The 72,089-nt window shown below is 35.5% G+C and overlaps 1 long non-coding RNA gene across 1 annotated transcript; it reads right to left on the reverse strand.

The window, feature by feature from the left end:
* Window positions 1–8,162: 8,162 nt before the first annotated feature.
* LOC147655399 (uncharacterized) lies at window positions 8,163–44,741 on the reverse strand. Its single transcript, XR_015285168.1, has 5 exons — window positions 42,401–44,741; window positions 41,676–41,808; window positions 13,215–13,305; window positions 12,703–12,844; window positions 8,163–9,010 (listed from the first exon to the last, which is right to left on the reverse strand). It is a non-coding gene; the product is annotated as an uncharacterized LOC147655399 (long non-coding RNA).
* Window positions 44,742–72,089: the final 27,348 nt, after the last annotated feature.

The following is a 72,089-nucleotide window of genomic DNA, read 5'->3' on the forward strand; positions in this document are numbered from 1 at the left end:
TACTTTAAGTCTTCCTATAAAGCCCAAATGCACTTTGGCATGCAATACAGTGCAAGTCTGTGTTTTACAGAAGCATGCCATCATTCAAGGTAAAGGAATTTGTATATTTATAGTAGAAAATATGTTAAGAAGTATTTCCCTTGTGCTAATTTTTCATGTAGAAAGCCTTTTCATTCTTAACAAAGACAATGGAATTTACTTATGATAAGCTGTTAACTAAAACAAATAAATTTAAATTTTCAATGGCTTCTTTCATTGTGTCTTAATAATTTGTTTTTAATTATATGTATCCATTTAAAAATTACCTTGCTCAGCTATGTTTTTTTTTAAAGGATAACTTTCATGTTCAGATATCCCTATTTAGACATTATTTATCTAGCTCCAAATTTATTTTATTTTTTTCAAGAATGCTCAGCCCAATTTCCTGCCTAGGATGGCCTAAAGATTGAATTTGAATCTGCTCAATATTTTCTAGCATATTTTATGGAACTAGAAAATTCAGATGGCCTTAAAGTTGTGTTATTCCTGAATTATATGCCTGGTTTCTTTGCAATGTAATAGTTGTTCCTAATGTACTTGGTTTTCCCCAGTGGTATTTCATGTATAGCAGCATCCCCTCGGATGGTCTCTTATTCTGATCATCTGCAGTGCCTAAGGAAAGAAAAGAGCAAAGAAAATATTTGCTGGATCACCAGGAACATTTGGCTGCACTTTTCAATTTGCTGTCACAAGCACTCTCAGCTGCATCCTGCCAAAGACTATCAGCCAAGGAACATAACATCATTTTGGAATATGATGTGCATGCTTGCAAAGGAAGGAGTTTATGCCTTGGAAGAGTATGTCTTGTTATGTTAGTTGGTGTAGTGGGTCACTGCAGAAGGTATTGAAAGAGGATGGTGTCATTGAGCAGAATTTTCAGAGTATAACCAAAGACACTGATTGTCAAGACGTGTGTTAGCATGAAGAACCACATATACCCTGTCTCAAACTTGTTCCTATATCAATGTATGGTGACATGCTCAAAGCAACACTCAGTGACTGCTGGATGAATTTGGTTGATTATCTGTAATGGCAAAGCCCATCCATGTGCATGACACCACCTACAAATCTTATCTAATGCTGAGATTAAGCAACATGTTTAGCAGTCCTTTACCTGACAGTGGAAATGATTCATAGATTTGTTAATGTGTAAGAAAACCCTGCTAAACTGTAAAGACTACAAGGACAATGCACCTCACTCTGGATGAGATCTGTGTAGTGTGCAAAGCTCAGCCAGAGACTGGAAAATATCTTTAAGATCACTGAGTCCAACAATAAACCTAACATGCAAGGACTTGTCTGATGCTGCAGCAACCAGTTTTCCCAGCATCACCAGGAATGTCAGATTACTAATCCTTCTTATATTGTTTCTGTCAACATCAGAAAGGTTATAAGATTATTATTACCTTCTCTACCATTTTATTTCTATCATATTTTCTACTATTTCCATGTTTTTCTCAACAAACTCTTTGATTAGCCCTGGGTGTCCATGTCTTTTGGTGATCCAAAAAGAACCAGTATATTCTCAGTGCAAAGGAAGGTGTGTATAATCAAATTATATAAGCAAACTCCTATATCTCTATGTCAGAAAAATCAGTATTAAATCACAATTTTTCCTTTGTGAAACTAATATTTTCTTCCCTTTAGATTTGAAGCTAATTATTCTTTTCTGTATAGACAAACTGTCCTATATTAATTGTATGAGTTTTCTATACAGCACAAATGAGCGTTAACAAGTAATGATGAAAGAAAAAACAGTAAAGGAAAACTGTATTTTCAAGCAGCACTAATAAGACTTTTTAACTATATTCTCTGTGATGTCTACAAAATAGATCAGATTGATTATGAGTCAATTGCTAAGAGAGCCTCAGGCAAAAACTGTATCAAAAAGACACTTTGCCATGAAAAGCTTCTACATATAAATTTAAGGGGAAATAGGAATACATGTGAACAAGATGTAGATTAACATTGGATTTTTTTAACTTTTTTTTCCCCAACAGCTGTAAACACATCTATAGAACAGTTTCTGGATTTTACTCATGATGGTTATTTTGTAGTATGGTTTTTATTACCTAGGAACTGACTACAGTGCTAGCATAAAGAGAAAGTTTAACAAACAATTGCACCACAACAGAGGTTTTGGCACCAGTTTGCTTAATCTAAAATTATCACTTCTGCTCAAACTGCAATATTTCTTTATTTGGAAATATCAGGTAGCTAAAAATGTAGGTTTGCTTCATAAATGACTTGGCCCATTTCAAGAATTAGTACAAATTTTCTGAAGTAACCTGGAGAGAGAAAGTTGAGATTTGGATCACTGGTTTAGAAAACCTTTTAGCTGAACATGAGGTTTTGTTTATTTTTAATTAATATCAAATATAAACATTTACAGTTTAATTCTACTTTGGAAGCCTAGATATGTAAGTTTATATATAAAAGTTATATATATATATACACACTTTTATATATATATATATGTAATATATATATAAAAGTTATATATATATACACTTTTATATATATATATGTAATATATAAGTAGATTATGAAGTACCATCAGTGCATTTACTGGACATGAGTCTAAAAATATCAGACATGTGCTACCTTAAGTTATAAAGTCAGTTATCACCAGGAGAAATCTCAGTTTCTGTTGCTTTCCTTATTTCCCTGACCAGCAGATGAACAAATACAGTTACTATAGAGCAGAAGATATGAAGTCACTGTGGAGAAACAACTTCATGAACTGGAGCCCTGAGAAGTGCTTACAAAAAAAAGCAGATCTGCAAATAGCTGTTAAAATTGGGGGTTTTTATCTAACTAGATCTATGAAGCCCTGTATCTTGAAAGAAATAAGTTTGGTTTCATTGTTTAATAAATTTGAATCCATTACCCCCAACTCAATCTTATTACCTTCCAGTGTGTTAAGGTTTCTCTATGTGGGAGGTTACTCTGATACAGATGTTTTTCATCTGATTTTCCCACTCATTGTGTGAAACCTCCAGTTTTTGGAATAAGAGATAACTGGAATAAGACATTTTCCTTAATTAGAGAAATTGCAGATAAATCTAATCAAGATGAGTTTGGTCAGTTTAAATTGACATCTTACCTTACTCTACGTTTTCATGCATAGGAATTATGAACTTCAAGTAGCAATTTGAAAACAATACACTGAACTTAGGTGAAGAATTTCCTCCCTCATAAGAATGTTCAGGAATGTTTGATTCTTTTTGTTAATATTTTTCTCCACTTTAATTATTCAGTCTTCCCCCAAAGGAAAAAGAAAACCCAAAATCTTCAACTAGAAAATATAACAATAAAACAGTGGCAGTGAAAACTTGTGCTAAAGGGTGATGACCTATAAAACAGAGTAATTTCCAATTAATTGTTTCCACTAAAAATTCCCATCTGTGTCAAAGGTTAATTATACTACAGCAGAAGTTCATTATCTGAGAAGAAACCTGTTACTATGCTTACCTCCAACATTTAGTATTCAAGCTACTACCAGAGAATATTAGGAGTTTTTATATGTATAACCAAATTACAGATGTGAAAAAAGTTACAAAACCTTTATTCCAAAACAGAGCACTCATTTCAGCTTCCTCTGTGATATCTAAAGTTTTGACATTGGAATGGGCTGCCCAGGAAGGTGGTGGGGTCACCATGCCTGGAAGAGATGGTGAGTCAACTGGATGTGTCACTGAGTGCTCTGTTCTAATTGACATGGTGGAGTTTGGTCAACAGTTGGGCCCAATGGTCTTGGAGGTCTTTTTCAAACTTAATGAGTATGATTCTATGCTCTATAGAATATTTTATACTATATTCACAGAATGACAAAAGGGGTTAGGTTGGCAGGGACCTCCATGTGTCATCTGATCCAACCTCCCTGCAGTCTTCTAGAGCACATCACTCAGGACTGTATCCAAACTACTTCTGAATATTTCTGGTGACTACACAGCTTCTCTGGGCAATCTGTTCCAGTGCTCTGCCACCTGCACAGTCATGTTCATATTCAGGTGGAACTTCCTGAGCATCAGTTTCTGCCCACTTCCTTTTGTCTTTTCTCTCTGTACCACTGAGAAGAGCCACTCTCTTGACACTCCCTTCAGATCCTTATAGACTTTGACTCAGCCGTCCCTTCTCCAGGTTAAAGAGGCCCAGATACCTCAGCCTTTCCTCCTGAGGTGCTCCAGTTCCTTAATCATCTTCATAGCCCTCTCCTGGGCTCTTTCTGGTACTTTCAGGTATCTCTTGTGCTGAAGAAGCCAGAACTGGACACAGCATTCCTGGTGAGGCATCATCAGGACTGAACAGAGGACCAGGATCGTCTCCCTTGCCTGTTGACCATGCTTTTCCTAATGCAGTCCAGGATTAGAGGCTTTATTCCAGTTTAACCTACCTTCATGATATTTTTACAGGTATTCAACTTTCTAAATATTCAACATGGTCTACAAGAACTAGAACTTGCCTTTTCATTACATTGGCTACATTTTCCATCATTAGTTAATTCATAACCTTGTACAATCTCCTCAATTAAACCTGTGTTTACCTCTTGGTATTGCTGACAAAAAGAGACTGTTTAGATTATTACTTTCCTGTGAAAAGTTTATTTTATGAAAATGCACTGTTTGTGTTTACAGAAAGCTGAATTAATAATTTCAACTTTCTGTAATCCTCTTTAATAAAGAGGTTTAAAAATAAACTAAAAATGTTAAAAATTTACTTTGAAAATCATGTGTAAAATGCTGACTGGGAGAAATGAAACTATGATGAACTGGATGGATTGTGAAATGAGGACCCAAGCTAGTTCCCAGAATGTTTTTATTAATGTCCATGGCTTTTGAATCAAACCTCTTTTTCAAATAGCTTTGTACATGAGGTAGAATTCTAGTGGATCCACCTCTTCAGATTTGCAAAGACACAGTTCCCTGCATTCCTTCCCCAATTTTTCTTGAAAAAGATGCAAACTGATACTCAGGATGCTTCTCCTTTGTTATACATGTGAAAGCAGTTGTCAAAATGTGGATCTCTGCTACTCCCTATCATATTTATTTAAGGGAAAGAAGAGAGAGAAGAGGAAGGGAAAGGGAGAAGAGACAAGAAGTCAATGAGTGTTGAGTCTTAAATGAAGCAAAACCACAGTAGTTTTGAAAAATTATGAAAAAGCTGTTAGGATGAGAAAAGGAAAGAGCATAATGTCCATCCTGTTATCTGTCTTTGATCTATTTTTACAGACAATTTAGCTGAGCTAGTGCTGAACACAATATAACTGTAAAAACCAGTAATAATAACCCATGGTCAGCAGGCATTCAATTGTCTGAGGTTAATTCCAGACCAGCTCACATAAACTGATTTCTGAAGTCTGTTTGCTGAAGTAGTGAATTTCAAGTGTGCATATAAACCTTGTCTGGTATTTAACAGTAGATTTTCAGAGGAGCTCAGCTATCATATAGGATCCTCAAAGGAATTTTTGAGAAATGCTGAGTGTTATGAAGGATTGAAATTTACATAGTAAGCACCAAAGCAGAAGACTTCTTTAAAAGAAAGGTATCTTTACATTAAAGAAAAAAAAAAAAAAGGAATTGTAAACTTAACATTAATTCTTTACTCTTACTTGACTCAGTCTTTGAAATGGAAAGCTAAAAAGATGCAATAAAAATAATTTCTTTTCTGTCTGATAATTTATATAGTCATTTATTTTGCTCAAAGTGTAACAAAACACTCTGTCTCAGAGTATTAGCATTCTTAAAGGCTTTAATGAGTAAGAAATGTATATGCTAGCTACAAATCACTAGAGGGTTAGAACTCAAACTTCTGATATTGATAAAACAGGAGAATTACAGACATTCTAAAAGAGTCTAAAATGTCTAAAAGACATTGAATAACTCTAGGGAGGAGCTTGGAAAATAAAGTGTAACAAGTGTGCCGAAACCAGAAATTTCTAGGACTTATATAATAAATGTAACAATGTCCTGAAATAATCAATGAAATTTCTAGAAACATGAAAATGTTTAGAAGCTTAAATCTAACTTAAAATAGCACAACACTGATTCCTATTTTCCTATTCAAAATAAATGCCATTTGTACAATTGTCAGTTCTATAGTGAATAAAATTTTAGAACATTTAGAACATGAATAAAATTTTGAGGCATTTTTTGCATGCTTCATTCCATGTACAATTTTAGGGGAAATTGAGACTTTTTTCTGCACAAAGTTAAGAAAAAACTACTAAAGGATATTTTGAAATAACCTTTCTTCATAAACACATTTTCTCCTGGCTGTCTGCTCCTTGAAACTTTGAGGGACCTGAGAGATTTGCTGTGGCAAAAGGTTATCCAGGAACCTTAGGAAAGATGTAAACATTTTTTCATTTTTCAGGCACTACATACAGTCACATAATTCTCTATCACAACAAGTAAATCTCCTTTATTTGTCACTGGACAAGACAGCTATATTTAATCAGAATCTGTTTTCACAAAGACCTCCTGGGATCCTGGGAAAGGAAAGATTTTCCTTATGGAAAAGTACACAATAATCTCTTAAATGTCTCTTTTGAAAATGGCCTGAAATTACAAAAGGTATGGGATTTTTTCCACCCATCTTTGTATTCCATATAGTTAGAGTACACCTGCACAGCTAGGGAGCAATAGAACCACATCATGTTACAACAGCTTTATACAGTCAATATAATTATCCAGCTTAATAATGCTGGTAGCTGCAATGACAGTTAAAAAAAACAAAAAACCAACAAAAACTCTGTATCTTTGTGCAACAGAACCATTACAGCACTCATTGATTTCAGTAAATAGCTTTTAGAGACTTACATTTTCAAGGGATATTGTTTTTCTTCTTCCTTTATAAAACATTTCACTTTGATTTCTTAGGCTAAAACTGACATTGGGTTTTAGGTAGATGGCAACATTTTGCACTTATCTCCAAGGTGGGGTTCCAGCTATTGCAGCTTCTCTTTGCAAGTGCAGAAAAATCAGTCTTATATAAAATTGGCCTGTTTCACACTGCCTCCCTTGTGCTGTTTTAAATGCTACAAAAACATATACCAAATGCTATTAACTCTGCAGTACAACCTTTGAAATAAATAAACAAGATTGTAGTGGCATAGGAAAGAAAATCTGAAATTATTCTGCGTGTCTTTTCAAACAATTGAAATGCCATTTTAAAATGCAGAACGCTAATTAAGGGTTTTGTGGAAGTCCAATTTGCTCTTCCAAGGCAATGCAAGGAAACTGTAAAAAGCAATGTTGATCCAAGGCTTTCAATAAAATAATAAAAATAAGGCTAGTTATTAGTAAGTAGTCCAAGGCCATAAGCCATATTTTGGTAATCTGCAAGTGCTCAGGCCCTTTAATATCTGGTAACTAAAGATTATTACTCTGTGATAAATCTGTAAAAACAGGTCTAATTTTGTCCTGTTCATGCAAGCATAATTTTCTGGTTATTTTCCTAAGGAATGACTCTGAAAAGAGATTTTTTTTTTTTTTTTAAATGTTAATAAATGTTGAAAAAGTTTGATTTACTGGATCTTAGAAAAAAAAAGAAACAGATTGTTCATTCAATTTATTGTAAAGGAAATAACAGTTTCATATATGGGTCTCACCACTTTAGATGAAAAGCCAATACAAGAATATAATGAGTCAGTACTCTCTGGGTAAATACAAATTGTTTACGACAAGTTGGTAAGTGTTTTCATTACAGGCAAGATCTAGTTGTTAGTTTCATTTTCCATGATTGCAGAAAGGTAAAGCAACTTTTAAAATAAATTATTGCTATTAAAATACAATGATTTCCTGATATTCTCTTATTACTATCTTAATTTTTAATATTTAATCACTAATTTAACAGTAGTAACTAAATATTGAAATAAACTATACAGTTTTGGGAACATTCTCAGTATATAAATTAGCATGAGTCAAAGATTTTTATAATGAAAAATATTATTGTTAATAAATCAACAAATTTTACTTATATACATGTCTGTTGTATACATATAAGAGCAGACTGTTCCATAGCTATTTTTGGAAGAGTCTCCTTCCTTGTTAATTGAGGAATATAAGGTCATACAGAAAGCTTAGTCCATTAAACTTTATTCAATAATACAACCAGATTTTGTTATTAAAATGTCCTTGCTGGTGATCCTAGACTTTAAAAGATGATGACTAAATTATAACACTTGAAAGTACAAATAGTGTAAGTGAAACATATAAATTCATAGGTGCATAGGGCTCCTGACAGACGTGACTGCATCGCCTGCCCTGAATCTCTCTTTATATATTTTTCTAGATATTTAGCATAAGAAGTATTTAATCCAATTCAATGTATTAGGTATTTCTATGAAAACCACGAAGCTGGACTAAGAAACAGGAATCAGTTGCTTGTAACCACATATAAATAGATTTTTCATTTCAGAGGGCAAACAAGCCAAAACAAAACATCCCCCTTTACTCGCAATTGAGGGAAATAAGCTACTTTTATTTATAAATCTTTTGCCAAAAGAAACAAATCATTTCACTGCTGTTTCCCCCCACAATTAAACAAATATAAGTAAAGTGAAACAGTCAACTCATTCAGATACAAAACACTATGTTTCTTTTCAGGTTTTCTGAGAAATTTAGAAAAAAATATAAGGCCATATTCACAAAGCAGCCAGAAGAGGATGAAAAGAAATTTTACACTCCTTTTTTATCAATAGCTTAGAAGAGTACTCAAACTGAATTTTCATACTCTAGTGTTTGAACTCTAGCTCTCACTTCTCAGGTGGCCCAACAGGTTAAAAACACATTGGGAAACCAAGGGAGAAAGTCTCCTTCATCTCCCATGTCTAATCTCTTCTGTCTTGTATAAATAATTGAATATTCATTATGTTTAGGAACAGAGGCTTCTTCTTTCCAAAAAGCATCAGCCTGGACTGATTCTCACTTCCTCAATCTGTATCCCAGTGACTATTTAGGTATTTTATCTGAAAGACAAAACAGTCAGAAAGAACAAAATAGGAGAGTTATTGGTTACCATAACTTATATAAGAAATTGACAAACAATGGACAGATTTAAGAGTTAATAAAACAAAATTCAAGTCTTTATTATGCCAAAAAAAATTGAAATCTATGTTTCAATTCAATCAAGCCCTATAGAGTTCAGTACTCCACATAAATCTATTCTTTATCTGAAGGTAATGACTGTATAAATTGCAAGTTAAAACTGAGTTATTTTAAAGTAAAGAATGCATTTACTTAGTGAAGTAATACTTTCATACTTAGTATACTTAGTAATTAGTTAGTACTTAGGAGAAATGTGAGGAAATCCAAAGTTATCTAAGAATCCTGGATTCAGAATAGCCTCATATCTCTAGCCCATAACATAAAATAAGAAGAGAAGTAACAATATAATTAATCTATCAGACATATGGCAAAACATCTGATAGATTACCTATGGGAATTTCCAAGTGGGAGAACATAAGAGCAAGAATTGCTCTGTAAATAGTAAACTGACTGAAAAGCAGCTGGCAACTGCCAGATCTGAGAAGGGAATAATCAAGCCAGGATAAACTACTGAAAGAGTTAGTCAAGGATTAGTCATGGTAGAGATCTTGTTTCACATTTACATTACATTTCATGCAGACACTAAAAGTAAATTCTAGCTGATAAAATTTACTAAAACAATATCAAACAGACCACAGTATAGCACAGAAGTGGGTAATATGGGATTGCATAACACTAAAGGTGGAACAAACATTATAGAAGAACAAAAGTAAATTCTGATCTCAACAGCTGGAGGAGACAAAACAATGTGAAGTAGCTGGGTGATTGTTGATAATAATGTGTCACATCCATCAATTAGCAAATGCAATTCTAAGATGTATGTGATGAGAACCACAGAGTATCCAAAGCAATATGAAATAAGACAAAAAGATCTTGTGTTGTTTAATTTAGCAAAATGAACTGAAATGTGATAAGATTATTCTGCATAAATATATAGTGTAGTTAGGCAGAAACATGAAAGAAGAGGAAAAGGTATTTAAAATAAACAAATATGTTGACCTAATAAAAATACTTCTAGATGGGTAATAAATACATTTGGGTTGGAAATTAGAAGTTGAAATCATCAGAGCCACAATACTCTGTAACAACTTTCCAAAAGGAGTAGCAAGGGCAATAAAACAAACTAGTTTTCAGATGAAGCATGTTTCAGAAATAAAAATGTTATATATAAACATCTGTTTCAACTAATGCTTGCCAAAACACAGACAAGTATCCAATAAAACCTTGCCTAGTAATCTTGCCAAATTGCCCAGTATGTTGCAGGAGAAAAGAGATTTTTAGGATCTGTGAATGAGATGACTCCTCTCTGACAGCTGTTTTGTAACTGGGGACTTCAGAAGCTAGAGATGTTTATCTGCTTTTCAAAATTCAAGAGCGTCCTGGTATTTCAGGCAGTTTGATGTTGCAGGAAAAATAAGAAAGGCATTTTCTAATAGTCAGTTGTGAGAATGAAGACCATAATTATTTGTTTTAAGCATCAGAAGCTGAAAGTTACCCTCTTCTACCTTAACAGAAGCTGAGAGTTTCTGTTACGATGTGAGATAAGATTCCTCCCCTTGGCTGCCACTCTAAGTGTGATAGAACAGGCTGCAGCAGTTTAGATTTGGCAACTGAAGGTAATCCCTACACAGAGCAATAGCATTTGGCCAAATTTTCTGTTGACAGAAATGACATCAGTTGATAGGCCTATGACAGTTTGCAGGTAGTAAAAAAATACAAACATTGAGCAGAACTTTAAATGTTTTTCATCAAAGCCCATTGCAGGGCTGATCGTGGTCCCAAGGGACAACAGGAACAAAACACTTATGGAATCAAGTCTGAATATTTTGGCAGTTTAGATCTGCTCTCAAAGAAAAGCAGCAGAATTTTGTTACCTTGAAATTAGGTCTTCACTGACATAAGACACTGATCAGACTTAGTTGTGTTGTTATCTGAGATGACCTGGTTTTCCAGAGAACTGGACGAGGTGGCTTTGCCAATCATAAACATCTCTACCAGCTTAATTCTGCAATGGAGACCATAGCATTCAGGAATGGTCCTAAGATGTGTTCGTGCAGAGTGTTTCAGGAACAGCTTCAAGAGAGACAAAGAATTGCTGAGAAGTCCATCCAGCTTAACAATGTGCATCCAGAGCAACACCTTGTCCACTGCTCAAGTTTTAGATGAACTGGAAAGAACTGGACCACATTTCACATTTCAAGTATGTTTCCCTATGGAACATGTACATCATTGTGAAAAGAGTGCCCAAATTAATCTGTTCTGCTTCAGGCATGAACACAGTTCCCTTTTTTTGAATGCAAGCAGCACTGTCTTGCCTAGATATATCTCCATCCCTGGAAGTGTTTAAGGACACATTGGATGAGGCCCAGAACAACCTTATTGAGTGAAAGCTGTCCCTGCCCATGGCTTGGAACTGGATGATGTTTGAATGTTTATGGTCCCTCTCAACCCTAACCATCCCATGATTCTATGATTTTTTTGGCTTCTCATATCGTTGTTTTAGATGGCAGCTTCCTAACCATTAATTTGGCTTTATTACCATAGGTGCAGCACTGTCTACTCATGACATTAAAGAACATGCCCCAAAGTATGTTGTTTGAAGTTAAAAGCTAATGATATATTCAAACATAATCTCTTGAACCATTGCCTACCATAGTCTTTCTTTTCCTGCCATAGAAAGACATTGTTAAGCTTGTTCATATTGAGGGAGTTTATGACTTTCCAACACCATGTTTTTACTCATTTACATTCATTGGGGTCGCCAAAAATTAGGGCTAATTTTACATGACAAATTCAATGAAGGCAAAGTACTTGTACAATTTATGTGCAAGTCCTCAATATAATACCTCATTAAAGAATTGTTTGCAAATGATGTTTATAATAAGATATATTAAATATGAGACTAACTAAAACAGGTTAGAAGCAATTGGATCATAGTAATCAAAATTTAGTGCTTAAAATTTTGTCCCTTATATCAAAGGTGAACTAAAGGCTCAGTTTGAAGATTTTTTGTGATTAGTGAATTTCAGTGCCTTAAGCAGACTTGTTTGAGCTCTCGTATACAAGTAGGAGTACTCATATGGTCAGCTGCTGTATTTCAGCTGTCTAGTAACTTGAAAAAAAAATAATCATGGACACATTTTTGGTCTCTGCCTAGAGTAAAAACACATTTTCAGAAAAAAATGGAGATGACAAAAAAATGAAGTAATAATCAACAATCTATTGCAAATGTCACATCAGAAACAGACTGCCAGTGTACTTCACTACGAATTCTGTTTTTTTAATTCAAAACAAGGAAAACAGTGATTTAAAAGGTCCAGGTGAAACAATAAGGTTTCTAATAGCAAAACAAGATAACTACACTATATAAAGTCTAGTGCATGGAATCTCTGTTGTCAAAAGCAAGCTTTTATTTCAACTTCCAATTCTAAATAATTATAGAAGATTCAACTAATAAGAGAAAGATTAAACTAATTCTGTAAAGATTCAACTCCAGAGAGCATGTAAAGTATCATAATTTACAAAAAGATGTAGATAGCAAGCAAGAAATAGAATATAAAAATCAAGTAACACCTAATGTAAGATCAGCAGCCATAATATACTAATTACTCACCTATCAAAAACTCAGCACATTTAAGAGGGGAAGAAAAGTGTCTTCATTCAAGAGAGCTTGATCAGCATTTTAGCATTTGGTGGTTTGCCACTGGCCAGCAGCCAGATTCCCACCCAGCAGCTCTTTCACTCCCCCTCCTGAACTGGAAGATGGAAATAAGATGGAAAAGACTGGTCAGAGATGAAGACAGTGGGATCACATACCCATTACCTTTATGGGAAAAACAGTGTTAAATGAATTCCTTCATTCCAAATTCCTCTACCCACTGCCCTTCACCCTGAGTAGCACAAGAGGATGGGGAATGGAGTTTTCAGACAGTCTGTAAAAGTTCCTTCTCTGTCACTCCTTTCTTCTCACACCTTTCCTCTGTGCCAGTGTGGGTAACCTCCAAGGGTTTTATATATGTATTTAAGATGAACCAGCTCTGGTGTGCGTCATCCACAGGCCATCACTTCCTAAGGTAGTATCCACTTGCTCTTGCACAATCTGCTCCATAAACTGCAGGGAATTACCTGTTCCCTGTGGCTGGCTCCAGGGGCTGCAGGGGAACCTGATCCAGCACAGGAGCACCTCATCCTCTTCCTTCTTCTCTGACCCCGATGCCTGCAGGGCACAATTACATTGAAAGAAAGTGTATCTATATATTGCTATGATAAAACACAAAATGAAGTCCAAGAATCATTCCTTTCTCAGGATCTTTTTATTAAGTATGTAATGTGCAACAGTACACTAGAGAAAAGGATGAGCCCAGTAGGACTTGAAATTTGAAATCTGAACAGGTTTAAATTCTGACCAAGCCTATTAGGCTGATGAATCTGCCAGATGGTCTAGAAGATGGTAACGTACACTTAGAAGAACCTTCATGTGTGAAATGTTAATTTTATATAAAACAGCCCAATATGTATTTGTCTTGCTTCAGTTAATCTAATTAGTATGGAGAAAAAAAATTGTATTATAGAAAGCATTATCAGTACAATGGTAAATAAAAGTCAATACTCTAAAAATTGCAGTAATATTCAAGTATTCTTCTCTTTCTGTGAATTAACAAGAAAAAAATTGTTAGATCATTTATCATCTTTTCAGAAGAAACCATCATTTGTGTCTGATGATGAGAACATGAAATTAGGGATATGAAGAATATCATGAATCATAAAATAAATTGAGGTTGTTTTCTACAGTGGAGAGAAACACAGAAAGGCTAATTTTGCATACTTGCTGTAAGTGAAATTAACCATATGTTAAACACTATTTACATTCTTTTAATTCAGATGTAGATGAAAACCTCAGTGGAGTGAGGAACATCAGAGCACAGTTTGCCTTATTCCATGTCACATGAGATGGTGTGTGTGTGATATCAGTCAGTATTAAGACAGAGGAAAGAGAGAGTGTTCCCTCTACTCTTAGTTTTTCTTTCCAGTAAGTCTTCTGAAAATATTCAAAGTAAAGCCACAGTGTCCCACAGATTTTGGGAAAAACTTCAGCAGAGTGACAGGTGAATGTCACGTATCATGGAGAAAGTCCTCACAGAACTATTTGATGAGAAAAGCTTTCAAGGTTTAACCATTAATTATTAGGCCTAACCACCTTTAAGAAAACTGGCCTATTAGTCTTCATCCACTACTGCTTTGAGATCTCTTTCTAGGACTCCAGACAAACCTGAAATTTCCTGCATTGAAAAGAAGACACACTGTGTAATAAAACTCAGAAAAATACAAATCCAGGACAATTTATATTAAAGATAGGAAGAATGTAAAGGAAGACTTGTCTTTTTTTGTCTTTTCCCCTTGTCTTCCATAACCTTGAGAAGAGGAAGGACTAGGTTAAACTGTTTGATTAAAGTCAGCTATGTGAAGTGAGAAAAATTATCTCTTTCAGGCTTCTCCCACCTGTGTGAATGAATGGGCATGTCAAGAATGAAAGCCTCACTGCACACATAGAGTGTCATCAGCATCACTATCCTCATTTTGACAGCTGCTGCAGTGGCAGCTGCAAATGTTTCTGTTCCACAAGAAAATAGGTCATGAATTTCTGGTTTAGTGCCTGAGAATATTCAAATGTTAATTTACTTCCAAATTTTGAGCTATAAGTACGAGAAATCCATTAATCTTATAAATCTTATTCTTTTTCTTGGAAATTTAATTTCATGTGTTCAAAAAAGGGCACCAACGATGCATTAAATCCTGATAGTTTTACTTTTAATTCAGATTTTTATATATTTTCTTATTTGACTTTAAGCATTACTTTTCTTGATGATAAGTCCTATGAATATTATTATAATAGCAGCACAAATGATTTTGAGAAAAGATGTGATTGTGCCTTCTGAATACTGCAGGATATTTCTACACTATTTTATTTTTTTTTTGGAGTGGGACAAATTCACTTCATTTGCACTGTGTAGCAGTATGTGGATCCACCTCTGACGTAATGAAACCAGAGGACAGAAATCAACATTAAAAATCATACCTTCTGTTAAGAAACATACCTTGTCTGACTGTCAGGTCATACAAGTGCAACAAAGTACAATTTTTAGAAATGCTAAATTTTATTAAACAAAGTGTCATATTGCAGTTCTGTATCCCATCTTGATTCATTGAAAAATTCCCCCATGTGCTGATCCACACCTTATATGTGAGAATGGAACCGAAAAGCAAGAGTTTAAAAGAAAAGATTACCTGCATACGAGACAGGGGGGCATGTGGGAAGTGCTCTGAGGCACTACCCCCAAGCAGAGTACTATTCCCACTCTGCAATTAGTGTTATTGAATCTGACCTGACTGCACAGAGCATTATAAAATTTAAATTCCACATCTAAATTACAGAGCAGTAGTGGCCTACAGGCTTAGTTTGAAATTAAATTTACCAACTGTCAACTTTGCTTAGCAAATAGTGCCTCCTAAAAGCTGGCTCTGGTTAATCTATACTGAGCAATCCAGTAAGGAGAAGGAAAAGGGGGATTGTATGGCTTATATTTCAGCATACCCTCTTGTATACATACACATCTAGAATACACAGGAACCCCAGAATTCCATCTGACCATGCTGTCTCATGAGCCTTATACCTTGTACTATTTGTTTGTAACAAGGCTACATGACTCTCAGTAAAGAGCCCTGGAGTGTTTCCTAAAAAGTGAAAGACAATCAGGACATTAAGATAGTTAGGCATTCTTATATTAAGTATTTTAAGTTTTTCAAAATATTTTAAAATGTGTTTTGATTCCTTACAGAAATTTTTCTTTTTCTTTCCCCCTATTATTTTGGTCCAAAACAGAACCACTTATTCACAGAAATGATGAGATTTTGTTAGCTGTTATAATGGCTTCTAAAACATATCACTTTTCAGAAGGAGCCTGTTCCTCCTACCCACCTTTATCATTCATACCTAGATGTTTCCAGATGAGCTTACAGTTTGGAGCAAATCAGCAGTCACAGACTGCCTCTAGCTCAGACAGGCTCTTCAATTACCGTGTGTTTGTGAGGCATTTCTAGGATCCACAAGGAGATCTTATTATCCCAGTGTGAAGTAAACACCATTCAGCTTCTGCACCCAGCTCACCCTCCCCTCCGTGTTTCATCCAGCTACAGAAATGTGCCCCTTTTTTTGGAGATGTCTTTGGTTTGTTTTTGTTGGTTTTGGTTGGGTTTTTATTTTCCTGTTGGTAGGATTCCTTTTGTTGCCGTTTTCACTGCTGTCTTCTCAGGCCTTACTTGTTTTATGAGAGGTGATGTGGATGCCATATGCTATGGCATTCATATGGGCCATGCTTGTCTTGCAAAGAGTAAAATTCTAGCAAATTCCAGACCCAGAATTTCAAATACTGGAAACAGATAAGAGCATATCTTTCATGCAAAAGGATGATGAGCCCTACTATACCAAGTCCTCAGCTTCTGCTCGGTCTGTAGCACATCTTTCATAAAATTATACAGCCCTGATATGAATAGGCCAGCTCTTGTATATTATGCAATTCACTAAGTCTCTGAAAAAATTGCTCCAATTTACTTATCATTGTAACCTGTCTAGTTTTGACCCCATATTTTAGATTTAATTTTCAATATTTGAATCAAGTCTTCCCTGAATTATGTTTTTGTGACCAGTTAAGGTAATATCTTCAGTCACAAATCTGTTTTTTCATGCAAGTACTTAATTGGTCAAGTGGTTTGATATTTGAATAAACTCACTAGTTTAAAATTCCTAACACCTGATGTGAGGCATATAAGGCATACAGGTCAGAATGTAGGAGTGTTTGCACTGGCTGACCATGCAAACAGGTAACACTGGTTGTTGGAATTTTTAGGGGCTTTTTAGGGATGTGGGAGTGGGGGAGACTCCTTATAATCTATTGACAATCTCTTGAAACTCCTGGTTCCCCAAATGCCAAAAAAAACGTGAATCATCAATAATTTTTATAATTGCAAAGTATTTTAGGTATTTCTGTGACTATTCTTTTACTTGTTCAGTCAAGGACTGGTATCCCAGCTGGCATCTGATATGTCTGGGGTTCCCAAATAATTGTAACTATTTCTATTTACCAGAATACACTCTTTCATTTAATGTTCAATGCTCTTTACAACAGACACATTGGCTTCCACTCAGGCCTTGTAAAACATATAAACTCATTGCAATGCAAAATACAGTCTGGTTTTTATTATTGATTTATGTCCTGCATTGTTAATTATTCCTTCAATATATGGTATCTTAAATTTGAAGCAAGAAAATATTTTGTTTTTTTCCTTTTGGTAGACAATAAGTGTCTGGATGAACTCATCTGGAAATTTCTGGTAAAAGGAGTAAAAAAAACCTCTACAAGAAAACTGCTGATTTTCCAAAATTTTATTGAATTTATCCTTTTCCCCAACAGTAGTGCCACAGGTGCTTTGACTTCTCAGTAAATATTATGTAATCCAGAATTAATAAATCCTACAATGTTCTTATTTCACCTAGTTTTACTTACTTTGTAACAAGAAAAGCAAAACACACAAAAGCATATTGTAAGAAGTTTTCTGAAATAAAAGAAATTATAGAAGAAACTTATAATGCATTATGAAAATACATTTCATATTTTACACTTCAGTTAAATCATTAATTTACTGTTAAGCCTTTTTCAGCTGCACTGCCTACTGCCAGGAAGCTACAGTATCTATGGGGATACTAAAATAAAGTTATAACCATAGTAAACAATGATATCAACCAACTACTGTGAAATTATGATGTGGTTAAGTGTAAGCCTATTTTTGAGAAAAGTAAAGGGAGGTTCCTAAAAGAAAAAAAAATACAAGAAAAGTAACATTTTCAACAGTACTGAGAATTTTTCTCTTGGAGGTAGGAACATTTTATGAACAATACACAAATCTTGAATTCTAAAGCTTTCCAAATTCTTTTCCTGCTTCCCACCACAACTCTTAATGTCCACAGTGACAAAGACTGTTAGACCCATTGTAATCCACAAACAAGCCTCTAGCCCGGCATAAGGTTGTTTGACTCATTTCAGGTTAATTTAAACCTGTGACATAAAAAGACCTGCTCCAATACTTTTAATACATTTTAGGTTCCCTTTTTATGGGCATTGTTTATAAGTATTTGCCTATCAATATAATTCTGATTCATTCCATCACATTTTTATGTCATTGGAAAAGTAGTCATTGCATAATTCTGCTGGAAATACTTGCAACTCTCTACTTTTTTACTCATTTTACTGATTAAACAAGGCTATCACTACTTCTACTACTAATTTTTATTAGATCATTACTTATAAAACTCATTGAACAGACATACAAAAAACTGGGAATATATTATATCATTACAGTGTCTCTAATTCAAACTCTAAAGTTGTAAAAATAAATGATGTTCTAATGAACTTATGCTAAGCTACAGTAGCTGTACCCTATATTTCACAATATTTTTTTTTTCCCATTGAAGGAAGAAATAAAACCTGACAAAATTATTTGACACAGATCAAAATGAATTGCTGGTCTAGTTTTGCTGTACAGTGAGGTAAAGCAGCCATCAAACCAGTTTAAACAACCACCTAACCCAGGTTTAATACACCTTCTCTACAGCAAAAACTGTTTTGTCGTTTTGGCTACCACAAAATAACAAAATAAGAAAAAATAATAAACTATTATTTAAGTCCTCAAGTTTCAGAGGATAACAATGTTTTGGGTGACACCTTTTCTAAAATGTTTTGTAAGAATAAAAGAGAAAAAGGACAAAATTGTAATTGCTTTTCACAGAATGAAAGCCTTTAGCTCACCACTATTTTTGTTCTTCTAAAATAAGGGAGAGTTTATCATTGTCTTTAATGGGAGAAGAGATGAGAAAAAGCTTAGCAAGTCTGAAAACTCAACCTATAATCTTGTTTGATGGTCTAAATTACATTCTAACAGATGGTACAGAGAGAAAATATTCAGGCTGAAGTAAATGTGATGATGCCAATAAAGAGGAATAATTTTGAGAATCAATAGAGGAAACCCTCTGAAGGACCAGGGAAACCATCAAGGTTGGGATACAAATGTCTGGGAAAGATATAAAACTTATGAAAAGAAACATTCAAGAATATACAAACTGTCAGAAAAAAAAAACCACAAAAAAACATGTTAAAGAATAAAATAGTACATGTTTGTGAAAATTATATGCAAATTAAAGCAAAAGTTGATAGGATGAAGACCTAAAGAGAGTACTTGAAGCCTTCATTTCATAAATCTTGAGTGAATAAGCTAACAAACACTCTGAAGTAAAGTAGAAAATAACACTGAATGCCACAGTCAGAAGTAATTTTTTTAGAGAAAAACAATTACATTTTGATCTCTTGCTGAGGAGGTGTCTCAAACCAAAACCAGAATTTTCTAAACAAGTACAATTCGTCTCATCTAAAGTAGCAATGTAGCTAGTTTATGCTCATTGTTTCAGCTCTTCTTATAGTCAATATCTAGAAGTGAGCTCTGTGAAGAAGTGATTCATTCATTCATTCATCTCATCCATAACTAAGTAGCTTTTCTTGGACTAAGGATGTTCTTGACTCTGCCCCCCAGTCTGATGCCTCTGAGCAATAAAGATGGTTTTGACAACAACAATTCAAAATATACTTTGATTAAGTGAAGGGTAGGTGAGATGAGCTTAATTCCTTTCCAAATTTTTACTTTCATGAAATTTAGATCAGATCTCCAGATATGACATTTTAGAAATAAAACTAGTAGACAACTAAAAAGAGGGAATAGAAATTCATGGTCAGAGCTAAAATTCAAAACCACATTTTAAATTACTCTGGTTGTGAAGCAGGTACTAGTTCTGTTATTTTTAATCTGTGAAGATATTTTATGTAAGAATTCCCACTTTAACTTTTCTTTTGTTTTGTCCAATTAAAAACGAACCTGAGTTTAATGTCAAATAAAGATTTCAAGAACAAAAAGTAACTAGTTATCCCAGATATAAAGTAAAAAAAAAAAAAAAAAAAGAAAAGAAAAGAAAAGAAAATAGATAGAAAAATAAAGAACATTTTCCTTATTGGCCTACAGAACCTTTTCCAGCATTTCCATGAAAATCTATCTCATCAACAAATGATCATTTCTCTTTATTGTATTTACAAGTGGCTTATCTTCTAGGTGATCAAACACAAAAATAGTATAATTTATATCTCCTTATAGTTAATTTTACATACCTCTATACCTCTATTTTCCTGGATGTTTATGCAGTTATAATAAAAAAGTTTTCACTGACTTTTGAAGAATATCTTGAGACAATAATAGACTACATGTATTTAACACATTATTCACATTAAATATCTGAAATTTATAGCTATCCTCGATTCATTAAAAAATTAGTTAAAGCCATGCAAAATGGTGCAAAATGTCTTCTGCTTGCTTATAGATTTTCCCACACTACAGATTTTTTTTTCATTCAACTTAGTGTGTAACTCTAGAGTTTTGGAAGGAATGAGCAGCATCAAGAACAGTGACCAAGGGATTTGTTATTTTAAATACACTAAAAAATTACTGCAAAGAAGACAATATGGGAAATGAGGTATGTATAAATATTACTATGTATTTCTTACATAATCTGTGTATTTTAACACATTATTTCTGATAAAATACCTCCAAAAATAATTTAATTCAAAATATATAACATCAAAAATGTAAAAGATGGTCATAAGACAAATTACAGAATCACTGAATATACTGGAAGGGACCCATTAGGATCATCCAGCACAACTCGTGGTCCTGCACATGACAGGCCAAGAATCACACAAGGGGTTCCAGAGTGTTGTCCAAATACTTAAAAAATATTTTTACCAGTGTTTCCTAGGACAATTCATATAATTTACCTTCCTTTCTAGTTTACATGGAGAAAAAGCTGTGTAACTCAGCTTTGTGAGTTATATATATGTATTTGTGGACATGCACACATGCCACAAATATTGAAAAATCTTTATTAGTTCCCAAAGCTTTACATAAATGTTCTGCTAATATATAAGCCAGTTTTATTCTGCCCATGTGGCTATGACTAAGCTTGACTCATGACAATGACAAATATTTCCATAAAAACTGACACAGTCTGAAATGGGAAAATGATAAAACGATGAAAAAAGTTTATCCAATCCAGCAACTTGACAAAATAAACAACAACGTGACAGAATGTTCATTTGCTTCAAATAATTCACCAAGTCCTGATTTGGCAGCTGCTGTCAACCTAGCAGAAATGGCACACAAACATTCCCAAGCTTCTTTATCAGTGAGATTTAAGCAGTCAGAGTAGGATTTTTTCACTGTTGTCTGGACATTAGTTGGTGTTTCTCACATCACATTATATTCTGGGGCAAAATAGGCTGGATGTTGAAATTCAAACAATGACGCACACTGACTCGTCCTTTTCAAATATTTTAGACCTACCAGAAGGTTTCTAGAACAAAGCAAAACAAAACCAGTTAACATAACCTGAATTAGTATGTGGTTTGGAGGATGAAATAAAGGTCAGGATAAGACCTAAACACAGAAAGTTTTCTATGCTTACAGCATAGACCTTTCAAGGTCTCAGCCAAAGTCAAAGAGATTTCCCAGAGCCCGGTCTCAATGCCTCACTCCGAGATCCCAGTGCCATGTTCCTCCAGATGAGACTCGAGTCTAGGAGTGCAGTGCAATACCTTCTCATACCATATTGTCTTTGCTTCCTTCACTCTCAAGAAGAGACAAGAGGATGACACACATCCAGAGAAAATCAGGTCCAGTCACGACCACAGATCCATCCTGCACCACTGGTTCAGGTGTAGCCATAAGGACCCTTCTGCTCCCTGTCAGTTTTCCAAGCAGAGCAAGACCTCATTCATTTGGAATGCAGTGACCTCTGAGCAGCTGTGTGCATTGGGAAAGCAAGCAGATGACTGGTGAGCCTCTCAGAACTTTTTATTTGTAGTTATGAGTGTGTTGAGATGCTTCTGAAGAGTCTGTGTTGTCCTTCCATCTGGAGGAATAGGTGGCTGTATTAACAAGTTCTCATTTTGGAAAAGGAGACACCATGGCAATTGAATTTATTTTATACTTAGATATTTTCAGTGAAAATATTTCTCACAAAGTAAAGGCTGCCTGACATTTCCTCCAGTAATCCTTTCTAAGCCTGTCTAAATATCAAGATCTGGTGTCTGTTCAGGGAAAATTTTGTGGACATGAGAAGGGGGAGTCAAAGCATTTCAGACTGAATGAAATTACAATTACTGAACAAAACTCTTCAATATCATGTATTTCAATGGCACTTTTTGCAAACATCTAGCACAGAATTAGCTGCATCTAGGAAGCTGAAATCTGGCAGAGACAAGCTACTTTGTAGGGGTGCTTTTCATCATGCTAGTAAAGAAGGTCTGATTTAGTCATAAAAACTGTCTAAATAGCAACTGGCATATGCAAAATAGATTTAAAACTGGAATTCTTTATAATAGCTTCTCTTGGATATCAAAGTGAAGATTTGTCCCAATAAATGTCAAATACAGCAGGAGCTTATACGTGAGAAGTGTCAGACTGACTGTTGCATGAAACCATGTACAGAAAGTGTCTGCTAAATCTGCCACATTCCATTTAATAATCTGGACTGCAGTCTCGTATATAAATAACAGAAGATAACATTGATTAATATTTTAAGATCTTAAAATATGCTATGGTAAAATAGCATTTCTTTCAAATAATATATCTTTTGACTCATATAGTAATTCTCATCTCTAGAAGCAGAAAAGATTTCCTGAAGTATAACTACTGACTCTGGTGTGGACACTGACAGCAGCTGGTATGTCCCCAGATCCTTTCTTCTCACCATTTATGGATGTGCATTTGTTGCCATTGCCCAGTGAGCAACACATATGTTGCCTGAGAACTTTGAGAGGAAATAGGAAGCTGATTCCAACAACAAAAGTAATTTATCATTTAATCACAGAAAGACTGAGATCGGAAGAGGCCTCTGGAGGTTATCTTGTCCACCCCATCTGCTGAGTCAGGATCATTTAGAGCAGAGTGCCCAGAGCATTGTTTAGACAGTTCTTGAGAATCTCCAAGGATGAAAACTGTACAATATATATCTGTGCTCAATCACCCTCACAGAAAAAAAAAATACATTAAATACATTTAATATACTTTTATTTTGAAAGGGAGGGAAGTTTACTTCTTTATGGTGAAGTGTTTTATCTCTGTGAGGGTTAGAGGATTGGTTGCTTTTGGAAAGAGATCAAGGACAATCTCTAGTTTCAGAGACTGACTCAACAGACAGCACTTTAAAATAGCAGTTTAACAATTGTTTCTGGAATTTCTTGGAAATTTATTTTAGTGATAAAATGTACTCAGTTTTCATACACATATGATGAATATAGGGTTTCAGTTATAGTTTAGGCTAAATTTAATGTATCATTATTTTACCTCCACTGAAAATTATATAATACTAAATTGTATTAACATATACAGCCTGTCATTGGTATTAGATCCCAGGTAAAAAATCTCTGAGGAACCTATAAAGAATTCTGAGTTTCTCACCATGACCTATCTGTATTCTGCTCTTCTGACGGGTGCTCCCAGCTCATGCTTGCCAAAACACAGTTCTTGTGCCATATAATAATACTCAGCCTAAATCTGTACACAAGTGAGATGCTCAACCAGAGACATTAACCATTAAAATACCTACATTAGAATTTCATGGGAATTTCTTTTATCCCCCATGCTTATTGACAAAGAAATGTAAGAATGACATGATCTCCTGCTGAATTTATTATGTCTTGAATAATAATAGCAACACACTTTTTAGGTCTGCATCGTAACAGAATGTCATCTTCATAAAAGGATGACATGATATAAATTTTCTCATGAAATGTATATAACCCAGAAATATTTCATTGTTCACAGCACCACATCAACTGAAATCCTGTCATGAAATTCCCATGTATTTCAATGAACTTATGTCCACACTCTTAGTGAATTGCTACATGATGGACTCTTAAAAGCTTTAGTTGTATCTAACCTACTTAGTAACCTGCCCACATTCTGTGGCACAAAACACATCACAATAATGCCTAGCCAATAAATATTAGGTTAATTTTTACCATTGAAAGGTCTTGAGAATGAAATTTTTTATCTAGTTGGTACTGAAATTACACTTTCAAATATTGGTATCAATTAAGTATAGAGATAGACACAGACAGGTCTTAGAATGGAATAAAAAATTCTTCCTTTGTGCCATGTTTGTAAGACTGTAAATGTTAGTTTTGAGATACGTAATTTCTAATAACTTACTTCACAAATTTCTACTACCTAGGTGACAGTCTTATCTTCAAAGCTAATTTAATACCTATAGATGTATAAGGTAATCATGTGTGAAACACAAACTGGAGTGTATTTTATTCAAGATGTCAACAAGTGTCATTGTGTATAAGAAGCTAATGCTGCTTTTCAGGATTGCAATCAAAGATCAGCATAGCACAGAGCCCAAAAACGTTATGTCTTTTTCTTGGGGAAATACAGGGGATTTCTGTCTAAAAGGGCTCTGAGCTAAAATAATTGAAACACAGGAAGGCAGAAGGAAAAAGCAGACAGAACAAAGTATATGATGACTAGCAACAGTGTTTTAATTCACGATTCTAATAGGGTGAAGGGTACTTAAAGCTAGCTGAAGATAGACTGAAAGAAAAGGAAAAAAGAAAGGATAATTATAACAATGAAAAGGGGCAAAAGGAGAAATGTGGAAAATAAATTCTGAATGGCATTGAATATTAGAACAAACAGCCAAATAAGAGTAAATGACAAGTCTAGTCAGAACTATACAGGGCTTTGACTGAATAAAAGTCCAAGTTTGTTTGAGTCTGCAGATAATACTAATAAAGTTCCTTAGTGATCTTCTCAGCTGCCATCAAGATCAGTGATAATACACTATTTTGGTATATTAAGACCTGGACAATCTTTAAGATTCTTCTTTATTTAGCAGTTTTTCAATTATTAGATGTCTGTGCTTTCATTAATTTAAAGTTGTCATGAATTCAAATATAATAGAGTATTGAAAAATTAAATTAAGATGCCCACAGCTTCATTGTACTACATGGCACATTTTTATTGATAGTAATGGCCTTTCACAGATGAACAATCAGAAATTTAACAGGTAAGCATTACATGAGAGATTGTCTTAATTATCTCTTTTTTTCTCTCCAGAGCACATAACAGAATATATTTGTTCTTTTGTACAACCAAATATGTAATTAAGGTTGAAACAGATTAAGTTATCAGTTGTGAAAAATTTATCACTGCGTTGTCACATGCTTGAATTCTACATGCCATGTGTGGAATAATCCTTTACTTGAATAAGCAGAATGTATTTTTATTTTTATTGTTGTTGTTGTTATTATTGTTATTTTTATTACTATTTTTGTTCTTAAAATACAAGAAAAAAAATATTAACTGAACAAACAGCAATGTTTGAAATGCTACAAGCTGAAACACATGCACATATTTGTCAGAAGGAAAAAATGTGTTACATGGGATACCTATAACTTCTGAGAGCTGCTGAACTGAGGCTGGCAGCTCTTTGTTTTTCCCAGACAGAAGGTTTAGAACAGGATTCAGTTTGCACTTAGACAAACAGCATCCTTTAGATCCCATGGTAGAAGTGAATACTGGACTGCAGAATGCCCTGTACCCAGGTGCTGGTATTTTCAAGGATTACTCTGTATTCATTGCAGCACAAACAGCCCTTCCTCTTAAATGATTCTCTTAGCTGAGAAAGATTAGAAACATGCAACCTCTTCCACAAAATATATCTTGTTGTTTTTGTAGAATAAAAGACTATTTCCTTTAAATTGCCTCACTATTTATTTATATATACACTGCTAGTACTAAAAGTTTATCCCTTTTTTATCAAACCAAATAATTGTTTCAAGCCTCCCCAAGCTCTTTGGATTCAATCACTGGTTTCAAATAGTCTGTAAATATTTTCTTCAGCTTCTTTAAAAAATAATCTTATTCTCTGCCAGAAGTTTTAGAATAGTACTATTAAAGAACATATACAGAGGCAGGAGAGAACAGTTGCTTTCTCATATTGAAATTGGTTCTGAAAGTTTTCAGTCAAAGTATTTATATAAGATGTGTTATGCTGGGAATTTTTTCAAATTCCTGTAAATTGCTATATACCAAGTGCTAAGGAGTTTCCAAAATGCTGCTTCAGCCGCACCTTCTGCGTAGCTGCCAGATAAAAACTCAAGCCTCTGTGGTTCTTTGTTCCCAAAGATGTTGATGAATGAGAGCTTTTCTGCAAGGAGACTGATGGGGTGCTGCTGGGAATACAGGAAAGAGTCTGGGAGGGAAAAATATTACCTGTCTATTATTTCTTTTTATAGGCCATTTAAATAAATTGGAACACTAATAGATGTGTACAATAAACAGCCACCAAAAAGTATGCTGAAGCAAAATATTATTTTTTTAAAATATGATTTTATTCAGCTTCTATTTTCTTAGGAGAGCACTAAAGCCTTGCAGAATAGATTTTATTTTGATTCATGAGAAACTGAATTAAGCAATGGGTCTATTTCATTAAATTGGCCTGGTTTTACTACATTTTTTTATTTTTATATACTGAAAAAGATATTATTAGTTTGATTTCTTAAAAATGTATTCCATCCTTATATGTATCATTTAGTGACTTAGTCAATTTCAGTATGCTATATACAGAATAAGCCTAATCTGTCTAGTGATTTTGAGTTCCTTATTTTCAAATACTCATCAAAAATGTGTACCATTTTCAATGTATTCAACCTTTGTTCTCCCTAGTGTTCCTTTAAGTCTCAACAAATGACTAGAACTATTTTATGTGGCACTAACAAAAAATTACAAGGGATATTAAAATAATATTCAAGTAACAAATATGTAAATATTTTTAAAACTCAATTCAACAACCACAGAGAAGACCCCACTGAAAATTAGGTCTCTTTCCTGAGAAATTTTGAGACTTCAGTAAGGTTTCTTTCTGTTAAAGATCAAAATGAAAAGGAAAAAAGAAACAGGTGAATTAACTGCAAGTATTTCATCTCTCTAGCTGCAAAAATTTCATAATCTTATTTTAAAATTTTATATATAACTAGACAGTACTTAAAAGTTTTATTGTGACTGGGGAGTCTTTTCAATGAAATAAGTCTGAAAAATGTAACCTAGCTGGAACATTTTGAAAGAGGATCTGCTGCTCGCCAAGGCCAAGACCATCAGCAAAGGTGATGGTACCTCTGGGGTAACAGATTTAAGAAAGGGAAGAAGTTGCTGCACTTCAATTTCCATAGCATTGGCAGGTGGAGAAAGGAGTGAGAATACATGACAGCAACAATTTTGCAGACACCAAGATCAGTTAAGGAGGGAGAGAAGGTCCTCCAGGCACTGGAGCTGAGGTTGCCCTGCAGCTCCTGGTGCAGCCCATGGTGAGGCAGCTGTGCCCCTGCAGCACATGGAGGTCCCCACTGGAGGAGAGATCCACCTGCAGCCCTTGGAGAGCCCCACTCCAGAGGGGGTGGATGCTCAAACGAGGCTGTGGCACTGTGGAAAGCCCGTATGGGAGCAGGTTCCTGACAGGAATTGTTTCCCAATGGAAAGAGGAGCCCACACTGGAACAGTTTCACTGGCAGGACTTGTGAGCTCATGGGGGGCTCACACAGGGGCAGCCTGTTCCTGAAGGAGTGCACCTTGTGGAAGGGAACCCCACAATGGAACAGTAGATGAAAAACAGCAGTCTGTGGGAAGGACTCACCTTGGAGAAGTTCATGGATCACTGTCTCCCATGGTGGGGAACCCACAGTGGAGCAGGGGCAAAGTGTGAGGAGCTCTCTTCCAGAAGAGAAAGGAGAAGCAGAGACAACTTTTCATGGATGAACTGACTGCATCTTCCATTCCACACACTCCTGTGCCACTGTCAGGGAGGAGGTAGTGGAACTGAACCCCAGAAGAAGGAAGGTGGAATTGAGAGAGGAAGAATGTACTTTTAGGATTTGGTTTTGTTTTTCATTATCCTTCTCTGATTTAATTGATAATAAATTAAAATAATTTTCCCAAGTAGAGTCTGTTTTGCCCACAATGGCAACTGGTGAGTGAACTCTCCTTGCCATTAACTCAATCCACAAGCCTTTCATTCTATTTACTCTCCCCTGTCCAGCTGAGGAAGGCAGTGATAGTATCTTTAGTGGGGCTTTAGCTCCTGGCTTCCAGCCAGGGTCAACTTCCACCATATGTTATCAAAAACATACAAGAAAACTTATCAAATATTACAATTCTGGTGATAAGAACCAGAATTCCCAATGAAAGATCCAAGACAAATATGCTGAGCTTCACTAAAATCAAAGTCCTTACCTTGCTGTTTAAGGTCAGAAACATGACATCAATGTCTTCCTGAAATAAAAATAAAAGGACAAACCCTACTTTTTACCTAGAACCTTTACTTCTGAGACATTGGCACCAACCCAGTATTCACTGGTCTCATTTTTCTTACTGCAGACCCATTCATTTTGTTCAATGTTCACTTCATCTAATCTGACAATCAAACTTCTCTCCAAGGGACAGAAGAGAATTAACTTTCTAACTCAGTAAGGGCTCACATTCTGAGCTGTAAGAAAAACAATAAGTGCTAGTTAGGGGATGTGTCATAAAAACTTCCCCAAAAGAAATCAGACAGGCAATATTCCCACGGACTGCTATCACAGGGAGACTAAAAGCAGTATTTTGTCAAATAGAGCAGTAAGTGTAATAAAATATCACAGAATCACAGAACAAGCTGAATTGAAATGGACCCATAATGATCACCGAGTCCAGCTCCTGGCCCTGCACAGCACCATTGCCAAGAGTCACACCATGTGCCTGAGAGAATTATCCAAATGTCGCTTTCAGCTCTGTCAGGCTTGGTGCTGTGGTCACTTCCCAGGGACCCTGTTCCAGTGCCCACCCCCTGGGTGAAGAACCTTTTTCTGATATCCAACCTAAACCTCCCCTGACACAGCTTCAGGCTTTATCCTCATGTCCTGTCCCTGGTCACCTAAGATGGATCACTGTGGAACCCCACTGGTGACAGGTCCCCAGTCTGATGTCACCCCATTCCCTGTCAGCCTTTGTGCCTGACCCATGAGCCAGGTGTTCATCCATCACATGATGTGTTTATCCAGCTGTGAGCTGGACAGGAGGGTTCTGTGGCAGATGGCATTGAAAGCTTTACTGAAATCCAAAAGGATCAGTTGGACTCCTTGATCAGCAAGGTGGGTTATCTTGTCATAAAAGGAAAAAAATTTTGACAAGCATCACTTTCTTCCGTGTTTAGATTGATTATATTTATCAAACTGTGCTGGTTGTGGCCAATGATTGCATTCTCTTTCAGGTGTTTTTCAATACCTCCAAGAATAATCTTCTCTATAAATTTACCAGGCACTGAAGGCAGGCTGACAGGCCTGGAGTGTCCAGGGTCCTCTTTGTTGCTGTTCTTGAAAATCAGCCCAATATTTGTCAGGTTCCAATCAGCTGAGACCTTTCTGAATTTCTAAGACCAGTCAAAAATCATCAAGAGAGGTTTTGTGATGATATCAGCCAGCTGTTTGAGGATTCTTGGATTAATCCCATCCGGCCCCATAGATTTGTAACAATTCAGATGGAGCAGCAGATTCTGAACAATTTCAGGGTTGACTGTGAGTTGATCATATGCCACAAGATGTACACAAAAAGATGTAGTCAGTGCTCCTGTCATTCACTATTCAAACACAACTAGAATTTCATCTCTATGTCTGTGATGATAGATTTAATTATTTTCTAGAATAAACATTACATTTTGAAGCCTCTGTCCTGTGCTCATTTTTTTCTTTCAGTATTTTAACACATGTGACACACACCTCTCAATGCTTCAAAGGATATTAGTATCTCCTTTATCACCTTTCCCTCCTCTCCAGATAAAATCAGCTGAATCTAACCATGAGGAGACAGGCAAATGTAAATATAATCTGTGGCCTCTTAAGAAGCTTTTTATTTCTCAGCTGTTAGTAAGTACCTCTTAAGTAGGGGTCCATTGGAAACAGACTGTGTTAGTGGTACTGCTCTGAGCAGCTCCAACATAAACACCACAATCAGAATCTCTGGGAAGACTCTTTGCACCATCTGTCATCAGCTTCAGCCCAAAGAAAACCACCACTTTATTCTGTGACCCCTCTGTGGACATTAATGTGTGTGTCAGCCTTCTCTAACTTCATCCATTCCTGGTTGGTGCCACAAAGGTGAGGAGAGAATGCACAGCACTATCCCGACGCAAACCCTACCAAGAAGCGCTGGACAATTCTAAAAAGCAGCAGCTGCTGGTGCCCACGGAATCACAGTGGGAATGGGTGTCTGATCACAGGGGTACTCCTCCTCTGAAGCAGCTTGAGCTGGAACAAGAAAGGGGTCATTTATGCTGTTATAGAATCAAGGACATGTTCTCACACAATTAGAAACTGTCTCAATTACCCAGTACCAGCCAGCAGCTGAGAAGCAGTAAGATCCCTCTTAGCTCTAAGTGACTGTTTCAAAGCTAAGTAAAGCATGTTGTCTCAAACTACCTACAGTGGTGGTTTGAACTGATGTTTAATTTTGCCATGAAATGGACTGTGAGTGCTCAAAGAGCCAGGAAACAGCTGAGAAGCAGTTCTAAGAACTGCTGAGAAGCTGTTCAGGCCATTCATCCTCTGTGCCTCTGTGCCCTCAGTAGTCAGTTACTGTCTGCTGATTCAGAAGTGGTGTGCGAGTGCTACCCATATAAATGAATTTAATATGGGTAAACATGTCAAGTCTGTGACAAGTTTGGGATTAAGCTAATTATGTAAACACTGAAGATCAAGCCAAATTTTCACTGGAAAAATCCAGTTCACTCAACATTTAATAATCAGTCTGAAATAATTTACATTCAGGAAACTTTCACAAAAAAGCATGTGAATAAGGTCTATAACAGAACACAACCCAGTAAGGCACAGAGTAACTAATATTTCATGAAAGTTTTCAACAGCATAGAAAAAGTCAGCATATCTATCTCCCCAGACTTATTTTTTTATGCAGTTATGTCTGTCACATTCAGCAAAGAGAAATGCCAAAAAGCAAATAAATAAATACATTCCAAAAGAAAAACCAAAATGTATTGACCCTAAAGTTTCTAAAAAGCAAACAGCTTTGTATAAGTGCTCTGTAGAGCTGTATATGAAGCCTTTTGACAAAAATTACTTAATATTCTGTGATGGGTTTACCTGGGCTGGCTGCCAAATGTTCAACTACCTGCTCTTTTTCTCCACCTTTTCAAAAGGAAAGGGGGAAAAACTAAGATGGAAAAGGTTAAGATAAAGAAAAGAAGATAATTTTCTACTGATTACCAACACAAACAAAACAGCATTTCCTTGGGGAAAAATTGATTTATTGCCAATTAAAAATGTATTTCAGTGGTGAGAACCAAACCTTAAAATAACATTCTTTCAATCCCCATCTCCCTCCTTTCCAGGCTCAACTTAATTTCTTCATTTCTGACTCCTTCAACACTACTTGGAGGGAGATAGGAAATGGGATCAGTCCCTAAAAGCTCCCTGTTGCTCCTTCCCCTGCTCTAGAATGGGCTGCAATCCTTTAGGACAAACCAAGACCAGCAAGACATCTGGTCTCACTTGCTCTGTAAAAACAATATTAGGCAGTGAGACAATTTTTTTACTTATATATCATGCATTAAATGTGCTCTCAGTGGACCTATATGTGTTTGGTCCTTGAACTTTCCTCAATCTCAATACATTGACTGCATTAGACCCCCACCACTGACTCTCTCAAGCGCTCACTAAAAAAAAAAAAAAGGCTCAAAAAAACCTCACAAACCTAAACAAACAAAAAACTATCCAACAAACAACAAAAAAAAACTAAAGCAGAGCAAAATAAAACAAAACACACATGCACTCCCACACCAAATACATTTTTAGCTAAAATACTTTAAAAATTGAAAGTTTTAAGGCTGTAATACACCATGTTGGTGTAAGTGGGATATTTGTAGCTCCATTATATATATCATTTGAAGACTGTGATAGCCTGCCAAGCAAATTAATTTGTTTCTAAAAACAGCAGGACAAAGGCTCCTGTATTTCCAGTTCATTTATAGGAGTCTAGCAAGATGATATAACAAGAGAACAACAACAACAAAAGTAATAATAGTGCAAGTGCCAGCTTTTTCACAGGAAAGAAATTATAGTTTTACTTAAAAAATATCTAGTTTTCTATGAATATAATCAATCCAAAAGCAAGAGAGTAGATATTCTGTATATGCAATACGTGTTCTATAAGTAAGAAAAGAAATAATCATTTGTTGGGTATAGCTGTTTTCGTGGGTTTTTTAAACTCATCGTATTACACATATTTAGAAAATGAAACACACTTTTTTACTTGGATCAACACCAAATGTCAATACCAAAATATAAAAAAGAGAAGAATGAGTTTTTAATGTTTGCTTGCTATTTCATGGAAAGGTTGCTAATCAGATTAATAATGTCCTTAACAGAAAGCAGCAATGCACTACATCATTACTGACAGAAGTTTTTTAAATCTTAGAACAGTGAGAATGCAAAATTCTAATATTGGTCGTTTTTCAGTTTTGTGACAACCAGTTGAAATCTATGTTGCCATTTGTTTTATTTCTCTGGCAACCACAATCTGATATATTATTACAACTAAACTCCTACTCTTTATTATTCCCAGTGGCATTACACTAATATTCTCTCTCAAAGTAATGGAAATTCTTTGCATATGGATCTAGCAGACAATGGTTTAGCTGAAAGCAGAGGAATCTGAAATTAAATATGTGAATTTTAAAATTTAATTAAAATAGAGAGACCAATCTGACACTGAAACTAACCTGTTAAAGGGTACAAAAGGTGACTTACTGCTATAGAGGAAGACTGAAATCTCTTTAATAGAAAATATGTTCGGTGCAACCACTTGTTCTTGGCCTCGATACTGAAATAGTAAGAAAAAAATACTGAGAGTGTTTTACATAGGAAGCTAGCCAAACATACTTAGGCTTAAGTAGCTCTCAAACAGAAATTACTCATCGTTGCAGTTTCCATGGGGTTAATATTTGCCCACAAATATTCAATCAGAAAAGTAGATCACCACATTTAACTTAGGATTTTGTCATTATTCACAGAACAAACTACTGTGGGTTTTGCTCCCATAAGTGGACCTTTGTACAAGAGAAATTGTGCTTTATGTTCTCATGGAAACCAGGATACTCCATGTAAATTTACAAGCTACAATTTGCATAATGAATATGCAGGATCAGTTCTTTGATGAGAGGTTTTTTTTGCTCTTTTTCTTTACCATTTAATCATACTGATGTGAACTGAGCAGATGAGATTAATTCTAAGTGAAATCAATGGATTTGTTTGAGGCATAAGATATTGACAAATTCTCTAAGATATCCTCTATGGTCAGTATGTCTATTCTCTTCACAATATTGACTAGAGGAAAAACAGGCTCCCCACACATAAAAATATAAACTTAATCCTGTTACAGGTTGAGGAAGACAAAATTGTCAAACTGTCCAACAAAAAATTGCAACTGCTTTTCACTGATGATCAAATTCAGCAGAATAGTTGTATTTAGGCAGTTGTCTAATGCATCAAAAGTATCCTATTTTTTATATCAAACCTTTTATGTGCCAATGTGTTATACATACTCCTCCTATATAGTAAATTATTAGTCAACTAAACCAACAGAAAAGGAAGTATTATTGTAATGAGAACATTTATATGTTAAAAATGATGCTAGAGGAAATTATTATAGTTTTTTATATACTGGGCTGGCAGAGATTCCATGCCTGTTGTTACATATTTCAGTGGCTCCTTTTCTAAAAAAGGAGAGGACCACTTCCACACTCCTTACTATAACAAGGTGATCTAACACAGTATCAAAGGTAGAAAAGCTATTGAAAGAAATATCTGATCAGAAAAGAATATAAAAGAAAAATGAACACTGGAACTGATAAAATACCCTTTTTTAATTTTTTTCCTCAAATTGAGAGAGTCCCATTAAATTCTAGTTTCCAACCATTATGGAGATGAAACAGGAAAAAAAAACACACAATATTTCAAATCGTTACCCACAGGAAAACTCAAAAAAATTCAAGTGAATTAGAATGGCACTAGTAGTGTCCTGGCCACATCTCCCGTACCAAGAATTTAGGGGTACTAAGTCACATAAATAATGATCTAGACAATAGAAAAGGTAGGGAAAACAATTCCACTCTGCTTTTCCTGTGAATTTATAACCTGAGCAAAAAATAAGACAAATATTTCTGAATATCCAAGACAGATGAAAGCACCTCAGCTCAAAACACAGAGACTCAAAGATTTTCAAATGCTTAATAATTAAGTTACTAACAATCAGATCTTCAGTTCTGTTTATGGACATTAAATTAATTTTCCCAGGCATCTACAGCTGGATTTTTTACCTTTAGCATCACAGTGCAAATAAATGCAAGTTTCAGCTATAAACACCTTCACGATTTGCAAATTACCATTACCTTTCATCTACACTGAGAATCTTAAATACAGAAGATGACCTCAAACCACAGTGACTTGACTCCATTCCACACAAAATACCATTGCAGTTGCTTTCTTCAGCCATTCACCACCATCATTGCCAAGTTGATTGCCTATAAAAAGTGTCCTTTAATTCCATCCAGGTAATCCTGAACCAGATAAAATACATCAATTTACAATATACTTCCAGAATAAAAGTCTCCAGACTTGAATAGAGAAAAGAATAAGTAAGATTTTTCCTTTAATATCGTGTCTTTTCATTTATTCTTTGTGTTTAAAAAGAAAAAGAGAAAGTATTTTATTCATCATTACAATTTGTCTGGCTTCTGCTTCTGGCTCTTTTGCTTTCTACACTTGATTAATACATCTTTTTTGTTCAATTCTTATATGTGGACATGAAGATACAAAAACTCATACGCTTCTGATCCTTTCTAAAATCAAGGATAAAGAAAGTTACAGAAAAACGTATTCTGCCAATAAGCAGGGTGACAATAATTATTTCTTCAATTCCTAGCCCTCAGTTTGAAATGATCAGAAACTCCGTCTTGTTTCATTTCCCAAATGCTGGTACAAAAGCCTGAAAGAAGACACAAAGAACCACATTATTGATGTGGCTCTAAGGATCACCTCCATTTACATGGAGACTGGTAAAATTACCTGAGAGAAAAAGAAGCAAAAAAAGCAACAAAGAATTGAATAGAAAAAAAACAAACCAGAAAAAAGCAGACAAACATGTAGAAATTCATTAATTTTACAAAGAGAATAATTTGAAATACTGACAAGAAGGAAAATCATGTCCTTTACATTGAAAAAAAAATTCTTACTGCTGTCAAAATTACATAATTCATCTCCAGTAACACAGACAAGTGAGGGAAAATAAAGTCTCAATCTGGGTAGAATAGAGATTAAATTCAAATGAAATGTATAAATTTGTCATTGTTCAAGGTCCCACAGAATCCAACTTATTCTGCAATACTTTTAAGAGATTTTAACTAAATATGTTAAAAATCTGCATGCACAGAAACCTAGACTACCTTAAGACCTTGAGAGGCAATAATAATTGGTTAAAAAGAGAAGGTAAGGAGAAGCATCAGATAGATAAGATTCAAATTCAACTGTATTGTATGTGAAAGTGTGGGCTTGTGATTTTTTTGGAATAGAGTAACTTCCTAACCAGGAAATATTTGCTTCCTGATCAAAAAATTAATTAATAACAAGAGTAGTCTATGGCTTTTCTGTGTGCTGAGCTGGTTCGATATGACAGAGAAATATGTATACAATAAAAAATAATGTGGTGGTAAAGCTGCCCCCAGAGTAATGAATACAATTCTATTTTACATTTCTTGTAAGACCATTTTCCTCCATAAATGTATTATTATCAAACCACTCAGTATTTAAATTTCATCTTAGCTGCAGAAGCACTTCACAGTGGAGATAAACCTAAATACTCAATACTTCAAAACTGTTGACTTGAGGATTTTTCTTCGTTATCTTTGTCTGTATTACGAATCCCAATCATCAAAGGAAACCAGAACATGCCTGAAGAAGTACATGTATTTGTAAACAGAATTTGATATGAAAATCTTGTTTATGATGTATAACTTACTGTGTTGATTGTGTCATTATGCATTTTCATCCAAACTAACATAATGGAAAGAGGACCAAATAAATAAAAATGTGAGTGGATCAGATATGGCTTTTCAAAGAGCTCAGTTCTGACAACTGTCATTTAGCTATCAAATATGTGACCATCTTTTTAGATAAACCTGCCTCCAACACTTTTTCTGCCCTTTCCCAGTCAGAAGCTCCCTGGGAGAGCCATTAAGGAGCTGTGATTTTTGAGAAAGACTCCGCTCTCTGTTGCTGACAATATCCACAATGTGCTCATTTTTCCACACAAAGGTGTGGTCCTCGCCCTGAAAAGGTCACATGCCCAGAGCAGATGCATGTCAACAGTAGGCAGAAATTGAGGAAAAGACAAAATGTGGAAGATGTTTACATCACCTGATTGCAATTTGTTTGGACACTGGAACTGACAATCTAGGGTTCAGCTTAGGCTTTGTTCAGACTGGTTTAAAGTCTAAAATTTGACTATTCTAGACTTCTGATTTTCCAGTCATGCAATCATTGAAGGAGGTGTCACACAACACATGGCAGTTAACCCCAAAGGTAATTCTTCCCTCCTACCAGAGAATTTCATGAGCTATGAAAATTTTGTTTTCAGTGGAAAATATATACTGTTTACCCTCTCTTAGATGGGACTGGAGAAGAAAGCTTTAATTAGTCCTGCTCTAAGATCCCACTTCCCAGCTGAATACAGAGCCCAAATTATAACAGTTTTGTTAGTTTTATTTGGCTTTCCTAGAAGGCAGAAACAGTCAATAGTCACCATAGCAGTTCCATGTGTCTCCATTTAATAATTCGTTCTCACCTCATCCATAAACTGATAACTAACATCAAGGAATGCTCAGAAGCAGTTTGCTCTTTAGTCCTTCAGTCTACTGATTTTGAGAACAAAGCCTTCTAAAAGTGCACATGCCTGAACTGGGATTCATCATCAGACTAGCTGTGTCAATACAACATTTATGAGACTCTAGGGATGGTGACTGGATTAATCCTTATTACAAGCTATTCCTTTTGCAGATTTCTTTAAACTTCAATAATTTCAGTAACCTTGCTTACTGAATTGTACGGGATCCATACACAATTATACCAGAGCAACTGAGTGAACAATGAAATGCAGTATGTGGCAAGAGCTTTTTAAATCAGCTTTGTCATCCAGCTAGCACACTGAGAAACTCAGCTGTGACTCATCTTCTTTATGAACAGCATATTAATGCTCAGCAGCTTAGCACTTCTGATTGCAGGTCCCCCCTACAGATCTGAAGTTCTACCTGAAGAGGCATTGTTAAGGATGGAAGTGTTACTACAGTGAGTGAACCTAGGGTGCCTGATGAATTTCAATCAGGAAAAAAACACCTAATGTCTTCATCTTATACCAATGAGTAAATGTGAAATTGCAACTATGTAAATATTTGTGATCTTTAGTTAGACTTTTCCAGAAAACAGCATCCCATATGCCCTATAAATGATCTTCCCATCTTAACTGGATAAAAAGATGCTCAGAAATTATGGTAAAAATATTGGTCATCACAGCATGATTCATCACTTGTTTAAAGGGTACAGTATTCCACCCCATCTCCTGAAAGTTCATTTTTTGTCAAGATACTATTTAATTACATGTGATATGTACATGTAGCTGCTCTGCAGAGTATGTGCCAACATCAACCAATTGAAGTCATTACAGTCTATCACTAGGTTAAATTAGTTACTAGTGAGGAATTCAATAAAAATCTTACTCCAAATAAGTAAAGTATACTGCAATAATATTTTACATTTATACAGCACTTTACATTTGGCGTTTGACCAATTAGTCTGAGCGAGCCATGCTAAATCACAGCAGGCCCCTTGGAAAAAGGGCAGCAGCTAACTGCCAAGTTATTCTGCTTCACAGTGGGGAACTTCTCACAACAACAGTGGGCAAAGTCCTATTCCCACATCATGTAACAGACATTTTTTCAGATTTTGGAGAAAAACAACATGACTCCAGAATTATATTGATATCAATTCTCTTCAACAGCCTCAACATTTTATGTATTGTGGTATTTCTTTTGTCTAAATACAGCCTAGAGTGCCTACAATGGCGCTAAAATATAAACTGTATGGCTCAAATTTGAAGGGACCCTAAATACTGTAAACTTGTTTTTCAAACTAGTTACACATCTCCAATAGAATACAAAGATTTTGTGCCTGGACTCTGTCACAGTTTTGGTTTTTTTTTAATCCCTTTAAAAGACTGTGTCTGCAAAAAGAATATATCCCCTCCCAGTTTTTATTTATTAAATCTTTGATGCTTTTCCAAAGGACTCAGTAAAAAGTAGCAAAGTTTAGCATCTAGTTCTCAAAATAATTAATCCCTCAATCTCAATCTGTAGATATGTGTGCTCACTTTGTCTATTTAACTGAGAAATAATAACAGTCATGATTTTAAGATGTGTCATTGCACAAAATAATGTGTCTTAACCTGTTATGGAATGGTTAAACAGTAAAGGTATTTGAGAAATTGTTTAGTCACCAGGAATATATGGAAGAAAATAAAAGAACCAACTCATTTTATTTTCCTTTTTTCCTTTTATTTCTACATCGCACAAATGCTCAATGAACTCAGCTAAATTGGAAAGGGTTAATTGCTATGGTCAGTAAATTGAAGCCACTGCAGGTGTGAGGTTTAATTGAAAGGCAGATGCACAAAGACAGCAGGTAGAGATGGAAATTAGGTTAGGAAAGGAACAGGACAAGGTGAATGCAAAATTCTGAAACCTAAATAAAACTGTATACATTTAAACAATGTTTTCCTGTGGTCCATTCATTGTACATTATGTCTGGTGGTTTGTATTTGGGAAGAAGGTCATGATTTTGCAGTACCTATTCCCTAATAAGTGCAATTATTCTTCTCCAGATACTCACCATTTTGCAAAAAAATAAAAAATAAAAAATAAAAAAGTTACTTTTTCTTATGAGTATATTCTCATTCAAAGCTGCTGTTCAGCATACATAAGGGGATGTTTGTACTTGCACCCTAGATGAATTAATGATTTTATATGTTAGTAACTAAGCTTCTAGCAGAAATGTGTCCTATTGCTCACATATTGGTAAAATTAATCATCTAAAAGGAAAGGCCAAGTACTTCAATCACAACAACTTCCAAAAGTAATTCTACAGTGTATGTTTCCAGTGTAAAAAAAATTATTATGTTAATAGGAATATCTTCAATCATAACATGATGGGATGCCTGGGGTTAAGACTATTGTTGCAGCACTGCTGAGCCCTAGTGGTGGGACACACTTGTAGTGGGAGCCAAAAGACAGCATTCAGCCAAGGGTTTCACAGAATGTGCTGAGTTGTAAAGGATTCACAAGGATCATTGAATCCAACTCCCTGCCCTGCACAGAAGACCCAAAGAGTCACATCGTTGTGGCTGAGATTATTGTCCAAGCACTCCTTAAACTCAGTTGGGCTTGTGCAGCACCAAAATGTTTGGTTTAGTTCAATGCCCTTTCTGCTTAGCTGGAAAGCTTTAGTGAGTGCTACTGTGGAACACTAAAAGTATGAAAATGAAAAGCAAAAATGTTTCTTTATATATATATACATATATATATATATATATATATATATATATATATATATACAAAGAAGCTATTTTGTCTGCTTGTCTAATTCTTCAAATCATTTTTTCAGCTGATCTTCTATTAAGGGTAGACATCCGTGGCAATCTTTCCCTGCATTTTCAAAGTTGAAAAGGCACAGAGATAAGAAAAATTCCTGAAATGCTGCTCACTGTAGCATGATGTTATGTGTTTGTTTGACCTGGAAAATATTATTAGATTCTGTGATAAAAGTCTTGCACTGCACATGTTAAGGGCTCCAAAACAGCCCTTAACACCAAAGAGCAGGTGGGGAAAACCCCAGTTACCCAGATGGAGAAATAACCCTTTGCCTCAGCTGCTCCCAGGTCTGTCAAAGGAGAGTCACCAGCTCTGTGGGGTGGAGCTCACACCCCCAGTGAGAAGATTTCTATTTTGTGAACGTGTTTGTGTGTCTGAGTACTGCAGTCATGGCTCATAGGGACCATGAGTAAGTGTCTCTCTTTGGTTGCCTGCCAGCAACCAAAGCATGGGGTGACATGCACCCAGACTAGCTAGAGTGGGATAAGCATCATGAAAACCAAGTGTCCAAGTGGCTGTAGGTCTGGGAAGAATACATCTGTGAGTGTCTGTGACTGCTGTGGGATGCGTCACTGAATCGCCTTGCATCGTGCATCATCCTTGGGTAGAGGAACATGATCTTTAAGGAAGCTTGAAAATGCTTTGGGAGCCAGGAGAAAAACAGGGAGTGCTGGAGTAATGTGCTTTTCTCCAGCTACCCTGCAAATTAAAATTTTATTCTCCTTTTTTCACCGTGATTATTAATAATGTATTACTGATTGTAATCAGAAACCGAAATTAATGATTTACCTTCCTGCTAGAGTACCTGATGGATAGGACTAACACAGGAATGCTATTATGAACACTTTTCATTCCTAAAAGTTATGTGCAGCTGAGAACCTGACAAATAACCACAAGCATTCTTTGTAGAGCTTACTTCTCTGTGATATAGAGCATGTGTGTGTGGAAATCCTATAACTGTAACATAAAAAAGATTTCTTTGATCAATGAGGCTGATCATGAATATCTACATCTAACTCAGTTTCACTGACTCATTTGAACAATCGTATGTCCCAAAACTACAGAAGCCTTTGTAAAACATTATATTGAACTCACCCAATAAAGTAATTGTAGAGATCAAATTAGGAGTGGAAAGGATGATGATTTCTAAGAAGGTTATATTGCATATCCTTTATAGAAATTATAAGACATTTATTCAATCACATTTTCTTACCTAATCATTCAGACTCTGAGTGTACACACATATAGGGAATTTGATGACCATGCTGACCAACATTTAAAACTATGCATAGGAGAACAGGCATTCTAATAGCAAATTTATCAAAATCTTCTGAAAAGGTTGCTGCTTTTCCATTTTGGTGCAGATTATAAATATAATTCATTCCAGCACTAGCTAGCTGATTAAAAACTTCTTTCAATTTTCATATGAACTTAATGGATTCCAATCTTACTTAATTACATCTATATTGCACTCTTAAACAGTTAGAAATAATTGACAAATAGTGTAAGAGAACAAACACTTACATGAATCCTTCATTAATTATGTATAACCTATTATTTTACTCTAGATGTTCACAAAACTGACTTTGTTCTGTGAATTTACAGCCTAACCAAAAAATAAAATGAGACTAACTAACCATGGCTTGCAGGAAACTGTCTCCATTGCAAATGAGGTGTGAACTGGAGTATATACAGCTGTGCTTGGCCCTGATATCATGAGCAATTCTGAATTAATTCTTCCTTAGCAACTCCTGAATTCTTAGCAGTTTCCTGAAAAATGTTCAAACAACAACATTAGACAACATAAAAGAAACATATAAAAGACAACGTGTAAAAGAAACAGAAAAGAGTTAGGATACCAAAAAAAACCCCAAAATACATTTTTTAAAACTTCTGTGTGACAAAGGAAGTTTTCATAAGCATTAATTTTATTTAAAAAAGTTTACTAGAGCACAGTTTAATCTACTAAGTGTTAGTAAATACAACCTGAGGAATGCCTATTTGATATTAATTTTCCTAATTGTGATATTCTTTGGGACCATTTTTCTTGGTGAATAAAAGAATATTCTCAAATCCCGTTTGAGCTACAGAAATTAAATACAAAACCCAATTTTTGTCATTTTCAGCACAGAGCTCCTGATCCTTTGAAGTATTAAGGTTTTGTTTAGCAAATCAAATACATCTGACCTATGAAGTTACAAGATGATACTTAAAAGGTAGCAACAAAATGTCTTACTGTGCTCTTTAGATAATGTCTCACCACAGAATAAAAGTGTCTGAATACGGATATCTTTCAAAAAAGACAGTGCAACCTATGATACCCCAGAATCACGTGTTCTATTTCCATCATTCATTACCTTACCTTTTAGCACACAACAGCTTGCCTCACTCAAAAGAGAAAACCTATCCAAAAATATCTGGTAGAAAACACAGGAAGAAAGAAAGAAAAATAAAGTATTAAAAAATATAATGACCATCTCAAAGAAATCTTGGCCCATCATTTCTATCATCAATATAAAATTCATATTCATGTAATTTGGAAATCCAGCAACTGCTGGTTTTAAACTTTCCTTCTTTAGAAATTAATCTATTACCAATTCCAAACTTTTGTTTACAAGAAGTATATGGCTGTTCCAAGTCTACTGACAAAATTTTTAACCTATTCAGTCACTGCTAAGATCTGCACTGGGCACTTTACCAAATAATGACCATCACTGGGAAACTTACAGAGTCTCTTCTAGATTTCTGAGCACTTTTAGAAGATCATAGTCACCCTCTGTACATAGAGACTTACAAAATAATATGGTAAATCCAAGTCCTGGGAAATTTCCTGGTGAAATCTTGACAAGTCAGCCTTCTAGTGGGACTCACTAGAGAAACACCTGCTGATGGAATCTGGTCAGAACAGAGCACCTCACCTGAGTCTCAGCAGCAGCTGCAGCTACAAGGCTTTCAGTAGCTGCATTTCCATGAGCATTTAGGTACACGACTTATGCATGCCACTTAAAGTGGCATAGCCACTTTATCTCAGTCATATCTCTTATGACTAATCAGAAAATGAGAAACTGAAGATGTCTTTCTTTTTCTGAGCATTTTCAAGTATCCTAGTGGAGACATGGAGCCTTGTGGAAAATAACATACTTTTACACACAAACCCAAGATATATAGTGTGTTCTTGAACAGAATTTCCCATGCTAGCAATTGGTATTTTCTGGTTATAGGCCTTATATTTGAACATGGTGAACATTTGGACTGTGCAATAATTCCTCTTATTGCTAAGAGGAATACAATCCTGTTAATAATTTAAAGGGCTACAATGACACATAGATTTTTTTGTGGTTTTAGCGGCTTTTATTTCCCAAAAGGCTTTCATTTGTGAGGATTCTGAAGGGCTTTGAACCTTGATCTGAAAGCCTGGAACTTTTGTTCTGTATTGTGGTATACCAGGTTAAATCCCAAATAAAATGTCACTGTAAACATATTTCAAATTCTTGGACAAATTTTTTCCTGGATGTTTTCCCTCTAGCATCCCATTTCAGAAATTCCTGCTTTCTCCTAGCTCTTCCTGCTTGACAGCAACTTCATGCCATGTACACCTTCTTCTGGCACTGGTGGCAGCACAAATGCTTATGGAACCTTAGGGATACACAGTTAATTAATGGAAGAAAAAAAAATAAAGAGGAAGGAAAAAGAGGAAGGGGGAAAAGGGGAAGAGGTAAACATGAGAGGAAAGAAGGAGAAGGGTCTCTAACCTTGCTGCCAAGGTGCATGGAACTATATTCTAAATCAAAAAGTTCACAAGTTCAAACTTAGCTGGGGAATGAAGAACTAGAAAAACTTTTCAGCCAGCCTTTTTTAGCACTCAATAAAAATTAATTTTTCATGTAATTTGATTAGCCACAGGTAGGCACATTGCTACTAATTTTCAGTTTAGGTTAAAACTCCACAGAGACCTCTGGTTTTCAGTGCCTGAACTGGCATCTGACAATTTGTGAGGTGTCAGGTGAGTACTGATGAGGTTGAGAACTAGGTGTTGTCTTGTTAATGCGCTTGGCAGGGAAGCAGAACAAATTCACAGCAGGAAAAGCCTGCAGTAACTCTTGATTGAGGATACACCTCGGACTGGATGATGTATTTTGGAGGTCTGAATGCAGCAGTTTAAAACTGGATTTGGACTTTTAACATGACGAAGGAAAGTTATGATTGCAATTTCAGATTTAGAACTGGGTTTAAACAGTATACAGTGTAATGTAACTACAAGCTACTTCTTTTACATACTTAAGACAGGTGGCTTAAGTCTGAGACTATAACTTGAAATATAAAAAATTAAAATATAAGCTATGTGACAGATATTTCAACTTACAAAAACTAAAAAACTAAAAAAGAAAAAAAAATACCAAGAGGCTCTAAACTCATAGTATTGTTAGAGTTTAGTATCTTTCACTCTCAGATAATCTTAGAAGAAAATTTAAAGAATTTTCCAGTTCTCTGTAATGCTTGATTACTGGATACTATGCACTTTTGACAGGAGCATTTCCAGAGTTCCAAAAGAGCTTCCTTGTACAAGTCACCAGAAATCAACAAATAAAACTATAAATATACCAAAGGTAAATTTTCTCCTTCCCTATTTAATAAACTAATAGATTTTTTTGTGTGTGTGCCACCACTTGCATGGATTATTTTGTATGCAGCCAAATATTTTAATGCAGTTGTCTGTGCTGAGTTTTGATGTATTTTAATTTTGCAAAACACAGACAAATTGTGCTCTTTGTCAATGACTGATATTTTATGCATTAAACATGCAATCATGTGGCAATTAAGGATGGTGAAATTAGAATAGTATTATAATGAAGTTCACTTTGAAACAGTGTTTGATAAACAACCTCTGTTCAGAATCTCATAGCAAATATTTTTGAATGTCTCTTTTGTTTAAAAGAAATTCATTGCTGGAAGATTGTAGGAAAGTGTTTGTGAAAGACAGACATTATCAAAGACACCGGAGAAGACATGTCCAAGGGTCAGGTATATCACAGAATTTTGTCAGTTTATATAGAATCATAGAATCATTTAAAGGACCCTTAAGATCATCAGGCCCAACCGTCAAACCTAAAACTGTGAAGTCCACTGTTAAATCATGTTCTTAAATCCCACATCTACATAGCATTTGAATACATTTAAGGATCTTGACTATATCATTTATAGTCAGTGGCAATGCTTTAGCATTGTTTTAATGAAAAAATTTATTCTAATATCCGATCTAAATCTGCTCTGGAACAATCTGAGGCTGTTTTCTCTCATCCCTTTATTTGGTACATGGTGGAAGAGATAACCATCATCTCACTCCATTCTCTTGTCAGGTAGATGGTGAGAGTGATAAGGTCCCCCCTGAGCATCTTTTTCTTCAGTCTAAACACCTCCAGCTCTCTGGCTCTTCATAGAACTTGTACTCCAGAACCTTTACCAGCTCCATTGCCCTTCTCGGGACAGTGCTCCAGCACCTCAATGTCCTTCTTGAACTGATGGTCCCAAAACTGAACGCAGGATTCAAGGTGCTGGGTGCAGAGGCATAATCACTGACCTGGTCCTGCTGATCACCATATTTCTAGTCCAGGCCAGCATGTCATTGGCCACCTTGTCCATCTGGGCACATGCTGGCTCATGTCCAGCTGCTGTTGTTGACCAGCCACTCTTCTCCCAGCCTGTAATGTTGCAAGGGATTCTTGTAACCAAAATGCAGAGCTTGGTTCGTAGCCTTGTTGAGTCTCACACAATTGGCCTCAGCCCATCAATCCAGCCTGTCCAGATCCCTCTGCAGAGCCTTTCTACCTTCTAGCTGTTCAACACTCCCTCCCAGCATGGTGTCATATGCAAACTGACTGAGGGTGCACTAGATCATTTGTACAGGTCACAGATTAAGGTGCTAAATATGATTGGCCCCAACAGAGAGCCCTGTGAAGCAACATTCATGAACTGGTTCCAGTTGGATGTAACTCCATTCACCACCAATATCTGGGCCTGGATCTTCAATCAGATTTTTTATCCAGGGAACATTACAGCTGTTCAAGCCATGAGCAGCTTATTTCTCCAGAGGATACTGTGGGAAATGTTAAAGGCTTTACTAATGTCCAAGTAGACAACATAGACAGCCTTTCCTTCATTCACTGGCTGGGTCACTTTACCATGAAAAAGGATCAGGTTAGTCAAGCAGGACCTGCCTTTCTTAAACCCATGTTGACTGGATTTGATCCTCTGGTTTTCCTGCACATTCCCATGATGGCACTCAAGATGATCTGCTCCATGACCTTCCATGGCACTGAGGTCAGGCTAACAGGCCCATAGTTCCTTGGATCCTCCTCTGATCCTTCTTGTAGATGGGTGTCACTTTTGCTAATTTCCAGGCAGCTGGGACCTCCACAGGACTATTGATAAATGATTGAAAGTGGCTTTGTATGCACTATCATTTGAATTTATCTGCAATGAACTAATATAAGGAAGGTGATAACTACCACTTAGCAGTCTTACAAAACCTAAAGGGGGCTCACATGATAGCTTCTATTCAAGGAATTTGAGAGAGTTTTGAAAACCTACTCTAGGGAAAGATGTCCCTGCTCATGCCAGGGTGGATGGAAGTAGATGAGCTTTAAGGTCTCTTCCAACCCAAGCTATTTTATGATTCTATGATTCTACAATTCTATGGTTCTATGATTCTGTGATTCTATGATTCTGTGATTCCATGATTCCATGATTCTATGATTTTGTGATTCTGTGATTTCTTTTTAATAAAAATAAGTACACACTAAGAATCAGACAGCAAATGTTCAAAAAAAGTATAGCAAAGTATTCTAACTTCTATTGAATTTTTCTGATTCTTCCTTGAAGCAGGAAGATTCTGTCTCCTCTACAGATTTCATGCATGTGGGGGAACATGCTGTTGAAGTTATTGTCCTGGAGATATTCCCCATATGCCACAATAGAGTTTGCAGAGTAGAGTAGTCTTGAAGCAGTTTCACTCTTTTAGATGAAGTTAAGCTGCTAATGGTCACCTGCTCATCAGACCTAACACAACTAGTCCACAGTGCCCTAAAATCCTCATAGTGTAGGTGCTGAGTTTTCAGTTCATTCACTGCACTGATTGGGTTGCATTATGTGCTCTTACATAGCTGGCCAAAATAAGATAAAGTAAATTGTGCCTGGAAATTTCTGAGAGGCAAATGTACTGATTAACTTCACTCCAGAAATGTTATCCAATTCTATAGCTATCAAAACTTTTTAGAAAACTCAGCACTGGCAAGGATAGGAATTTCCATTTATCTTTGTTAGACTTGTCAGATTCTTCTGATGCCAAGATTCTCCAATACATAATCCTTTTAAGCTTAATCTTTACAAGCAGCTGTAACATTGAAGCATAACATAGACAACTTCTCTTAAAATCTTTGTTCAATTGTTTCTAACAGCATTCTTTGTAGTGTCAACTCAGTGAGACAGCACCTCATCATATATTCATGATTCCAGAAATCAGAAATGTCAGTGCTGTCAGTGTTCTTACACTGCTGTGATGTAAGAGGAATAAGCTGGTTGTGAGTTACTGATCTCATTATTCCCTTATTCCATTTGCTCTATTATCAACAATAAGGTTCAATTAACAAATAATGTTCAATTAACAAATTATTTCAGCAATCAGTATTCAGTGTGTTCTCTGAAACTGAAGATTCTGTTCCCAGTGCTGCTTTCACAAGAACCTGACACTATTGCATCGTCCTCTAAATATTAAGATATTTAAATCTATTGAGAATGAGGAGTATTAAAAACCAGAACTGAATTAATAACATTTTTTTTCTAATTTCTGCTTTCTTTCCTTTATATTTTAAAATGCAGATAAAATTCAAAACAACAAAAAAAAACACCACAAACTACTCTCCAAATCTTTATTTGAAACACTTTTCTTCTTAAACTGTCAATTTTCTTTGTATTTCCCAATTTATTTTATAATTTCATTTTAAAATAAAAAAAATATCGATAATTTTTAAAATAGTTTTGAAATAAGTTTCATATAATGGATGAAATTAATCCTAATTATAAATTATGTTTTAAACATCTTTATAGTCAGCTAACTATTTTTTCCTCAGAAATTCAAAATACATACTTTAAAAATATAATTTTTTTAGAAAAAGATATTTTACTTGTTTCTTCTATAGTAAAAGACTTACCATAGAAAAATAACTTAATAATATGCAGAAGTCACTTCCTTATGCTATGAATTAAGTACTAAATATCAACATTATTAATTTAAAGTTATGTAAACAAGGTAGCTAGTTTTGTTTTGCTTCCTATTTCACATCTGTTGACCCAATAACAATGCAGCAAAATATGAAGGAAGCAATTCCAAACTCATCTATTTTGATATTTGTCTAAGATAGGTAAATTTCAGATATGACAGGACACTGCTCACAAATTTAGCAGGAGACCACAGTTCACAAACTGTTCTTCAGATGTCCAGTATAAAAGCAATAAAGCCTCAAATGCTTCTCCAATTAATGCCAATAGGAGATCTCCACACTATGAATCAGACTGAGCATGCATGGGAAATTATTTGACCACAAAACCTGCAGTCAGAAATGCAATTGAGCGTGTGTCAACTACATGTGAGAGTCAGAGGAAAATTAAATTTGAATTATAGATTTGGTCTAAGAATTTCTTAGCAAGCTAATGGTTTATGTTTACTGGTTTGGAGAAACAAAACTAAAATCATTATCTAAAAAATGTGTCTTCTCATCTCTTTGTCTCTCTGTCTCATTATGACCAAAGTCTCTTTTCGTCACAAAAAAAACCCCCAAAAATCAAAAACAAACCTTTGGTACTTTCTTCAATTATTTCTGACTATAAGTGAATCAGGATAAAAAAAATTGTATTAATATATTAATATATATATATATATATATATATATTTAATAACATGATCAGTTCAGCATAACTTTTGTGTGGAATGCTGAGCATCAAATATTTACTGTAAATAACACACAATAAAGCCAAAATCAAAAACACTTTAAAAAATGTTAATGAAAAATCACTCTAAAGAAAAACATTTTCTCCCTGCTCACACTGCTAGGACCATTATTACTGCTTACAATTACTTCACCACATTCTCTGATTTATTCTCAGGAAGGAATGTAGCTGGAAATAGGCTGTGTGAATTTTTTGTTCTGTGGGAATGTGCACTAGTTTCTGCGACAAGCCAGGGAAGACTTTATGCCATACAATTATGCCACTTGCAGTGCCATCAACTCAGGCACGTGCAGCAAGTCTGTCACTGCCCTGAAGCACCAGTCCTACTGTGTCTTTGCAGATGAATTGTAAAAAATCTGGCCAAGCTGGTCAAAAATGTTACAGTAGATACCATATCCTTACAGAAAAAGATATAATTTTCATCTGAAGTTAAACTTAGCTGTTTTCTTTATAGATCTTTATATTCTGCTTCAGAACTTTGGCCCAATACTCAGAAAATATAATTTACTGTGCAGAGATTTATATTTGGGATTTTGCTAATGGGAATTTATGTAAAAAGTTTTTTCATCTCCCAGTAAAGGTGTTTTGTTATTCAGTTTTTGCTTGGTTATTTTTCTGCATATTGACCCTTAATTTAGTCTTATTTTTTTTTTCACTTTGGAGTTTTCAATGATTCAAAAGCCTTTTTTAATATCAAAATCCCCTAAGGAGCCCTTCTCCAACACAAGAGGTTATGCTGTCTCCAAAATGTCTTAAAAACTACCTACTATTCTCTGAAACAAAAACATAATCATGTATATATTTATATGTCTCTTTCAGGACAGAGAATTAAATCTTGTGATTTCAATGAGAATCAATTGAGCAAGCTTGAGTCCATTTCCCTGCACTTCATGTCATCCCTGTCACTTTTATTGTTTTCACGTTGTTTCAGAATTTTCTATTTTCTTTTTGCATCACATTTCTTCAGTATATTCTCCTGTCTCATTGTTTACCATTTTTTCCCCTGATTTTGGGATTTCCAGGGGAATAATTTGCACAAGTTTCTGTGCTTTTCACTGCACCTCCTTTCATCTCATCACATTTGGCAGTAGTCAGTCCTTTTGCAATTTGCAAATTTTATGGTTTATTCCATTGCATTTCATTTGATCATGTATCCTTGCCAGAGTGTTTGTCCCACTTTCTTCTCTGATTTAAAAATTTCATTCCTTTTCCTGAAAGGGAATATGAATATAAATGTATAAGCACATATCTATATATATATACACCTATATATATGAAATTAGAAGAGAAAGCTGTGATAAACTAATATTTTAGTGGCAAAATTTATTTAGAAAGTAAATGTGAAACAAAGTGCAAAAGCATTTGTTTTGTGAACTTGGACATAGGACAACTGTACTGGGGCACAGGATACCCACATTTGGTCAAAGCTGAATCTTTCACATTCCAGATGCTGCATTCTTTCTTAGAGTTAAGTATTATCCATCCGTGTAAGCAGAAAAATTAAATATGCATCTTAAAATGTCCAATATCCCAGTGTCTGCTGCCTTCAGTTTGACTGCAAAAAATCTTGACCTCAACCTCTGTTTCAAGGTATTTTAAAGAAGGGTTGAAACCATTCCCCCAACATCTCAGATGTGCCAAATGATGATAATGACTGAACTACAAGCAGCAAATAAGTGAGCATACTTCCCTGTCTCAACTACCTGCTGTGCTAAAGGAATTTGAATGTGCCCTGTGTGATTGGCTCATGGCTCCAGACTGGAAACAATGAAATTCCAAGATTCTTTGTTTTTCACAGAATTATCCTTCTCAAGTCCTCCCATTCCTGACACCAGTGGCTTGTGATAAACTCAACCAAAACATCTGCTTTCCAGACCTGAACCTTGTTTCAGAAATGAGTTCTTTTGGTTGATCTGACCCTTTCTGAGGTGCCATATCACCACAGACCTTGTTCTTCAAGACCTGGGGTAGAGTTCTGAAGGGTAAGGTGGGCTATAGGATGTTTCCAGCCACTGATGGTCAGGTCCACTGTGATACACGATTCTTGCCTTGATGAGCTTGCAGCAATGTGACATACTGATGTCCAACAGCCACTATCCTCTATAACATTTAGACTTTCATTATCTGGCTTACTTATCTTGGCACGTTTTGCATTCATGTGTAATTCCTGCAATGCTTTCAACAGCCAGGTTCACTCTCAGCCATAGCCCCATTGCATTTCTCTGTAGGGCCCACTGAACTATGTATAGCTCATCCTTATATTTCCAGTCTTGGTTTCCCTGAGACATTTTCATTCTTTTTCTCAGTCATATGATTCCTTATTCTTCAAGCAGTGCTGTTAATTTCCTCAAGGCCGTTGGAGGAACTAGACAATATTCAGTATAATTAAAGAATTAGATACCATAAGAATATATGGCAAGAAAATGCCAGTTTAATTTACCTTGCTCCTTCAGATCAGATATAAATTGTTTGTATACTATAACATCTTTTAAAATATTCTGCTATCACTGAATTTACTAAAACTGAAATGGAATTCTTTCACTATCAAACACGTGTTCTGTACCTGAAGAATGTAACAGGTGAAAATAGAAACATGGTTCCCATGCATAGAAGTTGACTTGCCATTTGTGTTAATGCCTTAGTCAACTGCTATTCAAGAGAAATGTTTCTTAGTTTTTCTGATCACAGACATAGGAAGATTGAAGAAATAATGCAAAGAAGCACGATTAAAATATGCCGGCAATTATGAAAAAGTCTGCTCTACATATTTTTTGCCGCATGGGTCAGTAAGCTCAAGATAACTCCCCTGTAGCCTTATAAAACACCAAAAGCAAACCCCCAGGGATAAGATTAATAACCCAGACCTTGCAAACTTACTTCAGTTTGTAAGATTTTGCCTCCAAGGTTATCCTATGCCAATAATGTTTTTTCTTGCTGCTAGTACTTTACCTAAAGAAATGAGAGCTATGGCACTCACAGAAATATAACTTGCAATACCATCCTGCCACTAGAGCATACATCTGAACCCACTGCCAAGAGGAAATATAGAAGGCATATACTCATGAGTATTTCACAACAAACCCCTTGTACCCTGACACACATTTAATTTTTTTCTTCATCTAATAGTCTGAGAGTATAAATTAAATAATGAACAAGTTTTTATCTTACAACTATGGAAGTTAGTACTGTCCAAAGCCACAAAGCACAAAGTACTGCTCATGAATTGCAGCTGGCAAACATAACTATACCAAAGGCAAAATAAATTACTGTTTTGGGAAGGACCACACATCTCATGCAGCAACATATTAAGGCTGCTAAGTACATCATTGCAATCATAATTTGACTTCATCAGGGATTTAAGAGTTTTGATAGAAATAGTCAAGGCTAGATAGCTCTCATAGGCTTCAGGAAGAATGCTATTTAAGCAGAGTTTTTCATAATTAATTAAATAATTAACTTGCCTCCTTATCCTCAAGAATTTCTCACTAAATGGGACTGCTATAGATGCAACATTCCTTGAATGGCAGAACCATCCTACTTACTTACTGCCTTACTACTTGAAAGTCTAAACCACGGGGAGCAAGTACATATTATTCCATGACAGCACCACCTTACTAAGAAGGAGCAATTATGAGAATGAAAGAGTTATCAAGTACATTTATTTATTATTTAAGAAAATATCATTAAACAATGATTTAATAAAACTTCTCAAATAGATCAATCAGACATCTGGTGTAAGGTAATTTGATTCAGAATTCTCAAATTATTTTTTGCCTGTCTTCACTGACAAGTGCTGCAGTAAAACTCTCCAAGTCACAGAGGCAAAGGCAGAGATGGGAAATTGAAGACCCGCCGACCACAGGAGAAAATCTGGTTCACAAACATCTAAGGAACCTGAAATTGCAGAAGACTGTGCATGAGACTCAATAAAATGCATCTGCAAGTCCCGAGGGAACTGGCAAAAGAAGTGCCTAAGCCATTATGCATCATATTTGAAAACTCATGGCAGTCTAGTGAAATTCCTTCTGACAGGAAAAGGGGAAATATAACACTCTGCATGGGAACTGCAGACCTGTCAGTCTCACTTCTGGGCCTGTTGAGAGCATCGAGAGCATTCTCCTGCAAACTGTTAAGACACATGGAAAATAAGGAGGAGACTGATAACAGCCACCTGCTTTCATTAAGGGTAAATGGTACCTGAAAAAGTGGATTCCTCCTACAAGGAGGTTACAGCATTGGTCTATGAAGAAAGAGCAACCAACATCTTTCCAAAGATGGACAAGGTATTTGACACTGCTCCACATAACATCCTTGCTCTAAACTGGAGAGAGACATAGATTTGATGACAGACCACCCAGTGGATAAGGAAGAGGCTGGATGGCCACACTCAAAGGGTTGCAGTCAACAGCCTGATATCCAAATAGAAATCAGTGACAAGTGGCATTCCTCAGGGCTTGGTACTGGGACTGACACTCGTTAACATCTTTGTCAGCAACTTGGAAGTGGGATTGAGCTCACCCTCAGAAATCTGCTGACAGCACCAAGCTGTGTGGTGTGTTCAATGTGCCAGAGGCAAGAGAAGTCATCCACAAGGACCTTAACAGCCTTGAAATGTGGGACTCTGCAACCCTCAACAGGGCAAAGTACAAGGTGCTGCACCTGGGCCAGGGCAATTTAAAGTACAAATGCAAGATGTATGAAGAAGGAATTGAGAGCAGTCCTGATAAAATGGATTGGGGGTATAGAAACTCATCATGACCTGTCCAGGTGCTCTCACAGCCAAATGTATCCTGGGCTGCATCAAAAGAAACCTGACCAGCAAGTTGAGGGAGGTGATTCTTACTCTCTGCCCAGATCTCGTGTGACTCCAACTAGGGTTCCCCATGGATTTCTTGTAGTGAGTCCAGAGAACAGTCACAGATGATCAGAGGGCTGGAGCCCTATGAGAAAAGGCGAAGCAAATTGTGATTGTTCAGCCTGGAGAAGGGAAGGCTCTAGGAGACCTTCCAGCTGTCTTCCAGTACCTAAAAGGAGCCTACAGGAAAGATGAAGAGGGACTTTTTACAAGGACAGGTAGTGATAGGACAATGGGTTATGGCTTTAGTCTCAAAGAGGGTAGGTTTAGTTTAGATATTAGGATGAAATTCTTACTGTGAGGCCCTGGAACAGGTTGCCCAGAGAAGTGATGGGTTCCCATGACCCTGGAAGTGCTCAAGACCAGGCTGCAAGGGACTCTGAGCAACCTCCTCTAATGAAAAGTGTCCCTACCCTAGTCAGGCAGACTGGAGCTGTATGTTATTTTAAGTCCCTTTCAACCCAAATATGAGTCTATGATTTAAGAGAATATGTTGGAAGAAAATGAAATGCACATTATGAATCACTGAAAACATAATAAAAATTGTTGATATTTCTCTTTAGCAAACACCAGCTTCTTTTTTAAATCTTATGTAGTTTTATTATCTGTAGACAAGAAAATAAGTGAATTATACACAATTTTTTTTCTTTTTGCATTGTAAAATATCACAAAACATATGGTGAAACAGAAGAAACAAGAGAAATTCCCACAATGAAAATAATCCCTTAGGAATAGAAGACCCTTTTTTAATAGGATAAGATATAAACAAGGCATTTGAAAAAATCTTCAGATTGAAATTACTTTAGTGATCACAGGTTTTGGTTCCTGCATTGGCTTTTCACTGACGTGGTAGTAACAAAATGGAGTTGATGAACGAGGTACAAAAGAAATTCTTCCTTTATTGTTTCAGTAGAGAACATCAGTAAACAGGTTTAATACATGCTAATTAAATTTAACATTTTCATGTTTTAACACTGGGACTGGTAAGTAGATTCAATACACAGTAATGCTTTCAGCATCCCTTAAAAAATATATGTGAGCAGTTCCATGCTTATGTTTACTCTCTAATGGAGGAAAATTGCAAGGACTTTCAGAATATTTGGCAACACACACTCACACTTTATAGGCTATAGAGGAGTTCTAAACCAAATGGGTCCAGATGGCTATTCTGTTTCCTCCACCCTCTGGGAATATAGAAACTGGACATGGTAAATATGCCTGGAAGAGTCACCCTCACAGACTGCTGTGCGACTATTACCAGGCTGAATGAAACAGTCATTCTTGTGTAGCTACCTTTCCCTTGTGAATGGAGAGTAAGAAAGTATATGTATATAATTATCTATCTAGATCTCAGACATTTATTTCTTAAATTATTAATTTCTGCTTAACATGTTATGATTCAACTTCTGTTGTGGGGAAAAAACAATTCTACAGGCTTGGGGAAGAGTGTCTGGAAAGCTGCTTGGCAGAACATGACTTGGAAGTGCTGGTTGACAGCAGATGAACGTGAGCCAGTGTGTGCCCAGGTGGCCAAGAAGGCCAGTGGCATCCTGGCCTGTGACAGCAGTAGTGTGGCCAGCAGGACCAGGGCAGTGATTGTCCCCACTTACTTGGCACTGGTGAGGACTCAGTCAAATCCTCTGCTGAGTTTTGGACCTTTCTCAACAAGACAGACATTGAAGGGCTGGAGCATGATCAGAGAAGGGCAGTGGAACTGGTAAATTCTCTGGAGAAAAGTTCTTATGAGGAGAATTGAATGAGCAGCAGTTGTCTGAAGGTTGTTACAACTTTCTAATCCTCTACCATTCAGGTCATTCAGGTTAGGATTCAGATGGCCCCTCTTTATACACATTCATGTAAACTAAAAGAAAATCTATCTTTAGAAGCCTGAAATATAGCAGGAGAAATAAAAATTGTTCTTGCTGAAGAACAGATTATCACTTTCCTATCTTTTGACAGCTTTAAAAGGTAGAGGAAAATAAAACTGCAAAAACTCCTTCTCAATAGTTTAAAAAATATACCTTATTTTCAAATTTCTAAGTGTGTATTTTCATTTTTAAGTGTGATTTACATAGCTTCAGAATACAATGACAAAGGTAAACTTGGGATTATCAGAGTTCACCCAATGACAGAACCACTTATATGTAATGCTTTAAGATTTTCTCTCCTAAATCTAATGAATTTATTGTTTAGTTTTATTGTTGAATTTCCAGTGTCTAGTGGACTTAGAGTACTTCACAAAAATTTTTCTGCTCTTTTCTTCCTAATATTTACCTATAGGACACACATTTAGGCACCAGGTAGCAGGTGAGCTTGTACCACCATATAATTAATGTGCATAATAAATCAAAGAATGCAACCAGAGGAAAAGTGCAGTTCTTAATAATGTAATAATGGTTTTATATCCTATCTCCTTCAACACAGAGAACTAAAATTGACTGTGTATAATGTTGCCTTAATTTCTATATAAAAACCCTACTCACTTAAACACACATACCCTCCAAGTCACCTAGAAGGGAATGTACCCCCTTTTTCAAACCTGAAGTACATTGGACTTTATGGAGAGGAATTATTAGAGTCCTAGGTAATGGAATTCAGCTACCTCCTCTAAGCTATTGGTGTAGAGCTAATTTTATTTCTCCACAGAGACTTTCTTTCCTGAAGGCTAGAGCAGATGTCAAATCCAACTTCCTGGCTCTCTGAGTCCTCTGGACTCTGCGGCTCCCCTTGCCCAGACCCAGCACATCAGAGAAAGTCCGCGGTGCCATGCCTGCGTACCGTGTAGCACGAGGCAAGTGAACAGCTAAGGTTTTGATGTTAGACGTCTCTGAACCCTTGGGGCTAGAATACATTTCTCCCTCTTATGTGGGAATAGTTTTCCAACCGGTCAGCAGGTGCATAAATTTTTATTATGGCGTTCAGCCCACAGCCATAATACAGACACAGCTTCGATTTACTGTTTATCTTGGCTGATGCATTAAAATTATATCCTTAATCACCCTTCATGCACTTCAGTTTCATTCAAGTAGATAAGCTTATAATATGGCAGTGAAATTACAAATTTATCCACAATGTATGCGAGTGTTGCCAGTGCTGAGTGTGCAGACATCAGATAGAAGAAATTCATGGTTGGATTTCTCAATAATTTTGCTTGAAGCATGCAACCTGCTCAAATTGAAGAGCTCCAAAGAGAAACAAAGTTTATTAAATACACATACTGTTGTGTTGAATCATTGCTTAAATTTAGGAAACAGAATAAGCCAAGTGTCTATCTGCACTTCATATTATAAGAAATGGAAAACTAAAATATTAGCACTTAAATAGCTTGAACTTCATCCATGTGATTTCATAAATATGAAATTTATTTCATTGCATATCCTGGTTTTAAAATGCTCACAGCTGGAAATAGCGTCTATAACATCCATTTCCAGCCAGAAAAATCCAATTAGTTGTATGTGGTTAAATCTTTTAAACCCAAAATATGATGGAAAGTCCCTAAAAGAGTGAATATTTAAGAATTGGACTTAATAATCTTTTGGATCCCTTCCAACTCAAAATATCCTGTGATTCTATGAATGATTTTTCCTGATTGTTAGATGTGTGATGCACATGAGCACTAGGAGATTTATATTAATTTTATACTCCCCATATAAATTATTTCCCAATATTTGCATATAAATTTAAATAATCCTTAGAATAATCAATATTTCTGCTGCATGAGATTTTCTGTAGATTCAAAAATAAAATTTGTATCCCCTGTTCTTTTTGTCATTCCCCTATGTAGAAGATCTTTTGTCTAATCACTGTGCTTGTTTGGAATGTGTTCCTAAAAATAGAAGCAAATTAAATGATTTTTCTTCACGGCTCATCAGCTTTTATCTAATCAGAGTGCCTTTGATATTGATTTCCATTTTAGTTCATCTATTTATATTTAATTTGCCTTTTTTTCTTTTTCCTTGTTTTTTTCTTGTCCACATGCTTTCTATTACCAGCGACGATTTTATTTAAACAGAAATTGTCCTTTTCCTTCTCATGGCTCTTCTTGATAGATGAGCCAAACATACCATAGAAGAAAGGGCCATACATTACAGAAATACATCCCCCACTGAGTTCCTGAACACAACTGGAATTAAGGCATCTAGGAATTGATCAGATCAATACCTAGACCTACAAAAAGTAACAATGATAGATTTATGAATCCTCACAATTTTTAATTTCTTAAAACAAGCTATAACACAGAGCTCCCTTTTTTCTGCAGGATGTGGAGAGTGGGAAGGAGAGAAGTTTAATTCAAAGATTGTCTTAACAGCACAGAGAACACAGAAAATGGCAAGGAAAAGAAATTGCTTCTGTGTCAATGTATTTCTGTAGAATATTGTCCTTTAAAGATTTGTAAGAATTTTTTCTACAAGCATCCATTATTAGAAGGTCATAACAAGAATAAAAGAATTTTCTTGAGGACAAAACACAATAGACTAGATACTACCAAACTTAGGACTGCATCAGGGGAGCAATTTCTGATGAGAACATGGAAATATGAATGCCATTAGAGTATAACTGCATGGCACAATTGTATTACCCAGTAATTCCAGTTGAAGCAATCTGAAGGGGAAGGACAGGATTCTGAAGAGACTGCTCTAAAGAGAATGCTAGAAAAAAGTTAATTGTTTAATGTAGTTTAAGGAGAAAAATGCTGACAGGGATATTTTTGCTGTTTATAAAGTCCTTGGGGTACAACAAAAGAAAACCAAGCAATATCATAGTGTGGTGAGTTGACCTTGTCTGGCCTCCAGGTATCCATCAAGCCTCCCCTTTCTCAACAGGACAGAAAGAATCATTAGGAAAATCTTGTAGGTCAAGATAAGGATAGGGAGAGATCACTTATCAATTACTGTCATGAACAAAATGAACTCGTGAATATTAACTGAATTTAGTGCCAATAAAGAATATTGTGGTATAGTAAAGAATAAAACTAAAACCTCACACATATATTCCCCCTGCCTCTTCTTTCCCAACTCAGGTCACTCTTAACTCTTCTGCCTCCTCCCCTCAGGTGGAGCAAAGGGTGAGAAATGTGGGTTGTGATCAGTCCATTAGCCAAAATCTCTTCTGTGCTTTCTTTCTCACACTCTCCCCTGGTTACAGCCTGGGGTCTTTCACACAGGAGATCTGTATGATGCAGTGCAATGTGGCCTGGAATTCATTAACTGCTCCAGCATGAGTCTTTTCCATGGGGTGTAGCCCTTTGGGAATAGATTTCTTCAGTGTCAGGTTTTTTAAGAACTTAAGAACTGAGAAGGTGAGGAAATTGTTCCTTTTATTTTCTATAACCCAGTGTTCATTCTAGAAGGAAATTAACATATTTCTTTATTGACATTTATTTTAAGGTTCTCAGTCGAGGAGTTTATGATTTTACTTGACATCAGTCAAACAATGTTTCTTTTAAGTAAGTAATCGTAAATTTAAGGGCCAATCCTAAAATAAATATGTTCAGAAAACCAGTGGTCATCGTCAACAAAGTAACATACAGCGAATGTTTGCTGGAGGGAGCGGACTGCACAACATTTCACACTGAATTAAAAACCAAAAATATCAAAATTATCATCAAACATACAAAGAAAGAGTTTAAAAGAAAGATCCCAAGAGATAATTTGGATAGGGTCTCTAATCTGCAAAAATAATCTAATTTTGAATGGACCGGGTAAAAAAAAGAAAAAGATAATTGATCCTGTCTCCTTGTCATTCTCCTCAAGGTGAACTGTGTAATTTTGGTGAGAAGGCATCAGGAAATTTGAATGTACCCTTTTGTGAGACACTAAATCTCAGTCCTGAAGGCAATTAGAATTCATTTATTGTTTGCTTTGATGAGACAAGATATGTTAGTGACAATAATGCTTAACATGTTTGAAGGAAAGATTAACAGCATCAGTTCCAGCAGGTTGATGTAAGCTCACTGTAAGTGACAAAAATCGAATTACCTCCCAAACCTCCAAATGTCAGTAAGAGCTATTCAGAATACACAACAGCAGGGACAGGCAATTCCAATTTTCACAAATCATCTTATATTACCCAGTCAGTAATTGCTGGGTGTTCAATTAATCATCCATGTTAGTGCTTATAAGCAGCCTACAACCACTTGTTTAGTGGGAAGCAGATTATTTCCCAAAATGAACAGGCTACAATATAGTAGTATTCTTTCCTAAGTGATAAACAGAGGTTAAGGTTAAACATGCAGCTACATGCTTTTTGTAAAACATTATAATAAGTAACTACATAAGTAAATATCATTGGCCTTAATTTTTTTCTATTGAGAATTAAATAGAAAAGGCAGAAAAAGGAAACGTGAAATTATTGGATTAGGTTTCTAGTGAGATACTAGATCCTTTAATTAAGGTTGTAAAAAGATAAAATTTATGAATAACCTCAAAAAATTAAAATAAGCCTTTTTTATTTTTGTCTAAAAAGGGTTAACATAAAGACTTATTTGCTATTACCAAGGTGTGGCAGCTAAATATTTGAGGATTAATTTTAAAGGAAATTTTAAATTTAATTTTAATTTAACTTTAAAGGAAAAGCTTTTATATCAAAATTTGTTCTCAGAGATTTCAAAGTTGGCAATATTATGTACAATTTTTACAGATGGAAAGTTCTTTAAACATGGCTGAACAAAATACAAGTTTAAAGTACCCTCATTATGTGAAGCTTTGATTTTTTTCTACTTTTCAAGCACTGATAAGAAGCATTAACAAAATCACCATTTGATTCTATAAATAGTCTATATTAAGCTAATAGGAAATAAGATTTTTATGTTGCAGACAACTGGAGCGAGTGTATATAGCATTACATCCTTTATAATTCCCACTAAAACAATAGTTATTATGTAATTGTGTTTATATAGCTGTATATCACCATATACTTCAGATCAAAGGAAGGTTCTCAATATCTAAGTGGATGACTTGAAATCATACAAACAAGTTAAATATCAACCTGATGTAGTGCAGTTGCTTTTTAACCAAGATTTAAGGCTAAAATATTTTCATCGTCTTGCACTGGATGATTTGACACAAGATTTTAAGTGAAGTAATAACTGATCTTCAATAGGTTTTCAATATATTTTGATATATATGTATATCAAAGGTTTTGCTATACAACAATACCTAAGAAGAGAAACCATTTGAGTTCTGAGCAGACTGAGGAAATGTTTCCACAGGAATCAAAGTTTTATCTCAATTATTCTTCTATAAAGTCTTCTTTAATATTTATAGAAGAGTTCAAATATTTCATAAAAACATTAGTTTTGAACTGCTGGAATAAAAAAGAGATTAGTTCCTCAATGTGTAATGGGTAGACTTATTAGGTACTTTCTTAAATCATTTAGCATCAATTAATAGTTCTGCAGTGTAATCACAGGAAAAATTTATACATAAATTGATGTTATTTTTTTATGGTTTAAATATTTATTATAGACAAAAGTGAAAGCAAAAAATTGAATGTTACAATCTAAGCATTTAATGTGACAAATATGCCTGTTTTGATTTTTCTTTTTTTAAGAAAAGCTGATTGAGATAATTTATCTCAAAGCTGATCTGAGATAACTTATTATAGCTGGTAAATCATATGAAGAGCATTTATAAATTATATGGGTGTGATAAAATTTAGGAACACTTTAAAAAGAACTTTTAAACAGATTTTAGTTTTATCTAGTTTATGCCACAAAGCTAAAGTGCACAGTCTAGTGTTACTTGAACATACACATGCTGAATTTAGGTAATTTCAAATGTGCATGACCAAGCAGTAAGCATTCCAGGATCTGAGAAAACTTTCTGTGATGTCTTTCCTACCACAGAGGTTTGAAAGTCCCTTCTTTAATTCTGAATGACTCAAGGCAGAACGGCCTTCCAAAATCTTTGCAATCCATGTCTTTACCAAATGGTGTGATAAATAGTATTTAAGGTTATCCCTCAGATGATCTTCAAAGGATCCTTTAGATTTTGTTGCCCATTCACAATTCCAAGCTACAACTTGCCTCAGTAGCAGAGAGCATTTTTACAAGCTCATGGCCTGATAGGCTGGCAATGACATTGAAAATATATACATAAAATACTCATCCTCACTACTATCTTCTTGACTCCATTAATGTGTCCTGGAGTTATTTCTCCTTTGGTTTTTCACTGCACCAACTCCTACAAGACCACAGACCATACACATTGGGTCATGTACATACATATATGGACCGTACACAAGGCCGTACACTCTGGGATTTTAAACAGCTGTGCTTATTAAAGAGTATTGACCACTGAGTGTGATGATAGAAAAGATAATTTCTGAGCATAAACCAGCCTGAATTGTTTGTTTTTATAAAAGTGACTGTTCCTCCTGGCAGTGTAAATTACAGGTATAATTATGGTGTGGGTTAGTGCCAGTAGCATTTTAGCTCTTCACTTTATCTCAGTTCCACTCAGTGCAGTAGTTTCAATCCCTTGGGCAATTTCAATCATACTTTGTCCTCTTTATCATTCTAGTTCACCAAAAAGTTTCTATTCATTAATCTTACATTTATTCATTCATTAATCATTTCTCAGGAATTAAAATCCTCACTTTTTCACCATCAGAATCTGGATTCACTAATTTTTTCTCAAAAATTTCCACTGTTTTCTCAGCACTTTAGACAGTGTAATCACCCAGCTGAAATTATCTGAGGATTTCTGGTGGGGTTTCTGGGCGTTAGATAAAGAATTACATAATAATTCATATAAAATTAATAGCCTATGGTCCAAAGCTACAGCCCACAATTAGCCCTGAAAGACATAAATTACTGTCTGCTTCATCACTGACAGTTCTAGGTATTTTTATAGCACTGTATTTGCACAGATCTTTTGGGACCTTATCACTTCATCTATTGAAGTCAAGAGAATATCTGTATTTCATTTAGTGCTCACAAAAATAATCCTCTGAATTGAAAATATCAGATGTAATTGTCTCAAAGGTAGTTGGAGGTAAGTGAATGTTGAAACCATTTTTACAGAATATATATTGTGGTGTATAAGACAAATAATATGTCACTTTTCTAATCTGTCCTCTGAAAGATAGTCTTTAGAGACAAAAAATTTACTTGATATGTATTATTTGAAAAAGTCTATTTTACTTAGTATGAAATTAATGTATTGTTTTTTTTTCTAGTCATAGCATCATATTTGACTAAAAATGAAAATTGCATTTAGTGAGAAAGCCTAAATCTGCAAGGCATAATGTAGCAGAGTCATAGAAATCAACTTTTTCTGTCTCATTTCTTCATGATCAGCAGTTTTTGTTTCTATGTTACACCATTTAATAATTCTGAATTAACTATTATAAAAATCAATAAACCACCCTGTCTAACATAACATTGATGTCCTAGTGGCCAAGATTTATAAGGTAATTCTCAACTAAGTTTTTCATTATTTCTAAAATGTGAATGCTGCATCAAGAAGCTGATTTTCATGATTATCATTTGAATTATGAGTTATGGCTTTACATCTGTGTTTCTTATTATCAATATAACATTATGCAAATGTAGTCCCTGATGGCTCACACCTTACTTCAGTCTGCCTGACAATTACACTGCAGTGCTGTAATGTAAGCACCTCCACCTTAAAGTATCACATTTTGATTTGTGTAACTTTAAACATGTTATTGCAAGCATATAGAAAAATATTCCATGTGAAAGCTAAATGCATATGTATATAAAGTAATAAGGTCCCGTGGCTGAAACTCTAAATCCCTCAAGCCATCACTAACATTTAGCCCCCATGGCTCACATTTTAATTCTTGGGCTAGTAGAGTCATAGAGGACAACAAAAGACCTGCTACATCCTACATATTGTCACAATGAAATATCTTCCGTAATTAGACCATCAGTGTCAGAAGCATGATTTTGTCTACAGAAACCATGATTAATTTGCATATTCCAGACAGCGCTTCATTTTGGAGTCACAGGAAGCAGTTTTATTAACAATGGTACTGATTTTTTACAGCTCTATTGTCTCAGGGAAGCTTGCATTCAAAATCAGAACAAAACCAAGAAACATGGGTTAACTTTTCTCATTTAAACCTTATTTTATGTAGTAAAATAGTATAGTGACCACATCTGTAAAGAGATTCCATTTCATCTTATGTCCTGTCAGACCAATGCTAGCAATAGAGTATATAGCACTGGCAACTATTGTTGTGATGATAGATAACCCCAAGAAACTTGATCTTATTATATATTTTACATCACAATTGCCCCCTCACTAGAATACATCATCAGAGCAATAGCTCTTTATGTCATCCATCACTTCAGCAATGCTTCCTGGTATTATTCATCATAAGAAAGGGACACTTATAAGGCATACATCATCAAAACGATGGTCCTCCATGTACAAGGCAAAATAGCTTTTCTTGATATTGCAGGTGTGGTAGAAAATATATGGGAAACTTTCTCATGGTTTGTAAAGAAAATAATTCTTCTAAAATAACTGCCCTGCCTAATGATATACAATATGCAGAGATTTGATAGCACAGTATTAAGTTATGAAATAAACCAAAATGGCTCCTCTAAGTTTCTTTGTAAATAACAGGACACTTCTAAGGGTAAAAAATAAAAAAATATTTTTATAGCATAGTTAGGACTGGAAACCACATCACAAAATAAAAAAGGAAAAGGAAACTATGAAGCTAAGGTTCCAACACTAAGTCAACCAACTTCACTTGTCAGAATTCAGAACTCTGAATTCAGTGTTTCCTATTGTTAGTCTTTAACTGAGCCTCTGAATTAGCTGCTATTCTGAAAGAATATTTCTTGAATAAGGACTGTGCAAATATCTTTTATTCAGTCTAACAGAAGTATCTTCCACTGCAAAGACATTTTTTTCCAGAATTCTTATCTATGATGAACCTCTTAAGAATATGAATATGAAATTTTTCCTCTTAAAGAATATGAAATTTGCCTTTGATATTATCTTCATCTCCACTTTTGGACAGAAGAATACTTTTTTTTCCAGCAGAACATAACTTTAACAAAAGAATCATACACAAGTCAGACAGAGCAGAATTCTTTAAACACCAGCAAAATCTTCATACTGTTCTTTTGTAACCTGATAACTGCTGCTACCTCAGTGATAGGTATGCTGCTACCTTTGCTTCCCTTTCTTGGTATTAGTTGATGGAATGCATCCTCAGGTCTTTCCCTCTTCCATTAGAAAGTTGAACTATTATGTCAGGAATAAATTTCGTTATCTTGTACAGTAACTTATTCTTTTTGGATATTATTTGACTAGATTTGCAAAATAAATTATTAACACCTATGGATACATGCACCATTTGAAAAGTTTGGATTTATTTTATTTTGTCACTATTAGTGACAGTGATTTCTAGTAAGTTCATTTATTCTTCTGGAGCCAAATTCAACTTTGAAGAACCATTACTTCAACCTTAGTGGTTTATGCCATTTTAACTAGTTTTTTCAAGTTAACAACACTACATTTTGCACTACATCTAGCAAGTACAATTTACATGAGCTCTACCTTGCAAGTCTGTGGCCATGAACCATATAATTTATACTATCCTACAAACTTAATATTAAGTTCCTGTATGTTACACAAGCCACACAGCTTACTTACTTAGCACAGTAATCAAAGTGTCTCAAAGCTTTTCTGTCAAATCTAATGTTTAAATCATGGGTCATTCTTGGACTTTTATCTATATATTTGTAATCACTAGATTCACTATTGGCTTTGCCACCTTTAAGCTCTAGAAACACTCAGCTGAAGCAGTTCCACAGTGATAACAAGCTCTGTAAAACTGATCACAGAGTTTTACCTTGGGCAGATTCCAGATTCTTAAAAGAACAGTGCTCTTCTTTAACGCACAATCCAAATAAAGTTTAGTGCTTTTAAGACACAAATATTTAATGTCCTGGGAAGTAAAAAAATTTTAGATATTTAAACTGAGAAGCTATTTCAGATTATTTTAATGTTATTGAGCAGGAACTCAGACATTTTCTTGGGAGAAGGTTGTATAAAACGGGTTATAGAATTCAAAGCGTACATTTAAGTGTCTACCATGAGAGACATTATCAAGGCTCTTTATAGAAAAAGGAACCCATTTGTTTTCATTATTATTTAACTCCCAGCACAGCAAGAGAGCAGCAACTATTGTAACAATCTTTAGTTATATCATCTTTATTAGGGAATTGGAACATAAAACTTGTGGTTTTGTATGTGTTGGCGCCTAGTGACCAGTGCCTGCTCTGAATATTAAATTGAAATTTCCATCATGTTCTGGTTTTTGGGGTTTATTTTGCTTTGTTTTATTTTGTTGATGTTTTTGTTAGTTTGTTTGGTGGGTTTTTTCTTGGGTTTTTTTTTTTTTTGTGTGTGTGTGTGTTTTGAGGGGTTTTGTTTGTTTGTTTGTTTTTTAATAAAAATCAGAGATCAAATTTCACAGAATTAAAGAGTCTTAGAAACAGAGAATGGTGGGGGTTGGAAGGAACCTCTGGAGATTATTTAGTCCAGTTTATACTTCCTGTTAAAGCACTTTCACCTAGAGCAGGTTGCACAGGATTGCATCCAGGAGGGTGTAAGGTACATCCTTAGGAAAAGGGATTCAGGGAAGATCCCATCACTCTTTACAACAGCCTGAAAGGAAGTTGTGATAGGGCAGGAGTCAGTCTGACTTCTCACAAGTAGCAGCTGGTAGGAAAAGATAAAATAGCCTCAAGTTGCACCAAGAGAGGTTTAGATATTAGGAGAAATTTCTGAAAGGATGTTCAGGCTGCTTGGGAAAGGGGTGGAATCATCATCTCTGGAAGTGTTCTGAAGGAGTGTGGATGCAGCTCCTGGGGATAGGGTTTAGTGGTGAACATGGTGGGGCTGAGTTAATGGTTAGATTCACTGATCTTAGAGGTCTTTTCCAAATGAAATGATTCTATGATTCTATGAGTGTCATTTGCCTAACCCAGACGTCCTTGATCAAGGTAGTCTTTTATCTGCAGACTCTCTCTATTACCTCAAGTGTCTGGGACACCTAGGGCTGGCCTTAGCAATAAAGACTGAATCAAAGAAGAAATTCAGTAACTCTGTCTTTTCTGTATTCTTTGTCACTCACCTCATTCATCATCAGGCCCACATTTTCCTTAATCATATTTTTGATACTGTTATACTTGTGCTGTCCTTGACACCCCTTGCAACATTTAATTCCACATGGACCTTAGCCTTCCTCAACACATCTCTCTGCATAGGCTGACAATGTTCCCATATTTGTTCTAAGTGGTCCATCCCTTTTTCCACATTCTTTACGCTTCCTTATTCTCGATTCTTTCCAGAAGCTCATGCTACATGCAGTTCTCCTGGCCCTTTCTCTGGATTCCTTACTCCTGGGGACACATTGCTCTTGAGCCTGGAGGAGAAAATCCCTGGGGATACATTGCTCTTGAGCCTGGAGGAGAAAATCCCTGCATGGCAGTTGGCTTTCTTGGTCCCTCTTCCCTCCAGGGCTTATTTTCATGGTATTCACGCAAGCAGATCACTGAAGAGGATGAACTCTGGTTTCCTGAAGTCCAGGATAGTGAGCTTGCTGTGGGAACCTCCTCACTGCCCTAAAGATATTTTCAAGGTCCCTGCAGCCCAGGCTGCCCTTGAGCTTCACATTCCCACCAGAGCTTCTTTGTTGATGAGAACAAGGTCCAGCATAGCTTCTCACCTTGTTGGCTCCTCTATCACTTGGAGAAGGAAATTACAAACAACGCATTCCAGGAACCTCATGGATTTCTTATGCCTTTCTGTATTTCTCCTCCAGCAGATATTGAGGTGTTTGAAGTCCTCCAGGAGAACCAGTGAGTGTGAGGCTGCCCCTGTCTGGCTGCAAAGGGCCTCATCCACCTGGTCCACCTGGTCAGGCAGCCTGTAACAGAACCCCGCTATAATGTCAGCTGTCCCTGCCCTCTCTACGGTAAGTATTTCTTTGTAAGAATGAATAGTGTAATGCGAAAAGGATGTTCAAAGTATACTGCTTGCTCATTAGTTGTGAAAAAACTAAGAATAAACCACAAGATAATACTTGGCTACAGCTTGTTTTCAGCTATATGCAACTTGGAATGTCAAGATAAAAATTCTGATGCATTTCCTCTGATATTCCATTAGGCACCAGAAGTAGATCTATGCAATGTATGAAACACAAATATAATGTTTCCTTAGACTCTCTTATACTTTAATTCAATACCTATGTAATGTCATTTAAACATTCAGGAAGTGGAATTTTATATGAAGCAGATAAGGAATATAAAATAGATACATTCTAAAGTAGAACTACTATATTAATCAGGAAATATTTACTCATTCAGAACAATGTCCTTAAATGATGTGAGGGAAGGAAACAGTGTTTTTAAAGTTACATTTAAAGTTACATGTTTTTATAGTTTTAGTGGGACTAGAAGAATTAACCCTTATTTTCAGGTATCAAAATAGTGGGAAAATTCAGGTATAGCCATTATTGGTATTCAGCTATTGTTCCAATTCCCCCATGTGCAACAATTACTTAGATATCAAAAGAACTTTCCTGGCTAGGAACCAGCAATTATTCTTGCTTAAAAATCATAGTTCTACTGTCACTAAGTAAGATAAGATTGTTGTGCAGGTATCTAGCCCACATGAAGCAAATTTTAAATCTCTGGATTCATATATAAGTTCTGGATTTAGTATTTAATCTATATTCAGTATTTATTTTTTAAGTAAAGATTTAAGAATAAAAGATCTAAGGTAAACCAGGCAGCTAAAATTTATTTAGACATTTTCAAAGCTCTTAATAGAAGTTCCTTACTAAATATGAGATACTGAAAAATAAATTATTAATACTGCAAACTGTTTTCATGAATAAAGACTAGGAAATTAAGAAATGAAAATAAATAAGAAAAAAATCTGCTACTTTCCCTTGGAATGAAGAGTATCCTGCTTCAAGAACAGTTTGTCAAGGTTTATAATGTGCAGCTCTCAGAATGAAAGTAATTTAATAGTGCATTGATATCAGGGATCAAGACTGTTAAGTTTAAACAGTCATTTGAAAGAAGTAAATAAAAAAAAGTTGTAAGAGAGACTGTTGGTAATTACCTATTCCTGGTGTTGAATGCTGCAGGCCCTAAAATTGCAAAAAAATTAGCAGAATTGCCCAGTACAATAACAAAATCATACATCAAGAAAGGGAAGGAAAATTACATGGCAGTGATTACTTTGGTCTCCTTATACACCCTGATAGCTTCTCAGCAGCAGAAAACACTGTGGAAAGAAAATTAAACATTTTTAGGTAGAAACCAATTAATAGTCTGATGAAACATTGAACAGTCATAATCATAAATAGCACACTATGATAGATAAAATTAGAAAGGGACTAATAGTCATTACATGTAATTGCCTTCAGCGCAATTATGGGATGACAATATTAAGGCTAAAAGACTTCTTTTCACACTTAACAATCAAATATTTCCTCTTCCTATAATGTCCATGGACCTACTTTAATTTCAGAACCTTCCTTGTGTGAGTGATGTTCAAGCAAGGATGTACTGGAATAGAAGAGGCATTTAGGTGATATTAGGTCCCTGCCTTTGAGAACACGTCTGTGGCTGAGTATGAAGTCCAGCAACCCAGCTATCCTGAAGGGCCCTCAGTACTATGATCAGCAAATCTGATGACTTCCAAGATATTTATGATGCTTTTGGGAAAAACATCTTGGCCCTTATACATGTTGGGAGGAGTAAAACAGTGTAATATCTGTTCTCTAGGTTACCTGGCAGCAGAGGTAGAAATATTTTATTTTTGGTCTGTTGATTTTAACTGGCATTAAAAAAATGCTTAAGGATTGAAATGAACTTTACAATCTGGCTCTGAATAGCATTTTCCTTCAAAAGGAACTAGTCATGAAATTTGGACATTTCCAGCCATATTTTCCTGAACAGTTCTTTTCTACATGAATAATCTTAGGATAGTAACAATAAATCAAATTGTAGACATACAAAAACTTATGGTATGCTGAATTAAGGGTGGTGGGAGCAATATCTTGTATTGAAATACCTAACTAATAATGTCATGAAAGCTAGTGGAAAAAAAAAATAAAAGCAGCAAAAATGTAGCTTCTCTGTAGTAAATAATGTAATAATTTTAATTATAATTATTTTCCAAGACTAAAAGTTACATGAAATATTTTTCAAAACTGGTGTCCCCTTTTTTGTTTTCTTTGACCGGATTGACGTGTGTAATTTCTTAATTTATTTCATATCTTTGCCAAATTAATTTTGGCAATAAAAAGTCTAAGAAGACATATTTTAGAGAAGGTGTAACAAGCTACAAGGATGTCTTAGAAGTTCCTGCTTAGAAAAGTCCTTATTTTCACACAAATTTCTTGCAAGGCTGTAGATGAGTACACATAGTACACAGCATCAGTGCTGGATATTATATCACAAGGCAGTGCTTCCTTTTGCATAATAAATCTGCATGTTTACCTTAAGGAATGTCAATCATTCTATATTTAGCCTGCCTGTTAGTTTGACAGCTGCAATGAAAGACTGTTTAAATATTTCACAGCAATTATTGCAGACTAGAAATGTTGCTCTTTCTTTGAACATACTCCACAAATAAGAAAAAGTAAATGATCCTCCCTTCTTCATGAGGAACTGCCAAGCTCACTGACTTTTCCACAAAGTCAGATTTCCAAATTGCTGGCAGTGCAAGTTAAAATAACCAAACTTCACACTTGAAGTCTATGCAAGCACAGACAACATTATCTCCTATATCCTGGCCATGCCAGGGAGAACCATGTGAGCAATATTCACTTGCATGCAGTAGTACTGCTGTTCTGGGGTCCTGTCTGCCAGGCTGGGTGTGTACAGTTCAGTTTTGCCAGCTTTTGTTTCCCTGTCTTGCTGAGTACTCTGAAAAGGTTCAGAACTGTAGGATCACAGCCTCAAGGTATGCCAGCTTGGTTCTATTTACTAGTGGCTTACAGTTTCTAACTCACATAAAATAATCCATAGTATTTGTTTGCTTCTATCAAAAACTACACAGAATTTGCATTTATACTTTAGAAACTTCCCTGTATATGAGCAAGGCTCTGCATCAATGTCTTTTTGATTTCTGTTGCCCAGTAGAAGATCATTTCTCTCCTAAATTTCTGTGGCTTTACCAAGATTGCTACAATTCTTTTCCTGAACCCATTCCCTCTTGCTCCCTAAGCTAACTATTGTGAAGCTTTGTGCTGTGGCAAGCATGAACACCAGCAAGTGTGCAGTTTGGGAACCTGCTTATGCAGCTCACTATTGTCTTTTCAGCCTTTATTTATTTTGGTAACTGGTTTCCTAGCATTCTCTAAACTTTTACCTTAATCCTACAGTTAAGACAGGCTTTTCTTGTCTACTTCCTTTTCAACATTTAGAACTTTTGGAACAAAAATGTTTATAAAGTTTTTTCTATATTCATAGCTATTGTATATTGACCTAATCCTAATACTACAGCTGCATGACCATATCCTGTTCTTTTCTTAGGAGATGTCTCAACAATTTGATACCAAAATAATACATAGCACAAAATATTTTTGTTTTCTATAAGCAAAATAATATTTCACACATTCAAGAGCAGTCTACAACAATAAGAGATACACCCCATATAAAAAGCAACACCAAGTTTTCTGAATCTCTAAAACTAGAGAGTATTTTCACTCTGCAGCCTATCTTCAAGAAAAAGTCAGCCAAAGCTTCACACTAAGCACATACTAAGTATTGTGCATTGCTGAAACCATTGCTACCAAAAGACACAGACGCAACAGCTAGTCAAGACAATCAGATTTTCTCTTCAGATTAATCTTACCAAGGACATTTAGTTATGCAGAACTACAGGAAGGAACACTCTGACTTAAGGAATTAGTTTGAATAACATTGTGTACATTGATGCATGTGAGCTATCCTATTACCTGGCTACGATGACAGTGGCTTGTTCATAAAGGGAAGTAAGATATCTTCACTGAATTAGAATGTTCAAATCAATTGCTATAATTACTCTTGGTTAGTAGCTAAGTAAAGGTTATTCTATAATAATAATGCATCATGGTAATATGATAATAAGTAGAGATGTAATTTTGTTAATAGTGATCTGTTCATAGTGCTGCCAATACTAATTATATTCTCCAGTGCTAA

The sequence above is a fragment of the Cyanistes caeruleus genome, chromosome 1, assembly GCF_971803275.1.
Source record: "Cyanistes caeruleus chromosome 1, bCyaCae1.hap1.1, whole genome shotgun sequence".
Lineage (NCBI taxonomy): Eukaryota > Metazoa > Chordata > Aves > Passeriformes > Paridae > Cyanistes > Cyanistes caeruleus.